The sequence below is a fragment of the Panthera uncia genome, chromosome C2, assembly GCF_023721935.1.
Source record: "Panthera uncia isolate 11264 chromosome C2, Puncia_PCG_1.0, whole genome shotgun sequence".
NCBI classification, from domain to species: domain Eukaryota; kingdom Metazoa; phylum Chordata; class Mammalia; order Carnivora; family Felidae; genus Panthera; species Panthera uncia.
In genome coordinates this window covers 145,673,144-145,735,127 of record NC_064810.1, presented here as the reverse complement: position 1 = coordinate 145,735,127, position 61,984 = coordinate 145,673,144, and the positions used below count along the sequence as shown (strand labels likewise).

The following is a 61,984-nucleotide window of genomic DNA, read 5'->3' as shown; positions in this document are numbered from 1 at the left end:
TTTTTTTTTTTTTTTTTTTTGGTACTTCTAATGTACAAAGACTTCTCTTCCCTCCTTGGTTTTCCATTCTATTTTACCATCTCTTCAAAGTTATCTCCCAGAGAGCCTGAAGATTCACCTGCTGGGTATGCAGAAAATTACGAAGATGCAACACTGATAGAGTGACAACTGTGCAGTTGACATCTGAGGATGTTGCCAATATAACTTTCATATCAAGATATTTTGATTAAAAACAGAAAATTGTATTATAAGAAAATTACTGTAGCATCATTTTCCCAACAGTTTCCAGTCACATAAACTTGTTTTTCTTAACCTGATACCAAGGTAGCTCAATAACAATGCACTACCAGTAACAACCAAGTACAACTGAGTTCCCTAAAATAATATTCTTGCTTTCCCTACGTACTCAATAATTCTTGTGAAGCTTTTCAACTTTTAAGATCAAAGTAGGATTATTTTAATTTATCAAGACCACATAATTCAACCCAAAATATCCCACGCAACTGCCAGTGAGCTATTCAGATTCTAGACTTCTACCAAGAACAATCCAAAGAGGGGTGCCTGGGTGGCTCAGTCGGTTGAGCGTCCCACTTTGGCTCAGGTCATGATCTCATGGCTCATGAGTTCGAGCCCCGCGTCGGGCTCTGTGCTGACAGCTCAGAGCCTGGAGCCTGCTTCAGATTCTGTGTCTCCCTCTCTCTCTGCCCCTTTCCTGCTCACGCTCTGTCTCTCCCAAAAATAAAATAAACATTAAAAAAAAAAAAATCAACAATCCAGAGGGCAAACTCCTGAAATGGCCTCCTAAATGTACTGGACAACCCAGGCTGAACTTTCTGGAGACCAAAAGGATCTTACACAGAGCCTCTTTCTGGACAACTGTGATCAATCACTATTTTAACAGGGAGAAGAAAAGTAACTTTTCAGGGCATGGGGTTTATTATATCCTTATGAAGCTTGGAAAAAAGTTAACACCTCCTTAACTCCTGTTCATAAAGAACGAGGCCCTCCATCTAATTAAGATGACTGGAAGAGGGGTAGAGGAGTAATTAACTCAGGAGGTCTTCCGGGAACAGGTAACAGGGTCAGGCATTCATCATCATCAAAATGACAGGCACTCAGCTGCCATGTACAAGGCTGATGACAAGGGTTTTTTTGTTTTTTGTTTTCTTACTACAACCTGCATCTGTAAAGTGCCACTGTGTGAATCCATGTGACGCACCTACTGCCACCTGTCTGTGGCCCCACCGCAAAGAACCCTGAAATTCTCAGGCTCATAAGCTCACGCTCACGAGCTTATGATCCAGTAGCACTGGTTACTCAATTTTTTAAATATTCAGATATACCCTGCAGACAAATACAAAACTTTTCTGCGCCCACGCAGTCCCACCACCATAAAAAGTTATATACAAATTAAATAAACTCGGCTTTCTTAACCATTTTCTCAGCTAGAGTTTGTCCTTTCCCCAAATGAAGATAAGTTCAATTTATGTCCAAAATACATTTAAATATTCTAAAGGTATCATATCAGACCTAAGTTATCAAAAAATGTAAACAAAATTTATCTAGCTTATACTTACGAACCATATTTTAAAATGTTTAATTCACCCTGTATTGACCCTCTACAAAAAACTAACCAAGTCCCATTTAGACTGAAAAGCTGATGTGGGTTTTAAAGTGGTTCCTCAGAGACAACCGCCAGTTACTAAACCTAGTGTTATTGAATCTAGTGGTTTATTGCATCATTCAATTTAAAAGACCAAAATAATTCCATTCTGATCTTCTAATAATGCTCCTTCTGAATGAGCCCCCAGATTCTGCTGTCCTAAGTAAATGTGCTGAACTGGAGATTCCGCCATGATGCCCAGCACAAAACCGGGGCTGGGGCGACCTCGTGCTTTCCATCGCTCCTGTTAAAAATCCCCAACTTTCGGTATCACTCTGGTTTGGTCGAAAGGAACTTCAAGGATGGAAACTCGAGGTGAAGTCGAGAAGCAAAAAGGGAAACAGAGGTGACTCTCACAAGAAAACGAAAGGATCCATTCATCACATGATGTCATCTTCATACTCCATAGTCAGACTGCTTCTCCTGAAGCTGCCTGGTCAGTATCTGATATGAAGACAGAAAAGCCACTCCTATGTGGAAAAGGATTTGCCAGAGGTTCCTTAGCCCATGCAGGTACATGTTGCCCAGGCAGATAAAGAGCAGCATCAGCACCACCTTCACAGTCCTGGCTGGACTGTAGAACAGGTACAAATAACACTGAAATGACACCATAAGAGGCAGTCCAGTCAGAGAGGAGAAAACAGCCACAGGTCCGATGCAGGACTCACTTCCTACACCTGCTCACACAGTGTCATCTCACACATAGTAGCTCATTAAACTGAAATCATGACAATGGAGCCCGGCCTTGCCAGGTGAGCTGCTGTTAATCAAATCACTGGATGAAAGTGGAGATCCAGGAGAGACAAGAAAAGTGGAACAGATGTCACAGGGGGAATTAGAACATGACACTCTTGAAAACATTTAAGAACTACAGACAGAAATGCCCAGGCTGTGGGCTGTGGAGAAAGAAGAGGTGCAGGTAAGGGGAAGACAGCCAGGCCAAGACACCCCAACAAGAACGACTGGTCTCCAACTGGACTTTTCCTTCCGGGAGTCATGACAGGTAGGAAAGCCAGTAAAAGAAGCTATGCTTTTATTATTTGTTTTTCCTGAGTTCCAACGACATCAGGGACCAATGTTCCTTAGACATCCTCCTTATCGTGTCTTCAAAAGCATCTCTGACACAGGGAAAGGTCTCACAGCAGGGAGGGGGACTAACATTTTGTGTAGGGCATTCACACAGAAAAGAGGCCATTCTTGTTCTACAAAAGCCAAAAGTAACTTTTTGGTTCAATGTTTAAAAAAAAACAAAAAGCACATTCTCAAAACACAGAGCAGTTCGACAAAGGCTCAAGCTCCAGTGGGAGGAAAGAGTTCCCCACTGAAAGAGCTACCCAAGTAAGAATGCAGTTGGGGGAACGAAGGCCAAAGTGCAAGATCCCTGCAGCCCTGGAATACAGGCTCTCGGTGCCTCAAATGGCAACACTCGAGGCTTGGGACGCTTGGATTTCTAAAAAATGAGTGCATTTTTGGTCCTGGGTTGAAAATTTCTTTTCCCACAATCATGTCACTCTTAAAAAATAGACCATTCTGGGATGTATGTGGAAGAGAGAAGAAGTGTTCTTTGAGAAAATAAATTTTAACTGAAAGGAAAAGAAAAAAAAAAAAAAAGCTTAAGAATGTAGACAAGGTAATAAAATCCAAGCCTCTATGGAGGATGGGGAAAGAAAATTACAGGTTTGTTTTTTTTTTTTTTTTTTACTAGAATTAACTCTGCCTACAGGGGGTTCAAAAGCTCCATTTTACTCTGCCCTGTAAGTATGCAGCTTATTTGAAAATAACTAAACAGTAACCAGGGGCGCCTGGGTGGCTCAGTCGGTTAAGCAGCTCAGGTCACGATCTCGAGGTTCAGGAGTTCAAGCTCTGCGTTGAGCTCCATGCTAACAGCTCGGAACCTGGAGCCTGCTTCAAATTCCGTGTCTCCCTCTCTCTCTCTCTCTCTGCCCCTCCCCACTCACACCCTCTCTCTCCCAAAAACAAATAAATCTTTTTAAAAATCTGAAAGTAACTAAACAGTAACCAACAGTAAAAACCCACTAGTTAATGTAATGTTTGCCTCGTTTCCTAACGACAGATTTGAGTCAGATGGTATGACTATTAAAAAAAAAGTTTTTGGGCGCCTGGGTGGCTCAGTTGGTTGAGCGGCCGACTTCGGCTCAGGTCATGATCTCGCAGTCTGTGAGTTCAAGCCCCGTGTCGGGCTCTGTGCTGACAGCTCAGAGCCCGGAGCCTGTTTCAGATTCTGTGTCTCCCTCTCTCTGACCCTCCCCCGTTCATGCTCTGTCTCTCTCTGTCTCAAGAATAAATAAACGTTAAAAAAAAAAAAAGTTTTTACCTAGTCTTGTATTTAAACAACACACACACACATGCGCGCACATGCAGCTGTTACTTCTGCAGGAGGACATTTCTATACTTGGACTGCCATGACACTAAGCAACACCCTGCCTCACATTAGTCAGGTAACCCAATCCCCACAGCACTCTCATCTTTCCTTTCTTGAAATGTGAGTCCCAAAATTCCTGGCTTCTGTTCAGCCGTTGTGAAAGGCTCTGCGGCCTAGGGTAAATGGCTTTCCCTTTGAGTCTAATGCTATTCCTTTGTAAAATGAGAGGACTGGACAGGATGGGCCTAGCGTGGTTCCACTAAGGGCCTGGTATTCCGTGACAGGCCTTGGTGGAACAAAATCACATCTAGAAATAAGTTGACGGTCCCAACAGAAGAACAAAATAAGGTCACGGGTTCAACCCACTCAAAATATCAATGTTTCACCCACCTGGAAAATACAGGCTACAAAAGGAATAAGAAAAGCCAGAATAGTTCCAATTTCCTCGTGGGCAACCTAAAACAAATGTAAGAAACAGGAGAAAAGGAATATTCCGATGAAAGGAAAAACGATGACATGAAGCTCTTCACACCTCATTGGGTCTGGTTTGGTTGATAATGCAAAATCCCTGACTGGGACAGAGCGCCCTGTTTCTATACCAGAACCGGGGTTGACATGCAACTGTTTCCAACAGCCTGGACACACCATGTGCCCTCCTGTCCCTGAGCATCTGTACGAAGCCCCCAGGCTGGAATGCCCCCCAACACTACTGCCTCTCAAAATCCACTCATTTGTCAGCACTAAGCTTTCCCTAATTCTGCATTCTTCAGGTACTGCCACCTCCTTAGTGATGTCACCACATTCTACTTTGTGCCCCATCTTAACTGTCTTGTCGGCCATGTAACTGTTCTAGTGCGTATAGACGCTTGGTAAGTATCTGGGCATGGATAATCATAAAAAACAAGAGTAGGAAACAGCACACATCGGCCAAAGACAGGACGCAGTAACAGGCGGTCACCACTCTTACAGCACAGGCCTGCTGCCACTCTCCACACAGGTCAGTCTACATTAGTCTCCTGAGAGCAACACCAGCCATGCTTCAGACTTTAGCTACTGCAGTGATGGTGTGGGCACGATGGCTCTATTTTTAAATGAGGTATCTATCTGTTTATGCCTACAGTGATTCTATGCTTTTTCAAAGTGTTTTAAGTACTTCAAAATTTAAAAAAATATTTTAAGAGCCCTGACATAGAAAGTTGCTTTGATTTAAGCAGCCCGGCAAATCAACTGCCTAATGATACAGTTCTCTGACAAAGACATAGGGAAGTGGCATCTTGCTTGATATAAATCAGACTAGGAGGCAACTTTTTAACAGGCAGAAACAGCCTGAACCTCAGAGGCTGAGAATCAGATTTGCTCTTGACGAGCAATCAGGACCCTGGGGTGACTCCTGGGGCCCCAAGGATGTCCCTGTAGCAAACTATTTCTCACCAATTCCCCGTGACAGGCCCCTTTGGCTTCTTGGGACAACAGACACAAAAGAGCAAGTTTTATATTTGTTCAAATTACTTAAAGAATAAACTTTAAAATAAAAATTGAATTTTAATTAAACAATTGTTAAAACCTTTGTACATAATAACCTTACAAATAAAGTGTCTCCCCCATCAGTTTCTGCCATCATAGGTCCTTCAATTTAAACTATAAAAACAAAGGTTACCTGTAGAGAATGTTCTGCGAGGTGAATCCCACGGATGAGGTTCAGAGCAGCACACATGATGTTGAGAATGAGCGAAAGGACACCCAGGGCTGTCACTGGCTCCATTCGGAAATTAGGAGCTTCACAATTAAAAAAAATAAGTGTCTAGTGAAAATAATTTCTATATGAAAGAAAAATAAACAAAGACATTAACTAGACCTCCACTAATGATAGGCTCATTATGTTAAGCACAGAATAACAAACATATTAATTAAAAGCAGCTGCTGTTAGATGGCAAAAAGGCAAGAAATGGAGGACAGAATGGATCTGGGAATCTGAAGTGAGTTTCTTTCAGCACGAGGACTGTCTCTGAGTTAAGCACAGGTTTTCCAAGGCCTGATTTTCTTTCTACTTACAGCAGTGGTTCTCAGAGAGGGGCGATTAGCCCCTCAGTGGGCAACTGGCAATGCCTAGAGATATTTGGGGTTGTCAAAACTGCAAACGGTATTACTGGCATCTAGTGGGCCACGAATGCGTCTAAGCATCCTACAATGTACAAGACAGCCCCTCACAACAAAAAATTATCCAGTACAAAATGTCAGTATGGCTTAGGCTGAGAAAACCTGATGTAAAGCAATTTATGGCTTTATTTGTAAATTGATTGCCAAACTGACAGCATTTCTATCAACTCTGAGCTTCTAAACAAAGACAGTATTCAGGGACTCGTGGGCTTCCGGGGCAAAGTGCAGCAAATGCAGTTTTTTAAATTCTAAAATAATTGGGAAGAGGAGGTAAAAACACTGATTATTTGAGCCACAATCTGTTTCTGGAACTCTAGACCAAATGATCATTCTCTCTTCAGAGATAACTACCAAGACCGATTCTGGTTCACACTATTAAATGGTGACACCCTGCCCCATTCTCTTAGTATGATCTTTTAAATCATCCCTTCTGGTCCTTACATTTCCCACATACACACACATGCGCACACACATGCACACACACAAATATCTAGCCACAACCCAAGGGATGCCTAGTGTTAGTGTGTTAGAGTTTCCACTGAGCTACCAAAGCTCCTGTTAGAACAGAACATGCTACCTGTAAAGATTCTAGCCTCAGGACAATAGGGTGGGTCAAACCACAGTAAAATGTCCTAGAAAGATAAGCAAGTTGATGTTTTCTGGATTTTACCCCTCTTGTCTAAGTGGTTGAAAAACAAAATACATTACAGAGCCACCCCATTTTTATATATGGCAAAAGAAGAAGCTTGCAGCTCAATTACCCAGTCTTCCTTCTACGAAAGTTAAGTTCATTCCTAGTATAAATTACATGTTACTGATTGGCATAAAAGCCAATCCAGGAATGTATTTGGTTTAAATTTAAATAGATTAAATCAAAACACAAAGTTAAGCCAAAAAGGTGAACATTAAGGAAAAAAAAATTTTTTTTAATGTTTATTTTTGAGAGAGAGAGAGAGAGAGAGAGAGAGACAGAGCACAAGTGGGGTCAGGGCAGAGAGAGAGGGAGACATAGAATCTGAAGCAGGCTCTAGGCTCCGAACTGTCAGCACAGAGCCCTATACGGGGATTCAGATTCACAAACCGTGAGATCATGACCTGAGCTGTCGGACGCTTAACCGACTGAGCCACCTAGGTGCCCCCCAAAATGTGAACATTTTTAATACACCACTTTTAAAATTCAAGCAGTGAGTTTAGTATAAAAACTGTTAAAACAAAATAATTAGACTGTTATAGTGTAGACAACTCTATCTTTCAAAGAAGGATTCAGCTCTTAGACCATTACAGAATGGTTAGAAGATAAATTCTACTTTAATTAAAAATTGGTTTAATTGTGTGTGTAATCATAAACAAGGAATAAAAAAAAATCATGCTTTGTTATGTGCTCTTAGACCATTACAGAATGGTTAGAAGATAAATTCTACTTTAATTAAAAATTAGTTTGTGTGTGTAATCATAAACAAGGAATAAAAGAAAAATCATGCTTTGTTATGTGCTCTTAAACCATTACAGAATGGTTAGAAGATAAACTCTACTTTAATTAAAAATTAGTTTGTGTGTGTAATCATAAACAAGGAATAAAAAAAAAAAAATCATGCTTTGTTACGTGCTAGGCATTGAGTGGCTAGTGGTGTTAACGGCGGACTAAGCCACAGAGTGCCAGGGCACCCAGCTCGGAAATCCACAGGGCTCGCGGGGAAGCAAACTGAGAACATTCGAAGCCCTGGCTCTGGCCCTGCCCACCCTCATCCCCAAGGCCCTTCCCTCCCAGGTCAAGGAGGGCATGGTTTCTCAGTGGAGATTTGCAATGTTTTCACTAAGTGATAAGATGAAATGAGGATTCATTGTCAAAAGAAAAAAAAAGAGAGAGAAAGAGAACAGACAAATCTGTACACTTTAGTAAGTGACTTCCAGCAAAACCGAATGACTTCCCTTTACAATTAAACGGGTAGACTTCACCCTGGTTGAGAAAACAAGTCACTCTTCTGAATTTCATCAAGAGTTGCACCGCCCCCTCCCCAGAACGACGCACTATGGTGACAGTTTTTTTGTTAACAGTCACCTGGAAACAGGATCAGTCCATATTTTCCAGACACCCATCCCCTAAAACACAACTCCCTGGTTTAAAAAAAAAAAAAAAAAGCCAATTGCATTTGAAATATCTAATGTCACCTCATCTTCACCAACATCAGAGAAGAGCAAACCACTTACCAGGCTCCAAGTGTATCTGTGTGTGACCGTTCATTATCCCATTCGCTATATCTGTGTCCTCCACAGTGAGAACCACTGGAGGCTGGAAGTCAAGCTCCTCCTGAATTTTTTCTAAGCTGCTCTCCATCTGAGCGGAACTTACACAGTTAAAATGCCACTTCACTTTCTGAATGATGCTATCTGCAAAAAGAGAGCAACCCAAGTTGAGCAGTTGCGTCAGAATGGATATTACAGAACAATATGTGCAAAATGAAGTTCACCTTTCTGAGCAAGCTAGTAAGTCAGCCAGATTCTGGGAGTGTCTGGATACACCTAAAGGTCAGATGTTCACTGGGTTTCATTACTGGTCTCATCAATCTCTTCAGTGCATAATACTTAAAATGCGATTGTCCACAGAGAAGGCAACAATGCTTCCCGGAACCTCAGTGATGAGGGAGTCAAGGGATAGGGGCTGGAGTCTTACTCAGCCACTGCTGATAGTACAATCCTGGGCCGTTCACAGAATGATGCAAAGCTTAACAAAAAGGGGAGACAGTTATTCTTGAATGAATTACCTCAAAAAAGGTGCGGGAGAAAAAACTTACAAATAAATGTGAATATTTTGTGCAAACTAAAATCACATACTTGAAAGATATCGGTTTTAATTGCTTCGTTTGCCTTAGTATTAATCGATCACCAAGTTTTAATAAGCACTTGGAGTTTCGTACACATTGGCAAAGCAAAATCACGCACAAGGCCGGTATCTAGTATCCACCGTTATATTCTACTCTCACTCAGTGATGAGCAAACACGAGGCCGGGGCAGGGTCTGCTGTCTGATCAAGCACACCACTTTAGAAGGAAGGCACATGCAGAGCAGCGGGGAGCAGAACACGGTCCACACTGCATATCAACCGCCACAGCTGTGGTCTGCCTGGGGCCAGCGTGCCTCTTTGTAGGAAGAAGTGGGGTTGAGAGCAGCGGTGGACGAGGCCTCACAGGGAGAACCGGGGAGAACTCTGTCTACATCACAGGTCTGCCTGGCAGAGGCCTGCGTACCAGGGAGCTTGCCAGCACCTTTGGGTGACAACAAAATGCACCAGCCAGTGGACCACGTGAGGGAGTACGAGGGCTACGGCAGTACAGCCAGGAAGCACACATGCCAACACGCCTGTGCACCTGACCCTTAGTACCGACTGCTGCTCATTCAAGGGCATCACAGAGACAGCAGCTAGTTTACATACAGGCCACAGGATGCCCCCCCACTCCCACCTCTACTCCTGTTCTCCCAAGAGCTTAGAATGACTTGACTCACACCTGAGGAAAAGAGAGCATAGGCTACAGCTACCATGCTGTGCTCCAAAGCCTCCGAGCCTCTACGAGCCTCTCTGACAATGCCTAAGAGAAAACAATCCTCTTCCAGGGCAGTATTTCTCAGACCTTTGAATAAAGGGGCAGTTTTTCTTATTTCCAAATGGTTACAGACTGATTCTTTGATAAAATGCAATAAAAAATACCGCAGGAATGTCAAATCACCATATGAGTTTCTGGACACTTATTCTCACTTTCTGTACCTCCCTCATGATAGAACAAATTCCCATACCAGCCTTTGAGTAGCACTGCTCTAGAGCAGGGGTTAGCAAATTTTCTTAAGCTGCCAGGTAGCAAATATTTGACGCTTCTAGGCCCCATATGGTCTCTGTCACATCTACTCAACTCTGCTGGGTAAGGGCAAAAGCAGCCACAGGCGACCCATGAAAAGAATGAACGTAGCTGGGTTCTACTGTATTTACAAGAAAAAGAGGCAGGGGCAGCTGGCCCTTGGACCAGTTTGCTGACCCCTGTCCCAGAGGGCTGTGGTTTTACCACTCCCCAACCTGCCTCAGGCTCTGAAGAGATGAAGAGCCAGCGTTAAACCTTGAAGCTCTCCAGGCCGCTCCTTCACTGAAATCTCTTGGTACAAAACTGATCTCCAGTGACATGTTATAGCCCCTGCAGTGGTTTTCCCTGATGGTCAAAGCCAAATCTAAACCATTAATTCTACACATACGATGCCGTGAGAGAACAGTAAATAAGAAAGAGGGTTACAAACCAAATTCAAGAAAGGCGTATGGCCTGGAGGCTAGGCCAATACAGGTGGTGTCATAGGAAGCTGTGAATTCCCACCACACGGTCTCCAGGAAGCAGAAGGCCATGGCCGCTGGACACTGGCGGGAGCAGATAGCCATGCAAGCCACATCCCCCAATGAAGAGAAACTGAAACAAAAGGGCAGCATCTCCATTACCGGGGAACAGACCCCTGTATTCCCATCCCATATTCAGACACAACGATGCTTCCACCCTGCTCTTCCTTGGGCTTGAACAGCCCTGGAGCCGTTTGCTGCATGCATACAGTCCCTTCAGCTGGACCTCCCTGGGACTCTCTTGTCCTTCCTCTAAAATAGAGAGTAGTTGGGGCACCTGGGTGGCTCAGTCAGTTGAGCGTCCAACTTCGGCTCAGGTCATGATCTCACAGTCTGTGAGTTCGAGCCCCGTGTCAGGCTCTGTGCTGACAGCTCAGAGCCTGCAGCCTGCTTCAGATTCTGTCCCCTTCTCTCTCTGTCCCTCCCCACTTGTGCTCTCTCCGTCTCTCAAAAATAAATAAATGTAAAAAAAAAAAATTGAAATAGACAGCCGTTATTTGCCACTGACAGTGTGCAATCACTCCTACTAATTTGTGCACAAAGGATGCACGCTTCATGAGGGAGAAGTAGCCTCAGACTTCTCTGCATCTATTGAGGAAAATATTTTTTTTCTTTAATCCACATCAACAGCTTTCTAATGTTAAATCATCCTGCCATCCTGAAATAAAGCCAAGAGGTTATGAGTTTGTACATATGCACATACACACAACTTACTGGATATAGTTTGCTAATGTTTTATTTAGGATTTTTGTGTCTATGCAAATATTGGCCTGTAATTTTCCTTTCCTGCACACTCTTTATCTGGTTGTGGTATTAGGGTGATTCTGGTTTCATAAAATAAATGCAGGGTTCTCTCCTTTTTCTACTCCTTTTCAGAATGTCATGCTACCATTTGAAGTTCCAGGGACTCGAGTTCTCCTGTCTGTGGTGTCTACTGACTCACACTCATTGTAGAGTATCTCCTCTGCTGTCCTGTAACTTTTGGTGAGAGGGGACCAGTGTGGAGCTTTTTTCTTTTTTTTTTCCTTCTTTAAGAATCTCTCGAGCACTGAGTTGTGGCACACTTCTTCCAGAGTGGTTTTATGTGCAGCATTGGTGGTATAGTCCCTTCCAGAGTGGTTTTCCATTTGCTCTGGCCAGCTACTCCAGGAGTGTCATCAGTCTGGAACCAAAACTGAGAGCTGAACCTTGTTTAGGAATTCCTAGACCATGGAGAGTATAAACTCAAACTCCAATCCTACAGGAGGCACAGAAGCTGGGTTTCAATTTCTTAGATGAGATTTTGTGTTTCCTTCCCATTCAAAGCCAGGTAGAGATGAGCTACCCTGTACTGGTGGGTGGCTATTTCTCACCTATTTTCATTCCACCTGGGCTGTGTGTGGCCTCACAAGAATCCCTTCTTCATCCATGGGTCTTCTCACAACACCTCAAGCCCAAAGGCCTCTCCCTTAATGGGTACTGAAACTCAAGCCCTGAGTTTACCATGACTGACTTATTACCCAAGAGCCTCAATGTCAGCTCACACACTTACCACACCCTGATACTCTGTTCCCCATCATTTCTGGCACCTTGGGAATTCTTTATTTTAAGCTCAGCTACACATTTAAAATAATTTCTCATATACATTTACTCACATTTCAGAATGTTTCTGGAAAAGAGTTTTACAGTTATATTGTTCTATCATCTTCTCATAATTGCAAGTCTCTATATAAAAACTTTTGTCAATTAAAAAAAAAAAGACAACCTGCTCCTTATACAAGGAATTTTCCAGAAGCCCCTATTTGTGGGCTGACTTGTATCTCCCAAAAAATAGGCCCAAGTCCTAACTCCCAGTACCCGTGAACATGACCTTATTTGGAAACAGTCTTTGCAGATACAATTAAGATGAAATGAGATTATAATGGATTAGGGTAGGCCTCCATCCAATGACGGGTGTGAAATGTGGTTTTAGAGACAGAGGGGAAGAAGGCCATGTAACCAAGAAGGCAGAGATTGGAGTAACTCTTCTAAAAGACATGGAATGACAAAGACTGCCAGCAACCACTAGAAGGTAGTAGAGAGGCATGGGAAGGAGTCTTCCTTAGAACCTCCAAGACAGCACTGCCCTGCAGACACCGCGATTCTAGACTTCTGGGCTCCAGAACTGTGGGAGAATAAATTTCTGTTGTTTTAATTTGTTATGGTAACCGTAGGAACATAACTCCTTAACTATAAAATAAGCTATAGTACTACCCACCTGTACAAAAAAAAAAACACACAAACTTCAGTTTCATCTGTGAAAATAATGGTGAATATTTAATTCAAAATACAAATGAGCAGAACGTTTTATATTCTAGTTTTCAAAAAATGACTGAAGCACCCATAATTTCATTTGATGTCAAAGATGTTTTCTTAACAGAGAAAGGTTTGAGGCGTAGCACCAAGATCCCATAAGGTGTTAGAGAATCAGAGCGTAATGAGGGAGGGACATGAAGGACAGTGGTTTTGGGCACCCAGAGAAAGGAGGCACAAATGCGGACAGAGGCAGCTCAGCTTTGGCTCCTGAGCCCCCAGAGCCCACACCACAGGGTAACGGCCACATGTGTTTGCTACCTGGCGCCCCCTTCAGGCAGGCCCCCTCTTGCCCAACGACACCAGCAAGCCCCAAGTCAAGCCTGGCCTTTTCCTTTTGTTTTTCGGATTCTGAGGCTGAATTCCCCTAAAAGGACCCTACCTTATCAGGTCAACTAAAAATTTAGTGTTCAAAGGGAGCAGGAGAAACCTGGCAAATGAGGGCCCAAATAATGGAAAACAATGATGTAAAATCTATGACAAGCCATCGTGATACTTCAAAACCTGCCAACCCCTGCGCCCTCCTGTGGAATGGCTTCGTGCATTTTAGTCCTAGAATAAGAAATGACAGAACACATGAGGAGCAGCCCTTGGGGCCCAGTTGCCCATACTCAAATCCGGGCCCTACCACTTACTAACAGGACAACCTCAGCTAAGTCACTTCACCTGTTTTCTCCTCTGTAAAACACGTATGATACTGTCACCCACCTCACAGGCCAATAAAGCACTTAGAACAATGCCTGACATATAGAAAGCAGTCAACAATACTAGCCATTCTTACTAGGATTATTGTAACCACTTGATTCCTACTTCCACTGGAGCATTTTCCCTACTGTATGATATTCAGTTAGGTATTTCTCTTGTTCCCTCCTTAGCCTTTAAGTTCCCTCAGAAAAGGGACCTACCTGTGCTCATTATTCACTCCCCTGCTCCGTTACATAATAAAAATTTTTTTAATTTAAATTTAAAAACCAAACAGGCGAAAAATTTAAAAAGTAAAAAACTAAAGGCAAGAATTAGAAGTCTTTTATTTTCTTGGCTTTCCTACTCTCATCCTTTTCCCTCTCTGACATTATACCCTAGACTTCTCCCCCTTCCTCAGCTTTTCCACCCCTCCATCTAATGCAGAATAAACTACCAAACTACAGACATGAAAACTGATTGAACCCAGGTCTCCCGACACTCAAGAGCAACCCCACCAACAGAAGGGCAAGAGTGGGAACAGCACACCCCCTTGATCCGATGGCTGTAAATGCACACGACCTCAGACTGCTGTCTGACGGCAGACCTACTCTTAACACACAGTGTGATCGGCCTCATGTTACCCCAACATATGGTTAAAAGTAAACCCAAGTTTGCGGATGTCGTGGAAGAGTGAGCATGCTTGCTTACTGTATACTGAAGTCACGTCCTTCTGCAGAACCTCGACCTGGGTACTGGGTCAGTCGCAAGGCTAAAGTCTTGAGCCGTCTCCTGCATTCCAGAAAATCCTGGGTGTGGTAAAAGTCAGTGGAGGCCGAGAGGGGCAGTCCATCCCTCACCCTCACCACACAGGCAAAAAGGATCATAGACATGGTCTGCAGGGGAAGTCATGAGGACACCTGAGGAAAGCAAAGGCACCTTGTTACTGAAGGCAGATGATGGTAAGAGAGACACCCCTGCCCTTGAAACGTCCTTTCTGGCTGTTTCACCCTCACCCCACTGTAACTGCAAATGTTGCCTTTATTATTACTTCCCTGGCCTCTACTGCTAGGTCACGGCCTGTCTTCATCCCTTCATTTTCCTTCCTGTCTCTTCTTCACTTATAATCCTCCTTTCCCTTCTCTCTAATGAATCTCTCCCTTTCCAGAAGTTTACCAACTAGGATGAGGGAGAAAGGCATGGAGAAGCAAGGAAGCAGTGCCAGAAAGGCTCAGGAGCAGCAGCAATGACAGTGGGTAGTAGGACACAGGTAGCAAGACGGCCCCGAAGGGACAGGAAACACCAGACACTGAAGCAGCAGGGATGGGGCCCAGTGACCTATGCGTTTCAGGTCACCCAGGCAGGTAGGTGCTGAGCAGTTTTGTTGTCTTATCCTCACCTGCAGTAGAGGGATTCTGAGCATCCAACCAGAAGTTGGTGGCAAGGAGAACAGAAGGTAAAAATGGAACCGAGGGAGAATAGCATGTCCTCCTGAATTTCTCCAAGTGTTTGATCCCAAGCCAGTCTTCAAAATGATGACTGAGTCCCTACAGATGGCTAAAGGAAATCATTTAGCAAATTATACTACAGTAAGTTACTCAATATTTGGCCATGAAATGTGGGCACTATTAAGCAACAAAAGGAATCAGATCTTGAGCCCTCGTGGTGCCTTTGGCAAATCAGACCAAAACGCTTCTCAGGGTGAAAAGAGAGCCTGGCAGAGCCTGGCTGGGTTTTGGCCCCATCTGCAAACTCTGCAGGTGCTTGCACAGGCCATAACCTACACACGTAGGCCGTGGCAGCCCCACAACCAGGGGTCAGTGAGGTGGCGAACGCAGCTTTAATGGGTCTTTCCATGCACCCACACATCCCGTTTCACAGATTTTGTTCGTGAGGTCCTCTACTTGATAGGATGGGAATAGGTATACACATTGGTGGGCTTTTCTTTCAAAGAACTCCAAATACGTCACCTTATTTGGCCTCTCAACTCCTACAAGGAGTAGGAAAGGGGAACCCCCATGATGCACACTACTCTCTTCACCTCTGTGCCTCTACGGATTCTTTTCCTCTGTCTGTTCCTCCTCTGATCTCCCCATATCCAAATCCGCAGCCACCCTTTCCATGACCCCTTCCCAGGCTTGTCTGGCTGGAAGTCTTCCACCTCCTCCGAATTCTCAGAGACCCTATCTCCTTGTTCTCTATTTTACTAATTTTTCATTTCCATTACCTAAGTGTAGGTTCTAAGAATAAACACCCTATCTGGAATGCATAAATGAATAATTCTTCCCATTTTACCCATGAAGAGACTGCAGTGGTATAAAAACAAGAGAAAGCAAAAAGAAAACTTGGTCTACTAGCCAACAGATCCTACAAAGTCCATTTGTCCCATCTCCCCACACTTTCCATTCAAGAGTAAACATGTGAAAAGCCCCAGGAAAAATACCTCCACACACAAAATTGCTATGTTCCCAGCACCAGTGGCAGGCCCTGCCAACTGCCAGAAGGCCATGTGGGCCGCACCCCAGCTGCTTGGCCAACGCTGAGGCCTCTGGTACCAAAGAGGTCATCAGGGATTGGGTGTGTTGCGGCTAATCTCATGACCTTCTTATACTTTCGGGAATGCTTGAAATATTTAATTTAGAAATAATTTTTTTTAATGTTTATTTATTTTTCAGACAGAGAGAGACAGAGCATGAGCAGGGGAGGGGCAGAGAGAGAGGGAGACACAGAAGCCGAAGCAGGCTCCAGGCTCTGAGCTGTCAGCACAGAGCTCCACGTGGGGCTCGAATTCATGGACCACGAGATCATGACCTGAGCCGAAGTCGGACGCTTAACCGACTGAGCCACCCAGGCGCCCCTAGAAACAAAATTTTAAAGACTTACAGGCACAAAGCCCTGATAGAGACAGGGGAAGACTATAAGATCAACTTGAGACTAGGCCTTAGGAGCAAAACAAGAACGACAACTTGCTTGCTACCTTAAGAACAGTGTTATTTCAGTGCATGCAAGTTGTAACTATTCTGCAAGGCACGTAGAGGAGTGTTTAAGAATAGTTGTAATTAAGGGGTGTCCGGGTGGCTCAGTAAATTCAGCGTCCAACTCTCGATTTTGGCTCAGGTCATGATCTCATGGTTGGGAGATCAAGCCCCCAAGAAGGGCTCTGAGATGGGCTCTGTGCTGGGCACGGAGCCTGCTTAAGATTCTCTCATCCTCTCCTTCTGCCCCCTCCCCTGCTGGTGTGCACTCACGCACACACACTCTCTCTCTTTAAAGAAAAAAAAAAAGAATACTTGCAATGAAGATGTTTCTAAAAACACTACTAGATAAGAAAGAACAATATAAAGACACTGAGCCCCACCCCCCCCACCCCCCCCCCCACCACGCCTAAAAAAGAGAGAATGCGAGAAAGACAATGAATTAATGAGATACCAAGAGAGTCAGAGACCGGACAGAAATGCCCCAAGGCAAAATAAGAAAGACACTGCTTAGGGGGCTGAGTAAATTCTCTGCTCTTTAAAGGAAAAGCAATATACATGTATTCCAACTGTCAACCCCCAAATAGCCTCTCTAGTGCTGTTTTTATAGAGCATCTGCCATGTGCCAGGTATTGTGTTAAACCAATGAAAGGAAAACAGTGAACTTTTACAAGTGATAGTAATCTAAGAACAAGTTCTACCACTCTCTAAAGGACACAACTGTCCCTTTAGATTCTCTGCTTGACCCACTTGATCCTTGGGGTGACCAAACAATAGCATTCAAAATAAATAAAACTGTTGGTCAGTTCTCCCAAGTTACTAGTACCGGAAACTAGTGAAATCCGCATACATTTAAGATATTTAAAATTTTTTCTGATGCTTAAATGAAGGGGATACTGGGATATTAAGCGTTACTTGTGTTTGTGTATACATATGAGTGTGTAAACATACAGGACAACAGCTGCCTGAGAGGTGGAGGGATTTTACACACTGCTGTGTTAGAGTCTAAGAGCAGAGACAACATTGTTTTTCCCTTTTTGAAAATGTACTTTGCATTCTAAAAAATGAAAAAAAAAATTAGTACAAATAGGGAGAGACTCATCTTTGTGTCCTCACAGCGCTTGGTAAGAGCTTTGCATACTGTAGGGAGCTGATGTTTGCGAATTCAGATTAAGAACTATGATGAGACGATCTGTACTTTCATAAGAGATCTGACCACTGCTCAAAAAAGAATGAACTGGGGGCTTTTGCTTCTGAAAAGGTAGAGTTGAAAGGCTTTTTCCTACTCCCACTAATAGTGGTATAAAAAATATGGACACTATATACAACATAAACATAAATAAACATCTGAAAGGTGGGGACAGGAAAGCAGACTGGCTAGGGACTTTGGAACCTGAGGAATGGCACAGTTATGAGTTTGCTCAATTTTCTTTTTGCCTCAGATATCCTAGTCTTGGTGCTGGAGAAACCGGCAACCCAGAAATGCCAATGAATGCAGGCAGGAAAAAAAAAAAAAAAAAGCCCAACAATGAAAAAGAGCCTGGTCTCTCCAGCCAAAGAACCAGGAAAGGTGCGTGCAGCCTAGCAAAACAGTAAAGGTTTAGACAAAAACATTCTACTCCAGTCAACCACCACAGAAAAACTGCAGCCATCATATATACCCACAACAAAGGCTGAAATAAGAGCCCAGACTTCTATTTTTGCTTGGCAGTAATGAGGTGTCCCCACGAACTCTCCACACTGCTGGAGTGTCAGAGATCAGGTAGGGAGCTACAGGCAGCAAAGAGCCAGCCTCTCCCATTGTATCATTAAGGAAACAGAAATCCCCTTCTCTTCAGGGACCCAAAAGAGGCCCAGTGGGGAAACCTGAACTTTTACTCCCACCTGGAAGTAATGAGATAGTACCTCCACCACCCCTGCTAATAACACAGTGTCAACAAAGGCCAACTAAAACAGATCTAAATAAGATCCAGAGTCTCGTAACACCCCAAATGTCCAGGTTTTAATAAAAAAAAAAAAAACCACTGGTCATACTAAGAACCAGGAAAATCTGAAATTGAATAAGAAGAGACCATCAACTGATGCCAACATCAAGACGATAAACTTTAAAGTAACCATCATAGGGGTGCCTGGGTGGCTCAGTCAGTTAAGTGTCCGACTTTGGCTCAGGTCATGAATTCAGGGTTCGTGAGTTCAAGCCCCACATCAGGCTCTGTACTGACAGTTCAGAGCCTGGAACCTGCCTCGGATTCTGTGTCTCCCTCTCTCTCTGCCCCTTCCCCACTCAGGCTCTGTCTCTCTCTGTCTCAAAAATAAACATTAAAAATTTTTTTTTTAATTTTTAATAAAAAAATAAAATAAACCATCATAAAATGCTTCAATGAGCAATATAAACACACTTGAAACAAATGAAGAATTAAAAGTCTCAGCAAAGTAAAGAAGGTATAAAAAACCAAAGGGAAGTTTTAGAATGTAAAAAAATACAATAACTGAAGTAAAAAACTCAATAGATGAGCTCAACAGCAAAATGGAGGGGACAGAAGAAGGAATCGAATCAGTCAACATGAAGACAGAACATAAAAATTACTTAATTTAAACAATCTGAGAGAAGTTAGATTGAAAAATATTATACAGAGCCTCAGGGACTGTGGGGCTATAACAAATTATCTAACACACCTGTCACTGGAGTCCTAAGGAGAGGAGAAAGAGGGTAGGAGTGAAAAAGTATTCAAAGAAATGTCTGAAAACTTCCCAAATTTGGCAAAAGACATAAGGCAACAGATTCAAAAAGAATAAATCCCAGGGGCACCTGGGTGGCTCAGTTGGTTGAGCGTCTGACTTTGGCTCAGGTCATGATCTCACTCCTCATGGGTTCGAGCCCCGCGTCAGGCTCTGTGCTGACAGCTCAGAGTCTGGAGCCTGCTCTGGATTCTGTGCCTTTCTCTGACCCTCCCCTACGTGTGCTTTGTCTCTCTCTCAAAAAATAAATAAAAACATTAAAAAATGTATTTTAAAAAAAGAATAAACCCCAGAAAGGATAAACCTAAGGAAATCCATGCCAACAAAAGTAACAGTCAAACTTAAGAAAACTAAAGGCAGAAAAAATCTTGAAAGCAGCAGAAAATAATACAGAGGGGGGAAAACAATTCAAACGACAGCAAATTTCTCACAGAAACATGGAGGCCAAAAGGAAGCACGCTTTTGAAGTGCTAAGAGAAAAGAACTGCCAACCCAGAATTCTGTATTTTCAGCAAAAATATCCTTCAAAAAGGAAAGGAAAATTAAAACATATTTAGATGAAGAAGACTAAAAGAATTTGTTGTCAGCACACCTGCTCTAAGAGAATGGCTAAAGGAAGTTCTCTAAACAAAAAGGAAATGATAAAACAAGGAAACTTGGGAAACAAAAACAAACTCAAAGAGAATAAAAACATGGGAAAATACAATAGACTATACTTCTCATGAGTTTTGTAAGTTATGTTGGATGACTGAAGTTACTAGAACATTTCTGATACTCTCAATGTATTTAGAGGAAATATTTAAGACAATTAGTAATGGCGGGTACAGAGATGTAAAGGCAGGAAAAGTTTCAATGCTTCACTTGAAATGGTAAAATCCTGTCTCCAGGAAACTGATAAATCATAAATATGCACAAACATAGATGCACATACATGCATATATAAGTATGCATATGTACACAGGTGTATACTAGAGCAACCACTGAAAAAGCTATACAAAGAGATACATTCAAAAACACCATATGTAAATACAAATGGACTTCTAAAAGATGTCTGAATTATTCACAGGAATGCAGGAAAAAAGAAAACAGAATTTTAGTGCTCACTTTGGCAGCACATATACTAAAAATTAGAACGATACAGAGAAGATTAGTGTAGCCACTGTGCATGGATGTCACAAATTGGTGAAGCGTTCCATATTTAAAAAAATAAATAAATAAAGAAGAAAGAAAACAGAATAAACAGAAAACAAAAAGTAAAACACCATATTAAGCCCTAACATATCAATGATTACGGTAAATGTAAACGGTCAAAATACATAATTAAAGACAGAAATTGATAAAGTGGATAAAACACATGACCCAATTATTTACTTTCTACAAGAAATTCACACCAAATATAACAATATAGGTATAGGGGCGCCTGGGTGGCTCAGTCAGTTAAGCGGCTGACTTCAGCTCAGGTCATGCATGATCTCTTGGTCCGTGAGTTCGAGCCCCGTGTCGGGCTCTGTGCTGACAGCTCAGAGCCTGGAGCCTGTTTCAGATTCTGTGTCTCCCTCTCTCTGACCCTCCCCTGTTCGTGCTCTGTCTCTCCCTGTCTCAAAAATAAATAAAACGTTTAAAAAAATTAAAAAACAAACAATTATAGGTATATTGAAAGTAAATGAATAAATATACCATGCAAACATTAATCAAAAAAAAGAGTAAGTTATATTAATATCATAAGCAGACTTCAAAGCAAAGAAAATTTCCAAAGATGGAGAAAAACATTACATAATGATTAAAGAATACATCTACCAAGAAGACATAAAACTAAATGTATATGCACTAAATAATAGGGGTGTAAAATAGGTGAAGCAAAACTGATAAAGTGAAAGGAGAAATAGACAAATCCACAAAATTACAGTTGAAAACTTCAACATCACTCTTAACAATTGATGGAAAACCGGCAAAGATATAGGAGATCTTAACATCACTATCTACAAAAGTAGGTAATCAACATTTATAGAACACTCCATCCAACAACAGAGTTCCTTTCAAGCACTGACAGAACATATGGCAAGATAGACATGGGTCATAAAACAAACCTCAACAAATTTTAAAAATGCACACAGAGTGTGTTCTGGGACCACAATGTAATCAAAATAGAAATTAATCAAAGAGAGGCACTAAAAACCTCCAAACACTTAAAAATTAAACAACACACTTTTAAATAATCAATGAGTCAAAAAGGAAGTCTCAAAGGAAATTTAAAAATACACTGAACTGAATAAAAAGGAAAACCTATCAAAATTTGTGAGACACAGCTAAAGTAGTGCTAAGAGGTAAATTTACTGCACCAAATGCTATCATTGAAAAAGAGGAAAAGTCTCAAAATAACAACTTAAGCTCACATGTCAAGAAACTAGAAAAAGAAGAGCAAAAAACAAAAACAAACTGAAAACAAACAAACAAAAAACCCAAAGCATACAGGAGGAAGGAAATAATAGAAATCAATGAAACTAGGAACAGAAAAGTAATAGAGGAAATCAATGAGATAAAATTTTAGTCCTTTCAAAAGATCAACAACATTGACAAATCTCTACCAAAACAACAAAGAAAAAACTAGACAAGAGACATATTACTAATATCAAGAATCAGGAAATATCACTATAGACACTATGGACATCAAAAAAATAAACAATGGAATACTATAAACAACTCTACACCCATAAATGTGACAATGTAGGTAAAATGGTCAATTCCTCAAAAAACACTACCACAATTCAACCCAATATGAAACGTAATTTAAACAATCTTATAACTAAATTTCCTATTAAGAAATTTTCATTTGTAATTTTAAAACTCTGAAATCTCCAAGTCCAGATGGTTTCACTGGAGGATACTACCAAACATGTAAAAAGGAATTAACACCAATTACACACAATCTCTTTCAAAAAATAAAAGAGGAGGAAATAATTCCAAATTCATTTTATGAAACTAATATTACCCTGATATTAAACCCAGAAAACTGTAGACCAATAATACTCATGAATTTATATGTGAAAATCCTTAACAAAATATTAGTAACTAGAAATCAGCAATATAATAAAAAGAATTAGACATCATAACCAAATGAGATTTATTCCAGGATGCAAGGCTGGCTTAACATAGTAAAATCAACCACTATAATCCATGATATTAAAAGGCCAAAAAAAAAATGATATCAATTAATGCAGAAAGGGTGTCTGACAAAATTCAACCCTGCTTCATGATAAAAATTTCAGCAAAATAGGACCAGAGGTGAACTTCGTCAATTAGAGGAAGAGCATCTACAAAAAGCCTACAGTTAACATCATACTTAATGGTTAAAGACTGAATGCTTCCTCTCTAAAATCAGGAACAAGGATGTCTGCTCTCACAACTATTTTTCAACACATTACTGGAAGTTCTACTCAGTGCAACAAGGCAAGAAACAGAAATAAAAGGTATAAAGATAGGAAAGGAAGAAACAAAACTACTCCTATTTGCAGATGGCAAAATCATCTACATGAAAAATCCTGAGGAGCCCACCAAAAAAACCTTCTAGAACTATTGAGTTCAACAAGGTTGCAAGACATAATATCAACATACAAAAATCAATGTACTTCTATAAACTAGCAAGAACACATAGAAACCGAAATTAAAAATACAATACCATTTACAATCACACCAAAAAAAAGATCCCAATAAAGCTATAATTTTTAAAATAAAATACTTATAAATCTAACAATACATGTACAGACTTCTATACTGAAAACTACAAAACACTGCTGAAAGAAGTCAAAAAAGTTTTAAATGAGAAAATACATCATGTTCACAGATTGGATAACTCAACATAGTAAAGATGTTAATTCTCCACCAAACTGACATAAGGGTATCATGTAATTCCTATAAAAATATCAGAATGACAGTTTGTAAAGATAGAGTATTCTAAAATTTATATGGAAAGGCAAAGAAACTAAGATAGCTAAAACAACTTTGAAAAGGAATAAAGTGGAAGGAACCATGCCATTCCATTTCAAGACTTATTATATAGCTACGGTAGACAAGATTGTGTGGTATTGGCAGAGGAACAGACACACAGATCAATAGAACAGAAGAGAGAACAAAGAAATAGATCTACATTAGTACAGCTAAATTATTTTCAACAATGGTGCAAAGCAATTCAATGGAGGGAGGACAATTTTTTCAATATTTGGTGCCAAAGCAATGGATAGCTATAGAAAAAAAAATTATTGACCCAAACCTCACACCTTACATAAAAGTCAATTCAAAATGGATCATAAATGTAAATCTAAGAAGTAAAACTATAAAAATGGAAGAAAATGTAAGAGAAGATCTTCAGGACTTGGGGATGAGTTCTTAGACATGACACCAAAAGCATAATCCACAAAAATCAGTAAATTGGATTTCATCAAATTAGAAACATTCGATCTGCAAAAGCTCACGTGAAAAGGAGAAAGAACATGGACAATCCAGCGACTGGAAGAAAATATCTGTAGGCCACATATCTGACAAGGGTCTCTGTATATCTAGAATTTATAAAGAATTCTCAAAACTCAACAGTAAAAAAAATCCAGTTAGAAAATGGGCAAAGTACGTGAACAGACATTTCACCAAAAAGAATATACAGATGGCAAATAAGCACATGAAAAGATGTTCAGCATCACTAACAAGTCAGGGATAGTAACTTAAGATCACAATAAGATAATGCTCTATACCTGTGAAAACACCTAAGATTTTTTTTTAAAGTGAATGCTGTCAAGGCACACAGAGGAAGTGGATCTCTCATACGTTACAGGTAAGACTATAAAATGGTAGAGTCGCTCTGGAAAATAGTTTGGCAGTGTCCTTTACTTTTACTTATTTATTTTTTTGGCAGTGTCTTAAAATTAAACATGCAAGGGCGCCTGGGTGGCTCAGTCAGTTAAGCATCTGATTCCTGATTTCAGCTCAGGTCATGATCTCAAGGTTTTGAGATTGAGCCCCATGTCAAGTTCTGCGCTGACAGCATAGAGCCTGCTTGGGATTCTCTCTCTCCCCTCTCTCTCTCTCTGCCTCTCCCCTTGCTTGTGCTTCTCTCCCTCTCTCTCTCTCAAAATAAATAAACTTTAAAAAACAAAACTAAACATGAAATTAACATATGATCTATCAATCACACTCCTGGGCATTTATCCCAGAGAAATGAAAATTTACATCCACACAAAACCCTGTGTACAATTGTTCATAACAGCTTTATCTGTAATGGCCAAGAACTGGAATCAACCAAAAATTCTACAAATACTGAATGGTTAAATAAAACATTAGATTCATACCACAGAATACTACTTAGCAGTAATAAGAAATGAACTACTGAAATTCAGAACAACTTGGATGGATCTCAAGAGCACTGTGTTGAGTGAAAAAAAAAAAAAAAAACAAACCTCAAAAGGTCACATACCGTAGAAATCCTTTCTTTTTTTTTTTTTTTTTAACGTTTATTTATTTTTGAGACAGAGAGAGACAGAGCATGAACGAGGGAGGGTCAGAGAGAGGGAGACACAGAATCTGAAACAGGCTCCAGGCTCTGAGCTGTCAGCACAGAGCCCGATGTGGGGCTCGAACCCACGGACCGCAAGATCATGACCTGAGCCGAAGTCAGACACTTAACCAACTGAGCCACCCAGGCGCCCCCCGTAGGAATCCTTTCATGTAACATTACCAAAATGACAAAATTACAGAGATGGAGAAATGACTAGTAGTTGCTAAGGGTTAGAGATGGTGGGGAGGAGGGGAATGGTTGTGATTATTATAAGGGAGAACAAAAGATCTTTGTGGTGATGGAATAATTTTGTATTTTGCGACGGTGGTGATAGGAATCTACATTAAGTGCTAAAATGGGTATGAAGCTATACATACTTTAAATCAATGCTGATTTCCTGGATTTGATATTGTACTATACCTAAGTGAGATGTAACCAATGGGGGGGAAAGTAGGGTAAAGGGCATATGGGACCACTCTGTACTATCTTTGCAATTTCCTAAAACTGGAATTATTTTTTTTATTTTTTTATGTTTTTATTTTTTTATTGTTTTAATTTTTTTTTTAACGTTTTATTTATTTTTGAGACAGAGAGAGACAGAGCATGAAAGGGGGAGGGGCAGAGAGAGAGGGAGACACAGAATCGGAAGCAGGCTCCAGGCTCCGAGCCATCAGCCCAGAGCCCGACGCGGGGCTCGAACTCACGGACCACGAGATCGTGACCTGAGCCGAAGTCGGATGTTGAACCGACTGAGCCACCCAGGCGCCCCTGGAATTATTTTTAAATAAACTTTGAAGAATAAAGTATTAACTTCAGATCTTTGTATCACTTACTTAAATTATGCTCCCACTTGCTTTTTATGTGTAAGCATCATTTTTAAATATCTGTATAAGTAGGGGCTCTGGATGGCTCAGTCAGTTAAGCGCCTGACTTCCACTCAGGTCATGCTCTCGTGGTTTGTGGGTTTGAGCCCTGTCTCGGGATCTGCACTGACAGCGTGGAGCCTGCTTGGGATTCTCTCTCTGCCCCTTCTCCACTCATGCTTTCTCTTTCTCTCAAAATAAATAAACTTTAAAAATAAAATAAAATAAGCATCTCTATAAGTAGATCAATAATCTTTTCTGCTAATTAACTGTAGTTTCAATGATTTCTGCTTGAATGTTGAAAAACATGTTTCATAGTGAGCAGCTCCATAACTACATGACATTTCCAAACTAGAAGGTATTCTAATCTCAGAATTAATTAAAATAAAAGCTATCTGCATTTAACTAGTATTCAGTTCAAAAAACAAGAGGTAGTAGGACGCCTGGGTGGCTCAGTTAATTATCTGCCTTCGGCTCAGGTCATGATCTTGTGATTCGTGGGTTCCAGCCCTGTGTCGGGATCTGTACTGACAGCTCGGAGCCTGGAGCCTGCTTCAGATTCTGTCTCCCTCTCTCTCTGCCTCTCCCCCACTCACAATCTATCTGTCTGTCTGTCTCTCTCAAAAATAAATAAAATGTAAAAAAAAAAAAATTTTTTTTAATGTTTATTTATTTTTGAGAAACAGAGTGAGACAAAGCATGAGCGGGGGAGGGGCAGAGAGAGAAGGAGACACAGAATCCGAAGCAGGCTCCAGGCTCTGAGCAAGCGGTCAGCACAGAGCCTGATGCGGGGCTCGAACCCACGAACCGCGAGATCGTGACCTGAGCTGAAGCCGGACGCTCAACCGACTGAGCCACCCAGGTGCCCCTAAAAAAATATTTTTTAATAAATAAAAATAAGAAACAAGAAGTAATGGTATAAATCTGAAAAATCATGCCACAATAATAAAAAAAAATGTATTATCGATTATACAAAGACAAAAGCACCCTCAGAGTACTCACACAAAGACAATAGTCTCTTCCAGGTCTTCCTGGCTCCCTCTACAAGCCAGTAGACTGGCTTCCTAACCTAACACCATGCCTGGCACACATGAGAAGCCTTCAGTAAAAACTGTTAAGCAAACGAATGAATGACCTAACAGCTGCCTTATTTTTGCCCACTGAAACAAGAAATGTGGGTTTTCAGATCTTGTCATATCCTAATCTGTATTTTGAACACTTTTCCACAATAAATTTCTACTTGGAGAGAAAAAGACATTTATACAGATGGAATTTTTCTGAAGTAGAAACTGAATTAGTAATCAAATATACATACCCAAGTCACTGCTACCACGCTTTATAAAAATTACATTTTAATCTGCCTCCCCCATTTCCTAAATCCTCTTCTCAGCATCTATTTATAAACTGCTCGTGTCATAGATTATCCCTATTCTACCAGCAAAGACTTTGTCCTTAGCTGGAGGCCACCCTTGCTTGTTCCCATTGTTTTTTTTTTTCCTCACCCTTAGCCCACCCCCAAATCCCTACCACAAATGCTCCTCCCCCTCCTCCTCCAAAAAAGAGGGAAAGAAAAAGCATGAGAGAAAAACAGCATTAAACGACCAGACCACGACCAAGCCTTGCAAAACAGTAATGCAAACAAACAACGAATTTCATTGGGCACACAAATACTCAAACACAAGTCTTCACCATGAGGCATATTACCCACTCCTCAAATACACAATACAGAAAACAAAACTGGGTTAGTCACCCTTATTGAATTCATCTTCAACTTGAGAACCGGTAACCTAATGTGTAGATTACTCAGGATCCTCTGTTCCATGTTTCTTGGGGATGGTATGGGGATAGGGAGGGTACACATAACTCTGAAATGAGTTAAAAAGAGTAGGGGACTGAACTTGATAGCGACTAACATTACGTGCGAGGCACTGTGCTAGGAACTTTTAAACTGATAATGTTATTTACTGTTCAAAACTATCTATGAGGTAGGCATGATCTACACTGGACAGGTAGGAAAACTAAGACATAAGCGAGAGAGCCAGGTTTCAAACCCAAACTTCCTTACTGAAAACATCTGAAAGCCTATACAATCTTTTCAATATACTCTGCCTCTCTAAATCCAATTTTGGGGATCACAGCTACCCTATTTCTGTTTTCTCGTTCTCCTAGAGCATTACTACTCAACTAATCAGAGACCTGTTAATAGAAGGAGCAGAGGCCTAGGGTCACACTTGTTACAATTACTCCTCACTCGCTGTGCTACTTTGAATAAGCCAATTTTCCTCTCTGACCCTCAATCACCTTTTGGATGCAGCTTGTTTCTGAGGCTCTTTCTGAGAATAAAACTTTCGGACTCCAAGATGTCTTCTGTGTTGTAAAGACAAACAGAGCTATAACCGCATTGTCTACAATGTATTTTCCAGAGCAGACTCTATTATATCGATTTAATTCTATTTACCAATATGAAACCACCTTCAATTATTTACATTTTAATTTTACTAAAATTACCTTTATCGGGATTAATTCCTTTGTAAAATTTAATTAAGATTTACCCTATCCATTGGTCTGAGCTTTACTTTTTTGTTCTGACCATGTAACAAATGTCACCAAATACTTTTCGCCACTAGGAATAATTCTTTTGTGGTTTTGATTTCTAAAAACCTCATTTTTCCCAGAGTGCTTTATCCTTCTGTCTCTGGAGGTCTAGAAGGTAAGCCTGTGATGGACACAAATGTACATCACCTCCTACATCTAATGTTCGGAAAAGCTGGTCCAGTGCACCCAGTATTTGGTAAACCAAGTCGTATAATTTCGGCATGGTAAGGGAAGTTTGCAATTAAAATTAAACAGTACTCAGACCGGGGCTTCGTGGATAATCAAGGATAATCCAGGAAATCGTCCCCTCTCTCATTTGGACACACCCCTTCTCTTCCCACCGGGAGCAGCGCTCCACGCGCATCAGTCAGTTTAGGGCTCCAGCAGGCGCGCCCCGGTTGTCCCCGAGTCCAGAGAGCCGCCCGGGGAAGAAAGGGGGGACAGGCGACTCGGGGAAGACCCACGAAACCGGGTGGGGCTAAGTCGGGCCTGAGGGCGGGGCGGGCCCGGGGCCGCCTCCACCTCCAGGCCCGCCCTGCGCCACACCCGACACCGCCTGCTTTCCGCTAACGGGCCGGGGCACCCGACTCCGCCCGCCAGCCCTCACCTCGCCCCGACGGCGGCCTCCGGGAGTCGGCGCCCGCCCGTCGCGCCGCCTCACCGCCGTACCACCCGCCGCCTCCTCTGCAACCTCAGCCCACCGGGCGGACCCGGCCCAGGTCACTGGCGGCCCAGGCGCAGGTAGGCGATGGTGCGCATGCGCGAATCTTGAATCTCTATTTGCAGCTGCTAAGCGACACCCGCACCCGAACCGGCCAATCCTGGAGTGGCTTCCCCGCCCAGTCCCGGAGGAGTCCCGAATTAGCTAGTTCTTAAAGGGCTGCCACCCAAATGCACAGGGGGAGTGGCAGGGGCGCGCGCTCCTCCCAGCTTTCTTCCCATCTGCTGGCTCTCACCCGCTTGGGTTTGACGTCCAAGCGTGTAATTCCCACGTCCGGAGGTGCGAGGAAACTTCTGGGTCTAAGCTCGATTCCTCCTGGGGTAGAGAACTGACGTGCCGAGACAGGGAGGTTCTGCGTAAGTCCGCGACACGCCCCCGCTGTGGGTTCTGCCGTCTGCGCAGCTGGGCGGGAAGTCCGAGATAGGCAAACCAAAGAGCACAGCCTCCTGCCAGCCTGGATGAGGTGCTAAAGTCCGACCCTGGAGGGACACACCCCAGTCTGGGGGTGGAGGCACTCACAGGTGTCACACGGATGGATGGCCCAACGCAGGGAAGCGGAACTCGTCCATTTGTTTTTCGCCCAACAAATTTTGAGCACCTGCTGTGTGCCAGGCACTATGCCTGGCGGTGGGGACACAGTGAGGAACTCCTGACACTAAACACTATGTTAAGAGAAGGCAGAGCGAAAGCACTCATCAATTAAACAATTACACAACATGTGTTGAAATACAAACTGAGATGTGTGCTCCTCCGAGAGGAACAAGGTTTTTGAGAGAAGTTACAGGAGCTTCTGGTCTGAACTTGGGAGTCCGAGGAGGCTTCCTTGAGAACGTGACACTACAGCTGACTGGTTGCTCACTAGGCAAAGGGGAAAAAAAGAGTGTTTCAGACAGAGGGCGGTTTGTGTATAAAGAACAAGAAGGCGGCAGGGCTCCTTTAGACGGATGAAAAGAAAGAGGTGGTGCATGAGGAGTTAGTGTTTAACAGGCACAGAATTTCAGCTGGAGAATATGAAAAAAAGTTCTGGAAATGAATGGTGGTGATAGCTGCACAATAATGTAAATTTTTAAATGTCACAGAACATTTAAAAATGGCTAAGATGGTACATTTTAAGTTATGTATATTTTGCCACACCAAAAAAAAAAAAAAAAAAAAGACAAGAAAAGGAACTGAGAGTTTAGAGAGTAAGGAATAGGGTGAGAGCCACTAGAGAGAATAGAAGAGCTAAGACCAGGTAAGACCTTTGTAGGCCATGCTAGAAAGTTTAGGACAGTGGGAAACTGATAAAATTTATCTTGTGTAAAATCACTTTGGCTGCTGAAGTTAAGATCAAAATGAAAAAGGCTCATAGAAGCTCTGGTAGGACCGGCTGGGAAGCCAATGAAGTCGTCTGGGCAAAAGACGATGAAGCTGGAGCTCGCTTAGACTTGGACTGGAGCGATGGTGAAGAGGAGGAGAACTGGGCAGTCTGCAGAGACATGTAGGAACAAAATCAACAAGACGTGGTGACGAATTGGATGTGAAAGAGTAACAAAGTGGCTTCAAGGATAATGCCACTGTTCAGCCTTGAGTGAATGCGTAGATAGTGGCGGGGTTCCTAGATACAGAGAAACTGGAAGAGGATCTGATTTTGGAAAGAAAAATGATCTCTAGTTCTATCTCAGACAAGTTGAATTTGAGGTAGCCTAGAGACTTCTGGTCCAGATGTCATTGTAGGCAGTTGAATGTACAGGTACAGGTCTGGGCTAGACATCAACTTTTGAAAGTCATCACCACATGGGTGGAAACTGAAGCAGGCCTTACATAGCCAGAGAAAAATTACAAAATGAAAACAGATGACCTCCAGGGATCCCCACCTCCTGGTATTCACACTCTTGCGTGGTCTCCTCCACATTGAGTCAGGGTTGGCCTGTGTGACAAGTGATCACGAGGCTAGGTCGTAAAAGGCACAAAAGATAAAAGCGATGAGATTTGATTGGTAACAGAGATTGAAACCTCCTCACTGAATGTGAGGGAACCACTGGGATTCCCTCTCCAAGTGTATTCGCAGGTGAATGAAGACCTGTTCCTGTCACCACAGGTCACGAAGACAAAACTCTGGCTTAAATGGGGAAGGAAAAATTGGTGCCAGACCCACAAAAACCAAGAGTTTTTGAATGTGGAGCCTCAGGCTCTCAAAACCTGCTATGTGAGTGCTTTATAATAGGGCTTTGTGCTCTCTGACGGGTGCGGCTAGAGTGGCTCAGGCACCATAGTGGATTGGGCTACAGGGGTAAGATATGGTATCTGGAGGCCTAGCCCTCCTCTCCAATCATTGGTCACTTTGACTCCAGGCTCCAGAGATTTTCTTTTCCAGCCTTCTTCATTCCTCTACTTCCAGACTCACACCCTAGAAGAGCAGAAGAAGAGCTCCACCTCTGAAGTTGTAAACGCAGACACCTGATCTCTGACCGTCCCTTGGCTGTTCTCAGAATTCTGCCCACTGTTGCCTGGCCTGCGGAAGCCTCCAGTCCACTCGTCCTTCTACTTTGTTGTATGTATCACCTTTCTCCAATCTTTATTTCCTTCTCCATCCACTGAAAGTGCAGGGTTTATCATTTCCATCACATTCTTCCCAATATGCTTACCTCCATTGGGCAGTTTTTCTTCTGTCACATCTGCCTGGGAGCACTCCAACTCAGGAAAAAAATCCAATCTTCTGGCTTCTCTAAATAAGCCCCTGAGCTGGAAGTGCTGCTGGAAAAAAAAAAAAAAATCGCACAACCATACAGATCAGTGCTATGTATGTACCTCGCCAGCCTCCACCAGGTCCTCAACACTGCCCGGCAGTCCCATGTTTGCTGGGTTGGCTCTGTCTCCAGCTCTCCCCAACACCAACCTCAAAATCTCCTGCATGCTCCCCAGATCTACCACTCTTCAAGATCCCCCTAGCCTCCCAGGTGCCCCCTTCACTGAGGAAAGAGCAGCCATTAAAGTAATAGCCCTCAGTTCCCACCAACTTCTGTCCCTCTACCACCTTCTTTCCTTTTTCCCCTTTATTGCCAGGTTTCTTGGAAACAGTGGCCTGCTCTAAAGACTCCATTTGCTTCATCTTTCCTGTATTTCATAGTCCCTGGAAATTCTCACTTCTGCCTCACCACATCACTGAAACCTCCTTCATTAAAGACATTAAAGTTCTAGTCTTTACCTTGCTTGACCTTTCAACAGCATTTGTCATTGCTGTCCTGTCTTGCTTCCTCAGTCACTCTTATTTTTATATGACCCCCCCCCACCTGATTTCCTCTTATATCTCTAGTCTCCCCACCCCTCCCCCATGCTCCTCTGTAGCCTCTTTTCCTTGGCCATGAGAGAAACCAAGTCACTCTCCTTGGGCAGTCTTATCCACTGCATGGTTCCATTTCCACAAGTGATGCCCCTCAAAGCTTATATCGCCAGCCCAGCCCTTGACCCTGAGTTCCAGACCCAAATAGCCAGCCATAGACTTTTACATCTCCGTCTGACATCACCTTGCATGCACGTGTCCATGGCTGAATTGATCACTCTCTCACGTCCAGTCCAACTTCTCCTTCACTGTCCCCTGTCTCCAAAAATGGCACCACCAGTCTCTCAGCTGCTCAAACCAAGATACCAGAAGTCATCCCTAATTACTCCTTCTCCCTCCCTCCTCCATTAATTCACTAAGACCTGGCAAGTCTATTCCGAATATCTTTCAAATGCACACATTTTTTTCACTCCTCCACCGTTTCCGGCCTGCACACCTGCAGCAAGTAGCCTTCTCTGTAGTTGTTTGTTTGTTTGCTTATTTTTTAAGAAAAACTCTAAAATGCATCTCTGACTTCATTTCTTTTTTGCCTAAAACTGTCTATAGCTTCCATGGTTCCTAGGAGAAAGTCCAGACTCTGGGTACCAGTCACCTGGGTAACCTCTACTTCTTCTTCATATTGAGACATCTGTCTGTTTTCTGTGGAGCCTTTGGGGACTTTTCCCAGGGAGAGAGCCTTGCTGGGGTTAATAGTACAGACTTGGGAACCAGGAAGCCCTGAAGTCCTGGTCCAGTTCAGGTATGTTGCCCCACTTTTCTCACTGGGTTTGCTCCTCTGTGAAATGGAATGAAAGCTGCCTCCTCACAGGGTTGACTAAGGGAATTGTGGAGGGAGAGCCCAGCAAAGTAGATGAACCTGCTCTGGATCAGGGTCACTACTCAGGGAAATGAAGCTCTACGAGGCAGAATCGCCCCCCCCCCCCCAGATCCCTTTTGAGTAAAGGCTTCGAAGATCTTCCTCCTAAATGATGTGGCTGCTGTTCACCCTGTACTGCAGGGAAATCCAGCCTTGTTCCCGTGTCCGTAATGGATGGGTTGAACAAGAGAGGACAACCACTTCAGAGTGTCAGCGGTTGCCAGCAGTAACTATGTGGCCCAGGAGGGTAGGACCAGCTTCCTTCTTTCATCTTGCAGCAAGCCACCTCTGCAGTATGGTGCATAGGCAGTATGGAGTAGTAAGTTAAGAACGAGGGCTCTAAAGCAATACTACCCGTGTACAGATATTGGCTCTGCCCTTAGTGGCTGTGAGATCTTGGGCAGGTTACTTAACCTGTTTTCTCATCTGTAAAATGGAGAAAATAATAGTTCTTTTTAGGGCCGTAAACCTAGTGAGCTTTATTACTACCCAAAGGAAAAATAGGTGTAGATACAAGTTTCTTCCTCAGCAAAGAATAAAGCTAACAGCAGTGTTTTCCTACTACCTGCAGGGTTTGGCTTGGCAGGAGGCAATGGCCAGGGTTCACGTTCCAGACGCGTATCTGGAGGCACCAGAGTGATGTCGAAATAGGGAGGAGTGGACTTGGAGCCAGATATCTGGGTTCCAGCCACGATACCTGTGTGACCCAACGCAAGGTGCTCCTGCAGATAGACTACCCAGCCCCTAAAAGGCGAGGAGCTGACGCCCGGCCCCGCCCCCGAGGCTAGCTCTCCAGACTGCGCAAATGCAATCGAGCGCCTACAGCGCTGAGCCCCAGGGGGCGGGACTGAGGCTGACGCTCTGACCATCGCTCTTGCGCGCCCAATCACAAATGACGTTCCGTCTGTTCCCAGTCACCGGGAGGACCCAATCAACGTCGAGAGTGTAGGCCCCACCTAACATGGGTCCCTGCTTCAGTAGTAGTGCGCCTGGAGCTGCCGGTTGGCTCCGGTTTAGATGCACGGGGGTCCTCAGGGCCTGAGACCGGGTTCCAACCTGGCTTCTCGGGATGTCGGTGGCCTTCGTACCGGACTGGCTGAAAGGCAAGGCGGAAGTTAATCAGGAGACGATCCAGCGGGTGAGCGCTAACGAGGGCGGAGAGAAGTTCCTTGGTTGAGATCTTGAAAGGGTTCGGGTTCGGGAAGCTTCCTAGAGTGAGCAGCATCCCAGTTGAGGCTTGTGGTGGGTTTGCGTAGGGGGTTGGCTTGCAGCGGTGTGGCGTGAGACCGGAACGAAGTCGGCAAGAACACTGGGGCAGTACAGCCCCGCATTGAAGAGACTAGGGGGCAGTGTGCCTGGCCGTCCCGATGACGCACTGCGCTGACCCTTTCTCTGGTCTTTCAGCTCCTGGAGGAGAATGACCAACTCATCCGCTGTATCGTGGAGTATCAGAACAAAGGCCGGGCGAATGAGTGCGTCCAGTAAGTACCCGCCCCTCCTCCCAACTTTTGAGAGGAGGATAAACCAGTGTGGTGGTACAGCAAGCTGACCTGAACTAGGAGTCTTGGGTGACTGATCCCCGATGAGGCTCAGAGGTTACTTACCTGCTCCAAACCACACAGACAGCACATTGTGAAGCCTGGAGTCAGATGTGGCACCCTCTTTGAATTTGAATTATGCTCACTGCAAACTTCCTTCAGGGAGACATGTCAGTTGATGACAACAGGGGTGGGGAGAAGATCACGTGGAAAACTAGTCTGGGGGAGATGAGAGCTGTGGCCCCTTGCTCATCATGGATCCTCAGCTCATCCTTTTTCTGAGGGGGTCAGACCATTTGACTGTTAAGTTAGTTCCCTTTCATTTTCTAACTCGCAGTCTGTAATGCACACAAGGACCATAAAAGACTTACAAGTTAAGCCAAAGGCACATTCAGCACAGTAATTGAATGTGTTTTCTAGTTATATACCAAAATGAGAGAAAACAGTCTTTCTAAATGTAGTCTAGGAATTATGCTCCGTTTATTATTACATTATTTCATTCTTACTGAAGACATGTTTAAGAAAGCCATGCTTTTCCCACCCCCTAAAAAAATCACCCACAATCCCTCACTGAATAGCTCAATGGAATAGTAGAGGTATCTTTGTGTAAGTCTTTGCATTTGATTCTGGCATCTGACAATTTGCTCTTTTACAGTTTATAGTAAACTCTCATTTTTCTATATAGAAGTTGCAAAACATTCCATTTGGTGTAGCGATTCTCAACCTATGCATAAGAAAGTTATCAAAATTCCCTGGTGGCCTTTTTCACATTGCATAGGCCATGCTTCCTGCCCTCCTAGTCTGATTTGCCTTCCTAGGTAGAGAACTCTGTCACCTGATTGAGAATCACTACTATAGTAAGCTCACATTGATACCACAGAAGTGCTTTGTCCCTTTAAGTTTGTTCAACAGACATTCTATAAGTACTACTGAGTACCAGACACTGTTTCAGCTACTGGGGAATCAGTACCAAAACCAGCTTTGCTTTTTACCAAATCAGGTACCTTCTCTGCTCTTACAGAGTTTACATTCTAGACTCCAGAAGCTGGAAGGAGGAAATCATACAATTAGGCACATAGTAGTAAGTGCTTTGAATAAGAATAAACCAGGGTAAGTGAGGGAGAAGGGATGCCATTTTACACAGTGTATATCTGATGCGACATTTGAGCAGACACCAGAGGTGAGGGAGCCAGGTATATAGATTTGTGAGGCACAGTCAGCATCAGGTGGAAAAGCCCCCTAGGCTGGGACACGCTGGTTATCTTCAAATCACAGCAAGGAGGACACTGCAGCCAGAACTCAGTGAGCAAAGGGAAAGTGGTAGGAGCTGAGATCAGAGACATAACTGGAGGCCCCAATCTTATAGCCTTGCAGGCCATCAGAAGGGCTGAAAGAGCTCAGCTTTACTCAGAATGAGATGGGAGCTTTTGGAGGGTTTTAATCAGAGGTATTGCAAGTCTTGACTTATACTGTACCATGATCCCTTAGGTTGCTACTTAGGAGTCAAAGGTAGAGCAGGGAGACCAGTTATGAGACTGGTCCGATACAATAGCCTAGGCAAGAAGGGGAGTGGTTTGGCCCAGAGAGGTAGCCATGGAAGTATAAGTGCAAACAGGTAAGAAGCTGGATATATTTTCCTTGGTGTTAAATAAGGAGGTTGATGATACTAAATCATCTAAACAATAGATGAGCCATTCCACCAGGGTGGGTAAATTCCTTTCCAGTGTTTTGTTAGTGTTCAGGAAAAACAAGCCTCTGATGTTTGCCCGTTTTTTACCCATAGGTACCAGCATGTGTTACACAGAAATCTCATTTATTTGGCTACCATCGCAGATGCCAACCCCACCAGCCCTTCAAAACCAATGGAATAATCTTTCAGCTGGCTCTCATAAGGAGTAATTGAGTGTAACCCATTTCCTATGAAGTAGAGATAGGATCTTTACCAACTCAACTGCTTGAAACATGAATGAAACCTCTGTGACTCTTTGAAAAATGTGAAAAGGTAAAGAAAGCTACTAAGTTAACTGTGTTCGCAGCGTAAATACTTATTTTAATAATTAAGCAGATTAAGTTGACTCCAGATGTCCTCTTTCCTGTTTGGATGTTTCGATAACAAAGATATCATGGGCATCTTCAATTCAACCTTTTCAGTTTCAACCTGAAGAGGAAACTGAATAGATGTTGGGCAATCAACAGGAATTGGCAAGACTCCTAACTGAGGCCCTGCCGAATGGATGTGTAACTGTGTGCTCCCTCCTACCAGTTTGTAGTTGTGGACCTGACCATTTTTTTCAGGTTGCTTTGAAATAAAGCTCGCCTTTCCATGAAAGACTCCTATTGAGGTATAGAGGTTTTCATATAATAAGTGTTCCATTTGGTCTTCTGGAAAAACCGTAAGGACTTAAAAATATATGTAACAATGGGACACCTCTGTGGCTCGGTCAGTTAAGCGTCCGACTTTGGCTCAGGTCATGAACTCACGGTTTGTGAGTTCGAGCCCTGCATCGGGCTCTGTGCTGACAGCTCAGAGTCTGGAGCCTGCATGGGATCCTGTGTCTCCCTGTCTCTATCCCTCCCCCGCCCCCAACAATGAATAAATGTCTTAAAAATATGTGTATATGTGACAACACCATTATCATTGCTAACCAAATCACTAATAGTAATTCTTAATTATTATTTAATATCATCTAATATCTTTTAAAATACTTTTTTAAAATATCTTTTTCCACCTATCTTTTTAAGGTTCTTGGCTGGGCCTCTATAATAAAAGACAGGTTAACAAAAGAAAAGCATATAAGTTAAGTTTGATGTGACATGGGAGTGCTTCATAAGGAAATGAAGACCCAAAAAAACAGTTAAACCTGAACATTTTTATATTAGATTTGATGAAAAGTAGAAAGTTGTGGAAAACTGTGGGTGGAACAGTAGGGTATGAGTGAAGTGTTGTAAATTAGGGGAACTTAGCATGGCCTTTTCATTCAAAATCTCAGTGTCCCTCCTTTTTAAAAGATAAAGATGCTCCTTTCTTCTGGGTATAAGGAGGGCACTTCTCACATGGAGTCTCATGACCTTGCTTCTTGGGAGGTCAGAAAGTCCTTCCAGCATCTCATTTTTCAGATTCCTTCAGCTTAAAATACTCAGTACACAAGGTGTCACGTTTTGGAATAGCATGTCCTGAACCCCATCAATTATCACAAAATGTCTTTTTGTTGACTTGTCTAACTCTGGGTCCAAACAAGATTCATAACACTGCATTTTGTTGACATCCCTTAAATCACTGTAAAAATACTTAGCAGTTCCCCTTCTTGTCTTCATTGCCATTTGTTGGCAAAACTAGGTAATATGCCCTAAAATTAATCATGTTCTGGATTTGCCTAGTTGCATCCCTATGATGTTATTAAATATGTCCCAGTATTGCCCACTTTTCCTGTAAACTGGTAGATCTAGAGGCTCATTCAGACTCAGATTCTAGTAATTTTGGCAAGTATACAACATAGGAGGTAAGAGGTACTTGCTTCTGCATTATATCAGGAACGACCTGATTTATCCGTCAAGTGCCCAATAGTCTTTGACTTAAATTATGATCTACCTAGCTTTGATCTATTATTTCGTTAGGGATTGCATACTGGTGATTTTCTATTTTATCATCCCTCCTGCCTTTATTAGCTTTGTGCAATAAAGAACTTTCCCTCTTTGACACTTCTCTATAAAATGAAGCGAGGAGATTTTCCTAAGTGAACCCAAAATTAGAACCTCCAGTGCCTGGCTCCTTTTGTAGGAGTTAAGGGTTGTAACCTAGAGAGGCCTCATTTTGAGTCCCAACTCTATCATAACCTCTGACAGCTGTTTCCTCACCTATAATATGATGATAATGAAAGCAGTATCTGCCTCCTGAGGTTGTAAGATTGTAATGTGGTTGAGAGCTGGGCACGTAGTAAACAATGTGTGTTAGCTCTGATGTGTTATCTAAGGGCTTTGGCCCTTTCTGGCCCTTCTCTGATCGGGGAAGAAGCCAGTTCTTTGTTTCCTCATTCCCCCATTCTTCCATCCTTAGAGTTCTAGTCCATTAATGAACGACTCCATCCCCCACTGTTCATGGGGTTGGCGCCCATACTCTATGCGGTGTGGTCTGCTCATGGGCCTGATCCGTTTAGCAGATATGGTGGGCACAATGCGATGTTTTTAGTTTTGAATTAGGTGCTAACATTTAAAGAGGGTCTCCCACTAAGCCTGAATTTCGAGCAGTGCTGGGCCTGCAGGTCCAAGTGGCAACCATCAGCTGGAGTTGGATGGCAGTTGCCCCCTTTACTAGGCAGCTTGACCTGTTCACATAGGGCTTGGCTCGAGCTGGAATAAAAATGCCAGCTGATGTTTCAGTTTGGACCTCCTCTAAAACAGAGCCTGAGACAAGGCCTTGGGTGCAGATAGTTTATTTGGGAGGTGATCTCAGGAAACAGGAATAAGGCCATGAGGACGATGAGACAGGGAAGAAGGAAAAGCCGCTAAACAAGTATGTTATCAAGGTTACCACTATAGGCAATAAAGGCTCAATTCTGGGGCAGGGGTCAGAAGGATGGACCTAAAAGCATACAAACGTCTCAGAAGTGTCTGCCTGAGAGACCCTGGCTGGGGTTGCCTCCAGGGGAGTTAGCTCCTCTGTACTAACAAGCAGCCTTTGTGGCCAAGTGGGCCCTAGATGTCAGAGGAGGAAGAAAGTAAAAAGCTGCATGGCAGCCCCTCCGATGGGCTTCTGCTAGCACAATGTGAGTCTGACCTTGTAGGAACTGTCCACTACTGGCACGGGAGGCAAGGGTCTGTGACAGAGCACTGGAGGTTCCAGTGTATGGGTTCTGAGCAAGCCTGTGTGGCCTATGGCAGTTTAGGGTAGCTTCCTGTGTAGTAGGGGGGATAGCCGTAAAGACAAAGTCCACTTCCCCCTTAGAGGGAAGGAGTTGGTGACCTGCTGTGTTCCCCTCTTTTCGTCTCTTGGAAGGATATGTCAGTCCGCGTGTAGACAACTGAATCAGGGCAAATCAGAGGCCTCTGGAAACAGCCAAGTCTGTTTAAACCACAGTTTACCCGAATGCCAGAAAATTGCCAGACTCTCCAGAGGGCCCTTTTCTGGAGAGACACACTGGAGAAGTTGGCACAGGCCACTTAGCTGTTATGGTACATGCCCCAGCCCGTCTCTACCAGTCTGCTTCAGAGGGAAGCACCTACCATCCCTCTTAGGGGACCCAGAACTCAATATAGTTGTGAAAGGTGATTTAAAAAGGTAAAGACCAAACCTGACCAGACTGTATTAACTGCTTTTCTCAGAGGATCTTCTGCTTCAAGATTAAGCCTCCACTCTGCCTGTCAGCCCTTTTCCAGCTCTCGGGGTCAAGCTGATCTCCCAAAAGCCGACATAGGGCCTGGGCCTTTCTCTTGGGTTTCCAAGCCTGCTTCCCAGGATTTGCAACTGTGGTGACTGATGTCATTCTCACCTTCTCCCGAGATGAGGATATGGCAGCTAAAACAAAGAGAGCAGATAATTTGAAGTCAGGTTTATTCCACAAAATGTTAAGCTATTTTTTCCCACTTCCTCATGAGGCTTTTTGACATCGCAGTCTGACTTTTGGGGACCGTAAGTAACAATATGGCTAGGGAAGAAATGATGTTCAGTGCTATCTCATATACTCTTGAGCCTCTGTAATAAACATCCATTACTAAAGGTGATCCTGACTATATTTCTTAAGCTGGACACATAGTATATTCATTTTTGTTGTTACTCTACCTCACACATATATTGTTTTGATTCTATTTTAATAAAAGCGATTTTAAGAAGTTATCTGTTACCTCTTTTCCAAATGAAAATCCCACAGGTTCTTCTGGAATCTAGACGTTCCATTCAGTCACTGGGACATTTCTTTCCTTCCTAAATCTTTTCATTTTTTAAAAAATTTTTTTAATGTTTATTTATTTTTGAGAGAGAGAGAGAGAGAGAGAGCACTAGCAGGGGAGGAGCAGAGAGAGAGGAGGCACAGAAACGGAAGCAGGCTTCAGGCTCTGAGCTGTCAGCACAGAGCCCGACGCAGGGCTCGAACTCACAAACTGTGAGGTCATGACCTGAGCCAATGTCAGAGACTTAACCAACTGAGACACCCAGGTGTCCCATCATAAATCTTTTTAATAAGAGTCTAGGGCCCAATGGGAAGTTGTTTGTTTTCATTTCTGTTTGTGATAAATTCATTCATAAAAAAATACTTACTGATCCACTAGTGTGTGCTGAAGGTACTACAGTGAGTAAGCCAGACAATGTCATTGCTCTCATGGAAACTTTATTCTTATATAAAGAAGGCAACACGGTATAAATAACCTGTATTTCTGGGGGAGACAGGCAACAGAATATAAACCACCAAGGAAAGCTTCACATGGCAAGAAGTGCTGTGCAGAGAATTACAACAAGGTAATGTGCTAAAGAGTGTCTGGGTGGCTACTTTAAGTAATGGAGTCAGGAATGACCCAGGGAGGTGACGTTGCAGCTGAGATATGAACAACAAGGAATCTGACACATGACCATCAAGGGACCCAGCAGTGCAGGCAGAAGCAAGAGCTATGCAAAGACTTTTCATTCCAACTGGCTTTTCTTTTCTCTCTCTCTCTCTCTCTCGAGTCCATGTATAGAGCAGTATTCACCTATGTGGTCATCAATTCAATTAGAACGTGAGTTCTCGTTTGGCCAGGCCTGTGCTGGGTTCTCCAGTGAGGAAACTAGAGGAGACAGGGCACTGGGTCGTGCTTTCAGGGAGCTCCCAATAAGCCTGACAAGATAAAAGAGGCCTACACCCAGGCACGGATCAGGGCACTATGCAGGACTGAGGATGCTGAGAAATTGTCCATATATTGAAGCTGCACGGATTCCAAGTGGAAACTAGCAAGTGCTTCTTACAGAAAAAGTCTATGCTTTTCCATTCCTGAGCACCCTTTTGTCTGCAAACAAAAAACTGCCCGTTGCAGCAGAAGCTACCAGCATCCCACGCTCATTTCTTGAACTTTATTTACTCTTTTAATTGTGCTGCAACCAACTCCCAACAGTCCATATCTGTATCTTTATTCCTGAGGACTTTTTTCTAAAACTAGACGTCTGCCTTGCCCAGGCATCCTAGACCAGAAGAACCTGGGGATTACCATGCTGGCAACAGCTTCTCCACTCAGGACTCTCAGTAGATGGAGTATTAACATCCCAGCTTCCTCACCCCTCCATAGGGATAATTCCAAGATGTTTCTTGTGTACTAGTTGCCAGAGTTCCTCATCAGGATTAGGTTCTCATCACCCACTATGGTAGCTGGTTTATTAATAGCACACGCTTTACTGCCTATCTTCTTTGTTTCACTTCTCCATCCTCTGAATGGAGTTTCCTAGGGCCACTTCTTGCACTCAACTTGCACTCAAACCATCATCTCAGAGTCTTCTTCTGAAGGAAATAACCAAGATACCAGTTGCTTAATGCCTTACCCTTGGTAGGTAGACCCAGATGGACTGGCTTAGCAAATATAGCTTCCATTAGCACCAGAGCAGATAATTTTTTACCCAAACCCTGTCTACTTGCAAACATTAGTGTCTAGAAAAAGCATCATTAGGACCAATTTAGAGTTTGCAATCAGAGAACAAGTTGATCAACATAAAGTGAGGAACCTACCTGACAAGAAGTGCTTGTTGTCGTGAGTTTTTCATATGCATTTGATGGGAGCCAAGCTCCCTGCTGAAGAGGACGAAGCATTAGACGTGTGAAAATACAATCACGCTTTAAAGCAAGTTAGTGGCGGGGCGCCTGGGTGGCTCAGTCGGTTGAGCGTCTGGCTTCGGCTCAGGTCATGATCTCACAGTTTGTGAGTTCGAGCCCCGCGTCGGGCTCTGTGCTGACAGCTCAGAGCCTGGAGCCTGCTTCGAATTCTGTGTCTCCCTCTCTCTCTGCTCCTCCCCTGCTTATGCTCTGTCTCTCTCTCTCTCCTTCAAAAATAAATAAAAACACTAAAAAAATAAAAAAAAAATAAAGCAAGTTAGTGGCAAAAAAGCCACTTGCCTAAAAGGCCAACAGATGTGTAGTATCCACAATTCAGGTGACTTCTTAGTTTGCAGCCATTGCCTCAGTGGCCATTTCTGTGCTGCCATACCCCTGTGCTTCTCCTGGTAATTGGCGCCACCCAAGCTGATCAGTCACGGTATCTGCCCACTACTGTGACCATCAAGACTGATGGACATATGAACCTCATCAATTCAACAGATCTCTCACTGGGATTTTTCTCACTGGTGCTGGCAGGAAAAGTGCCTTCCCTTCAGATTTCCAGGCTATAAGAATATATGCTGGAATCTGCCACAGCCATGTCCCCTGACTCCCATGGGAAAGCCCATCTGCTCTTGACTAATATGAGAATGTTATTCTCTCAAAATGTACATTTTTTTGTAAAATGGAAGTCTACTTGTTTTCCACAAAAGAATAAATCTAGGATTTCAAAAAATGTATTTAAAAAATTTCAATATAGATATCGTTATCAAATTCTGGTAATACTTCTTTTGCTATGTTTAGGTCCTAAGGTTACCTCCAGGTTTGATGGTTGGCTAGGAGGACTCACAGGACTCAGCATATATACTCAAACCTATAACTGTTTATAGCAAAAGAATACAAAGCAAATCAGCAAAGGGAAAAGGCACATGGGGTGAAACCCAGAGGAAACTAGGTTCAAACGTCCCTTTCCCAGTGGAATCACACAGGATAAGCTTAATTCCTCCAGGGATGAATCATAACAACATGTGAGAAATGTCTACCAGGGAATTTCATTAGAGACTGAGTGCCAAAAGTTCTTACTGGGGGCTGGTCACATACGTATATATCCTCTGCCTAGTACATACCCAGTTTCCAGATCCACAGAAGGAAAACAGGTGTTCAGCAGATTGTTTGCTCAAATAGTTCAGGCATAATAAAGCATTCTAATCATTCAACTGAAGTTTTCAATAAGCATAGGAAATTGATTACCATTCAAGTTCCCTGATTCCACCCACAGAGCAGCCTTTTAGGCAGGCTTTTCTAAAGATAGCAGTCTTGGGCCTATTAATTCTTTTCTGCACAATTTCCTATTTAAGATATAGGATATCCTTTAATTGAAAAATGGTATAAGCAAATAAGGTAGAATTGTATCTTCTCACTGGATTCCTTTTCTCTCCTTTTGTTCACCTTTTTTCTCCTTTCCCTAAATTATAAAAACATGAAAGTTACTTTGGTAGGGATCCCTGTGTATTATAGTGGATATACTGAAGGAACTTAGAGGCAATAGATAACCAGTACACCATACACTGGGATAATCATATGCCTTTTCTTTATTCTGTTAATATGATCAATTATATGAATAGATTCTCTGATCTTGAACCATCTTTGCCTTCCAGAGTTAAAGCCAACTAGGTCAGGAACATTTAGGGGTTTAAATGCTGCTACATTCTATTTCCTAATATTTTATTTGATTTTTAAATCTATGTTTATAATGAGATTGGTCTATAACTTTCTTGCCCTGTCTTTGGTATTGGTATAACAAGATAAGTTAGGTAGCTCTCTTTTTCCATTTTCTAAAATATTGTGATTGGGAAAAGATTATTGATCCTTAAGGGTCTGGTAAAATGTGCCTATGAACCAATGTGGAACCTGTGTTTTTCAGAAAGGAAGACTATGTTTGGTCATAATGGTTTTATTATGAGTCATTTCAAAGAAATATAAAAGTAGAGAACATGGCTTGCTCAAAAATCCCCATATACCTCTCACCTAGATACAATTATCAAGATTAAGCCACATTTATTTCACTCATTATATCTAAAAAACAAAGGACATTTTCTTGCATAACCAAAATGTCATTATCCTTATGTTCAATATTCATTATTAGATGGCTAACAAAATTAAGTGTGTTTCCTTGTTTTCACCTACTATCTAGACCATTATCAAATTTCCCATCTGGCTATGTCAAAATGTCCTACACAGTTGTTTGGAAAGAGATTAGGGGTTACTAATTCAATTTTTTCAATGGTTGCTAGTTTATTTCGGCCTTCTATTTCTTTTGAGTCAATTTTGGCAATTTCTCTTTTCTAGAAAATTATGTTTCATCTAAATTTCCCGACCAGCACTCCTGATTAGTTTTGCCAGGGTCCTATCCATTAAAGTGCCAACTGCTGGTGTGATCCCACTGTAAAAGGCTTAAAACTCAGAATCAATACCTGAATATTCCTGCTACTAAGGTTCTCCAAATCAAGCCTGAGTTTGTAAACTCCTTGGATATGAATTTTCTACTCTGGAGGAAGAGGGAGGAGGTATCAGTCCTTTTGGTGCATGCTGGCCCTAGGCCTGCCTTCTCCCAAGAGTTCCTTCACCTTAACCACAGCCTGAATAGCATACCTTATGCTCAAATCATGTGAAATATAATTTTAATTCACAGGACAGAATAAAAGAATTTTGAGCAAGGAGGGAACTTGGAATGTATTTCATCCTGCTTATTTTCCAGATGAAGTAACTGAACTCCAGGATCAAAGTGATTTGCCCCAGATCATTTGATCAGGAGACTTTACTGGAGGAGGAGGGGGGAGGAAGGAGACTTTACTGGAATGGCAAGATACAAACGAATTCCAGGAGATTTAATGCATTTTAAATACTCCCCAAATTAAGTACACTACTACATTCCAGAGCCCTAAAGTCTAGTTACATTGAAGTCAGCTGCCCCAAAGCATAGTAATTACAAATTATTCCCTATGGCAATGCTTTTCTTCCTTCCACAAGTCTTTGTATGAAAGTCAGTTTTACCAACCCATTTCATCTCAAAGTAGGCAATGTACATTTCACTTTTTTCCAAACCTATAAATGGTCAGCTGTAACACTGTAAGCAAAATCAGACCCAGGACCACTAACTTCTCAATTCAGCCTAGGTTACAAATGTGAACCCCAGGAGACTGTTGCTTTGATAGAGATATTGGACTTTTAGAGAGGTGGAAATGGCAACCTGACAGAGACAGCACTTCCACTGTGGTGCAGAAAGTCTCTGTACTTTACAAGGTGGCACAAGTGCAAAAACAAATTAGAAACCACCTGAGTGACCCTGATTAAAAAAAAATTTTTTTTTTTACGTTTCTTTATTTTTGAGAGGCTGAGAAAGACAGAGCATGAGTGGGGGAGGGGCAGAGAGAGAGGGAGACACAGAATCGAAAGCAGGCTCCAGGCTCTGAGCTGTCAGCACAGAGCCCCATGCGGGGCTCGAACCCACGAACCGCGAGATCATGACCTGAGCTGAAGCCAGATGCTCAACCGACGGAGCCACCCAGGCGCCCCGTGACCCTGATTTTTAAATTTACTGTAAAGCTACAGTAATCAAAACAGTGTGCCACTTCACACTCATCAGGATGGCAATTATTAAAACAAAACAACAGAAAATGACAAGTGTTGGGGAGGATGCTGAGAAATTGAAACCTTGTGCATTGCTGATGGGAGTGTAAAACAGTGCAGTTCCTCATAAAAACAGAATCAGCTTATGACCTAGCCATCCCACTTCTGGGTATGTACCCAAAGGAATTGAAAGTAGGCTCTCAAAGAAATATTTGTACCCTCCTCCTGATAGCCATATTATCACAATAGCCAAAAGGTAGAAGCAACCCAAGTGTCCATCTGCTGGTGAATAAAGGAAATATGGTATACTCACACAATGCAGTTATTATTTAGCCTTAAAAAAAAAAAAAAAAGAGAAGGAAATCGTGCAATATGTGGTAACAGGGTTGAAACTTGAGAACATTATGCTAAGTGAAACAGGTCAATCACAGAAAGACACATATTGCATGATTCCACCTGTATGTGGTAACTAAGAGTCAAACTTATTCAAAGCAAAGAATAAAATAGTTGTTGCCAGGGGATGGGGAAGAGGGGGAAAGCAGTTGCTATCAAGGGTTACAAAATTTGACCTATGAAAGATGAATAAATTCTAAAAACTTGCTGTGCATTTTGTCTACTGGTAACAATACCACATTGTACATTTAAGAGTCTGTTAAGAGGGTACATGTCGGGGCGCCTGGGTGGCTCAGTCGGTTAAGCGGCCGACTTCAGCTCAGGTCACGATCTCACTGTCCCTGGGTTCGAGCCCCGCGTCGGGCTCTGTGCTCACTGCTCAGAGCCTGGAGCCTGTTTCGGATTCTGTGTCTCCCTCTCTCTCTCTCTCTGACCCTCCCCCGTTCATGCTCTGTCTCTCTCTGTCTCAAAAATAAATAAATGTTAAAAAAAAAAAATTAAAAAAAAAAGAGGGTAGATGTCATGTGAAGTGTTCTTACCATAATTAAAAAAAAAAAAAAAAAAAAAAAAAAAGAGTGGTTGCCGGAGGCTGGGTAGAGGGGAGAATACAGTTGGATACAGAGTTTCAGTTTTCCAAGATGAAAAATGTTCTGTGGATAGACTGGTGGTAATGATTGCACAACAATGTTAATGTACTTAATGTCTCCCAAATTTTACACTTGAGTTAAATGACAATTTTAGGCAATGTGTATTTTAGTTTTAAGAAAAAACAAAAACAAAACAGCGTGGCCCAGGCATAAAGATAGGTACATGGAACAGTGTAACAAAGTAAGTGCAGAAATAGAATAATAAGTGGTCGCAAAACCAAAGGTAATTCAATTGATAAAACGCAGTTTTTTCAACAAAGGCGGTGGAACTACTCTGTTTTCATGCGGGGGGGGGGGGGTGTCAAATGAACCTCAACCTCTACCTGGCACCACAATGAAAAGTTCCAACAGATCGTATTCTTACACGTAAACATTAAGACTATAAAACTTGTAGAAGAAAACACAGGAGAAAATCTTCAGGAGCTTGGGGTAAGCAGAGATTTCTTAGCACAGAAAGAGCACAAACCATGCGAGAAATTGATCAAGTGCCTTCACTAAAATTAAAAACTGCTTCGCACAACCACCGTCTAAACAATGAAAAGGCCCAGCTGAGGAGAAAACATTCGCAATTATATATGAAAAAAAAGATTTGTACTTAGAACATATACGTATCACTCGTTTAACAACACATTTGTACACAGAACTCTCGCATTCAATAGGACGAAAAGGGATAAAAAAAAAAAACGGGAAAGGTCTTGAACTGACCCTTCACAAAAGAAGTAGAATGGCCACGAACAGAAAACTATTCCAGGGACGCTGGAGCCAAAGAGGGAACGAACGCACATCTCAACCTAAAAGGCTTTTGAAATGAGACAGTCTAACAGGAGGAGAGCGTCTTAACTACCCCTTGCGAAAAGGAAAACAGGCAAACAGATCGGTCGGTTTACTAGACGTCAACGACTTAATTTCTCACTGCTTGCTCACAGGTGTAGACAACACGGAAGCACCGCGACACCGGAAAAAGCGCGGACGCTCACGGCTCCAGAAGGAGGGCGAGAGGAAGTAGAGAGTGCAGGCGTGATGTCAGCTCCCAGATTGGGCGACTGACTCCGGGGCGGGGCAAAAAAGGACCAGCTCAGGTATGGGAGCTTCGGACCAGAAGCTCCTCTGGAGCCCCCAGACACGCCCACCTGCGCGCGCACCCTTCAGTTAAACACCCCCTTGGAGACCGTGCTCTCGCGGTATTTGTCCCGACTCTCGCGGGGTTTAGCGTGGCACTGGGAGGCCCGGCCCCGGGGAGGGGGTGGTGGTCGGTTAGTGGCGTTGGGCTCCGACCGCCGCGGTGGCATTGCTTTCTCCTCTGCTTACGGGGAGCTGCCCAGGCTGGAGGCTAACCAGGTGAAGAGCTCGCCCGCATGTGTGTGCGCGGTACTTGGGAGGCGGGAGGCCCGGCGCTGGAGGGGACCCCGTCTCAGCCTCCCGTGGTGTCGAGGCAGGCCGGCGCGAGGCGACCGTGGCGCGGGCTCCGCCCCAGCCTCCGCCCTAGCTCCCGCCCTGACCGCTTTCCTCCCCCTTTCTCCTAGCTCTTGCCGCCGCCTCGGTCGCGATGGGGGCGCAGGACCGGCCGCAGTGCCACTTCGACATCGAGATCAACCGGGAGCCGGGTGAGCCGGAGACTGGGCTCCTGCTGGGGCCTGGACCATCCCTGGGGAAGGAGAGGGGTCTGCCCTCATCAACCCTCCCCCAAGCCATTTTGGGAGCGGGTAGACGCAGCCAGCACTCCCTTTTCTCCTGAGCGAAAAATCCATGGAAAGGAGATTTTCCACGGAAAATCTATAGCCCGGATCCACCACTCCCATTCTACTCGGAGTCCGGGCCTCGCCCTCCCAGACCCCTTGCGGGGACACTACGCCCGGCGCCCCCGAACTGAGTGTTCGTACCATGCCTGGCGCCAAGATAAAGGGGGTGCAATCTTCGGACTTTTTCTCTCTCAGTGTCTCTAGGGGCAAACACTCCCAATTCCTGTTTCTGGTATTTTTCTCTCTGAGGTTTGGACTCGTATATTGTCTTTCCTACGCCTTGTATATGTCATTAGTAGATTAACCCCACTAATATTTTTCCTTAAGTATCTTTAGCCAGAATGTCTTGGTTCGTGGGAAAATTACTTTGTGAAAGTCTTGTGCGATAAACCAAAGCAGTCTGTACCAACAGGCTTGCAGCACGAATGCACGTAGCATTAATGCTTCGCCTTTAGGGAAAGCAGCCGTTCGTGAGTATATTTTATTGAGAATAAAATGTTTTCTTCTGAAGAGTAGTTGCTACGTAGCAGACCCTTCAGGATTCCGAACTGTTAGCCTTCCCCCCCCCCCCCCCGTAACAGTTAGGGACAGAAGTTTTAGTTGGAAAGTCTTTGTGCAGCGTCTTGTTCAGCAGATTCTTACTGAGATCCTGCAACTGTTCAAGACTGAGGACAGCAAGGAATAAAACAAAGGACTCACTTCCTTGTAGTTTGTATTCTGTTTGGGGGAAGACAGACCATAAACAAGGGGAAAAAATACAGTGGCTTATAGTAGGGGTACTGTTTTAATATGTTGGTCCGAAAAAGCCTTTTCTGAGATGACAGTTAAGCAGGCATCTGGAGGAGATGAGGAGGGGAGCCATTGTGGATACCTTTGAGGAGCATTCCTGGCAACCGAAGTTAGTACAAAGGCCCTGAGGAGGGAGTGTGTTTGCATGTTTGAGGAACTGCTGGAAACCCCTGGTGGAGTAGAGGATCGATGAGAGTAGCAGGAAATGGCTGCAGACCATAGTGAGGACTTTGACTCTGAGATAAGATATTGAAGGGTTTTGAGCAAAGGAATGTTATGATCTTAGAAATCTTGTTGCATTCTCAGTTTTTAATATGTATATATATTTTGGGGGGTTGATGGATTTTCCTTTATTTTGATTGTTATAGTTACAGAACTGTATGCATTTGTCAGTATTCACAAAACTTTACACTAAGAAAGGATTAAATATGCTGTATGAAAATTATATCTTAACAAAATATTATCGTTTAAAAACATCACCTGAAATAACCACAATCATTCTGTGACACAGAAATATCACTGGGAAGAGATTGATATAATTAGGTTGAGCAGTTCATTCACTCTTTGTGGTGGTTGTAGATGGAAAAGACGATAATTTTTAGTTGAAGCTCATGGATGGGTGTCAAAATTCCCTAAATATTTGCATTGTTTTTTTTTTTTTTTTACCTGTGTTGCATAAAATCAAATTGAGCAAATAGTGCTTGTGACATTTATCATTACATTTCCACAAATGCAATATGTAACTTACTTTATCTTTTATGCATTATAAAACTTGCTTTCTCTTTGAAATAAACATAAAGTACTTCCAAATTTACATTTATAGCACCCAAAAGAAAAGGAAACTCTTTTTAGGATGTGGCATAAATATTATTGACTTACCTTTGGAACAATGTGAAAATATCTCTTTTTAAAAAATTGTTTTTAACCATGTTTATCATTTTTTAAAATTTATATCCAAGTTAGTTAGCATATAGTGCAACAATGATTTTGGGAGTAGATATCCTTAATGCCCCTTATCCATTTAGCCCACCCCCCCCCACAACCCCTCCAGCAACCCTCTGTTTGTTCTCCATATTTAAGAGTCTCATGTTTCATCCCCCTTTTTTATATTATTTTTGCTTCCCTTCCCTTATGCTTATCTGTTTTGTATCTTAAAGTCCTCATATGAGTGAAGTCATACGATATTTGTCTTTCTCTGACTAATTTTGCTTAGCATAATACCCTCTAGTTCCATCCATATATATATATATATATATATACATATATATATATACGTATATGTATACCATATCTTCTTTATCCGTTCATCCATCGATGGACATTTGGGCTCTTTCCATACTTTGGCTATTGTGGATAGTACTGCTATGAACATGGGGGTGCATGTGTCCCTTCAAAACAGATACCTGTATCCCTTGGATAAATATCTAGTAGTGCAGTTGCTGGGTCATAGGGTAGTTGTATTTTTAATTTTTTGAGGAACATCCATACTGTTTTCCAGAGTTGAGCACTTTTTCATGTGTCGGTTGGCCATCTGGATGTCTTCTTTGGAGAAATGTCTATTCATGTCTTTAGCCCATTTCTTCACTGGATTACTTGTTTTTTGGATGTTGAGTTTGGTAAGTTCTTTATGGATTTTGGATACTAACCCTTTATCTGATATGTTGTTTGTGAATATCTTCTCCCATTCCGTCAGTTACCTTTTAGTTTTGCTGATTGTTCTTTTCGCTGTGCAGCAGCTTTTTATTTTGATGAGGTCCCAATAGTTCATTTTTGCTTTTGTTTCTCTTGCCTCTGGAGACATGTTGAGTAAGAAGTTGCTGTGGCCAAGATCAAAGAGGTTTTTGCCTGCTTTCTCCTCGAGGATTTTGATGGCTTCCTGTCTTACGTTTAGGTCTTTCATCTATTTTGAGTTTATTTTTGTGTATGGTGTAAAAAAGTGCTCCAGATTCATTTTTCTGCATGTTGCTGTCTGGTTTTCCCAGCACCACTTGCTGAAGAGACTGTTTTTATTCCATTGGATATTCTTTTCCTGCTTTGTCAAAGATTAGTTGGCCATATGTTTGTGGGTCCATTTCTGGGTTCTCTATTCTGTTCCATTAATCTGAGTGTCTGTTTTTGTGCCAGTACCATACTGTCTTGATGATTACAGTTTTGTAATACAGCTTGAAGTTGGGGATTGTGATGCCTCCAGCTTTGGTTTTCTTTTTCAAGATTGCTTTGGCTATTCAGGGTCTTTTCTGATTCCATACAAATTTCAGGATTGTTTGTTCTAGCTCTGTGAAGAATGCTGGTGTTATTTTGATAGGGATTGCACTGAACATGTAGATAGCTTTGGGTAGTATTGACATTTTAACAATATTTGTTCTTCCTGTCCAGGAGCGTGGAATATTTTTCCATTTTTTTTGTGTCTTCTTCAATTTCTTTCATAAGCGTTCTATAGTTGTCAGTGTATAGATTTTCACCTCTTTGGTTAGATTTATTCCTAGGTATTTTATGGTTTTTGGTGCTCAGTTTTTATATTTTGAGGCTTGATGGATCTTAATCCTTACACCATAGTGAATCCATGTTTCAGATAACAGGGCTTATGTTTTTTTAAGAATTAAAAATAGCATACTCATAAAAAGTGTTAAGCAAAACAGATTCTATACATAAAATACTCCTTTCCTAGTACATATTCATATCCTAGGTTTGCAAATAACCTTTGTTATGAAAAATCTATAGAAGATGTTTGGTAAATGTTGTGTGAATTTCAGTCCCCAACATCCAAGGTAATTCATTATAATACCATACCATTCTGACAGAAGTGACTAGCAGTCTTGAGAACACTGAAACATAACAAGGAATGCTTATACTGTTCTAGGTTGACCCAGTTGATAATTGGCAATTTTATATGGTTCAGTCTCACATAGAATACTTTTAGCACTTTTCAGTGTATTATCTAAGTAGTAGGTAATTGATTTTTACACAACTTTTAAGGATCACTTCAATTGTTTGAAATGAGGTACCCCACTTATAGGATTTAACCATTAGTATGTCATTTGAGTACTTAGTCAAGTGATATTCTTGACTTCTTGAATTGTTAATAATTTGCTTAATGTAAATACAAAGTAGTAACAAAGATGGTTTAGAAATGGCCATACTGTTGGGGCACCTGGGTGGCTCAGTCGGTAAGTGTCCGACTTCGGCTCAGGTCGTGGTCTTGCAGTTCGTGGGTTTGAGCCGCACATCGGGCTTTGTGCTGACAGCTCATGGCCTGGAACCTGCTTCAGATTCTGTGTCTCCCTCTCTCTCTCTCTCTGCCCCTCACCAAACTCACGCTCTGTCTCTCTCTTGCAAAATTAAATAGAAACATTAAAAAAAAAAAAAAGAAAAGAAATGGCCATACTGACCGTATTGATGAGAGATCAAGAAGTATTGATAAAAACTGAGTTGAATTCAACACAGTATGTATTATTTTTCATTACTATCAATGGAGATGTGTATGTTTTATAGCAAGTTAACTAGACTTTTGAATTACAAAACTACAAAATGAGTGCAAGTATATATTAAAAAAAGTGCCTTTTTTTAAGTTTATTTTGAGAGTGAGCAAGTGTGTGCACTCTTTTAAATATAGTTTTTTAAAAATTATTAAGGTTTGATAGGTTCTGTTTTAGGGGAGGGGCGGGGCGGGGGGGGGTAGAGTGAATCCCAAGCAGGCTCCTTGTTTTCTGCACAGAGGCCTATGCTTGTGGGGCTTGATTTGGGGCTCTATATCACAAATCATGAGATGACCTGAGCCGAGAACAAGAGTGGGTTGTCTGCCCTACTGAGCCATCCAGGCACCCTAGGAAGAGTCTTTATGTATGAGTTTTTCTCTGTGAATCCAATAAAATGGTTCCTATTTGAAATAATTCCAGACTATATCTTAGGAATTTTTTTTCAGAAGGTTTTTAACTAAAATTTTCATTTCTTTAATAGTTGCAGAACTGTTCATAGTATTTCTTCTTGTGTGAGTTTATCTGTGGGATCTGTAGTGATAGCTCTTCCTTCATTTCTGATATTGATAATCTGTGCCCTTTGTCTTTTTCCTTGGTCTGTTTGGCTTAGAGGTTTATCATTATCATATATATTATCATTTCAAAGAACTAGATTTTGGTTTATTTTTTTCCACTACTGTTTTTCAGTTTTTATGATTTCTACTCTTTATGTCCTTTCTAATGCTTGCTTTGGCTTACTTTGCTCTTTTTCTAGTTTCTTTAAAGTGAAAACTTGGATTGTTGACTTGAGACCTTCTTTTCTAATGTAAGAATTTAATGCTATAAATTTCCCTCTGTATGCAGGACCCCACAAATTTTGATATATTGCTTACTTTATTTTAGTTCAAAATATTTTCTGATTTCCCTTGAGGTTTAATCTTTGGCTCATGAATTATTGAGAAGTGTTTTGGGGCACCTGGGTGTCTCATTTGGTTAAGTGACTGACTCTTGGTTTTGGCTCAGGTCATGGTCTCATAGTTTGTGGGTTCAAGCCCCACATTGGGCTCTGTGCTGTCAGTACTTAGGATTCTCTTTGTCCCTCTCTCACCCTCTCTGCTTCTCCCCTGTTCTCACAGATGTGCTCACACCCTCTCTCTCTCTCAAAATAATAAACTTTAAAAAAAAAAAAAGAAGTGTTTTAATTTCCAAGTACAGTACTTGGATATTTTGCAGTTGTCTTTCTGTTAATGATTTCTAGTTTAATTCCATTGTGGTCAGAGAATATACTTTGTATGACCTTAGTTCTTTTAAATTTATTAAGGTTTGATATGTTCTATTTTAGTGAATTTCTCATGTACACTTGAAAAAACGTCTGTTTTGCTGCTTTTGTGTGGATCTACATTTTTAAATTCTTAAAAAATGTTTATTTATTTTGTGGGAGAACACGAGTGGGGAGGGACAGAAAGAGAGGGAGAGAGAGAATCCCAAGCAGGCTCCACACTGCCAAAGCGGAGCCTGATGCAGGGCTTGAACTCATGAACTGTGAGATCATTACCTGAGCCAGAATCAAGAGCCAGATGCTTAACTCACTAATCACCCAGGCACCCCTCTGTGGAGTGTTCTATAAATGTCAGTTTGACATTTGGCTAATAGTGTTGTTCTATTAGTTTGGCTACGGGTGTCATTTCGACACCAGTTGGCTAATAATGTTGTTCAGTTCTGTATTCTGGCTGATTTTTTTGTCTCCTTGTTCTGTTGATTACCAAGAAAGGAGTATTGAAGTCTCCATATATAATTGTGGATTCGTTTATTTCTTCTTTCAGTTCTGTTAGCTTTTGCTTCGTTTACTTTGAGGCTCTCTTGTTAGGTGGACGCGGACACCTTTAGGATTGTTAGGTCTTCCCAATGAATTGAGTCTTTTATCATTATGTAATGACCCTTGTTAATTTCCTTGCTTCAAAGCCTGCTTTGTCTAATGTGAATACTGCTACTTCAGTTTTTTTGTTAGTGTTTATATGGTATGTCATTTTCTATCCTTTTATTTTCTAACTTCTATTTAAAGTAGGTTTCTTATAGATGGTAAATAGTTGGATCTTGTTTTTTCTCCCTCCCTAGTTTTATTAAGATATGATTAACATATAACATTGTGTAAGCTTGAGGCATACATACGGTATGAAGATCTGATACACATATATTGTGAAATGATTGTCATAGTAAAGTTAGTTAACACTTGCATCAAAAGCAACCTGTTGCTTTTTTATAATAACCTCTTTCTTTCGATGTGATTCTGGGGATTAGAATTCACTTTAGAATGGCTGTTGTTATACTGTTGGTTAATCCTTACAGCAGCCTTGAGAGGTAGGCATTTTTGCATCCCTCTTACAGATCAGCAACAATCTCAGATAAGTAACTTGCTCAAGGACACAGTGCTTATTAAGAACTGAGATTCAAAGATGGATCTTGTTTTTTAACCCATTCTCACAATCTTTTAAACAGTATATTTAGACTATTTACATTTAATGCAGTTATTGTTTGGATTTGTCTAATATTTGTTTTTGCTTCCTCTGTTTTCTTGTGTTTGGGATTATTTGAATATTTTTTAGTATTTTTAATTTTTCTATTGATTTTTGATGATCTCCATAGTTTTCATTTGATGTGGTTTTAATAAAAATATTATTATACAGCAATAATATAATCAACACTTTTCCAAATCCAAATGATACTGAATACAGATCTACATGGTGGATCAGAGTGACTCCAACAAATTATATGGATTCAATCTCTCTGCATAGTTTTAGTGGTTACTCTACAGATTACAATATACATATTTGGCTTTTCATGGTGTATCTAGAATTAATATTTTACCACTTCAGGTGAAATGTTGAAACCATCCCACCATATAATATCCCTTTACCTCCTACTTTATAGTGTATTTGTCATGTGTATTACATCTACAAACACTGAAAGCCTTTGCTTTCGAACATCACACATAGTAGCTTAAGAAGAGAAAAAATACTCTCATTACTTTCTGTCATTATTTCTGTTGCTCACATGTGTTCATTCCTGAAGTCTCAAGTTCCCTTTGGTATCATTCCCTTCTACCTGAAGAACTGGCTTAAAGTATTTCTTTTAGAGCAGATCTTCTGGCAACAAATTCTCTTTGTTTTTTTGTTTTGTTTTGTTTTTAACCTGAGAATTTTACTTTGCTATTATTCTTGAAAGATATTTTCACTAGTTATAGAATTCTGTGTTGACAGTTACTTTCTTTTAGTACTTGAAAAATGTTCACTGCCTTCTGGTCAGTTTGGTTTCTGATAAGAAATCCATAGTCGTTCAAATTGTTTTGCCTCATATGTAATGTGTTACTCTTGTCTGACTGCTTTTGAGATTTTTACTCTTAAATTTTAGCAGTTTTATTGTGATGTGTCTGGGTGTGAATTTCTTTGTGTTTATTCTCTTTGGGATTTACTGATCTTTTGAATCTGTGTTTGTCTTTTGCCATCTTTAAGAAATTTTCAGCTAATATTTCTTCAGCTATTTTCTGTCTAGCACTCTTTTCCTCTTTCCAAGACTTTGATGACACAAATATCAAACGTTTTGATGTTACCTCACAAGTCTGAGGCTTTGTTCAGTTTTTTTCCCCCCCAATATTTTTTTCTCTCTGCTTTTCAGATTGGATAATTTCTATTAATTGGTCTTTAAGTGCACTGACTTTTTCCTCTGTCATGTCCATTGTACTGTTGAACTCACCTAGTGAATTTTTAATTTGGCAATTGTATTTGGTTTTAAATTTTCCTTGTTTTTGCTTGAGAGTTTCTGTTTTTCCATTCATTTGTACTTAATGTAGTATGATTGTAATAGCTGCTTTAAAGTCTTTGTGTAACAGGTTTCTAACATCTGTATCATTGTGGAGTTTCTGTTTTTGTCTTTTCCCTTATGGGTTATGAGACTTTTCATGGTTCTTTAAATGTAGATAAATGTTGAATTGTATCCCAGACATGGCCCTGAGTGTAGCTTAATTCTTGTGGAGAATGCTCACTGTTGTTGTTATTGGTGGTGATGATGATGATGATATTGTAGTAGGCAGTCAGCCTGCAACCACCTTCTGCTGTTTAGAGTCAGTTCCACACATGCATAATGCATGGATAAGCCCTGGAGTTCGTACCTTATGGGACGGTTTTCTTGAGGGAGCTCCCTCTTTGAGATTTCCTCAACACGTTTTGGCCCTTAAGGACTCCCTTTTTTGGTCATCTGGCCAGAAAGCTCGAGTTTTAGTTTCCTTACTCTCCCATGTACTTCTTATGATTGTGTCTGTCTCTGAGGCTAAGTGGCAAGAGAATAGAGAGTAAAAGCAGCAAAGGGGCACCTGGGTGGCTCAGTCTGGATGGATCAGCCGGTTAAGTGTCCAACTCTTGGTTTCAGCTCAGGTCATGGTCTCTTGGTTGTTGGGTTTGAGTCCCGCATCGTGCTCTGCACTGCTGGTGTGGAGCCTGCTTGGGAATCTCTCTCTCCCTCTCTCTCTGCCCCTCCACCACATGTGCTCTCTCTCTCTCAAAAGAAATCAGCTTTAAAAAAAAGATAAAAGCAGCAAGGATTCTTATCCTTTGGGAACACAGTTCCTCTAGTCAGCAAGATTTACCTCCCTTGAAGTTTAAAATCTTTTTTATGTTTTATTTTTTTTCTTATATTTGAGAGAGAGAGAGAGACAGAGAGAGAGACAGAGCATGAGCAAGACAGGGGCAGAGAGATGGAGACAGAATCTGAAGCAGGCTCCAGGCTTTGAGCTGTCAGCACAGAGCCTGACTCAGGGCTTGAACTCATGAACTGTGAGATCATGACTTGAGCCGAAGTCAGCCGCCTAACCGACTGAACCACCCAGGCACCCCAACCCCTTTGAAGTTTTATATGCTTGCTTGGTCACCACTGCTCTAAGGCTACTATCACTGTGGAATTGCCTAGGAGTTAAAACAGGACAGAGTGGGAAAAACAGACGGAAAATGAGATTTCCCCTATTTACTGTGATCTGTAGGAGTCCTCTTTACTGCTCCCTAGACTAGAAATAGAGGGCTTTCCTCAGAGCTCTTTTCTGTACCCAGAGCGCAGTTCTGGGTTTCTTTTGGTTCCAGGTCACGAGATAAGGTAGGAAAACAAAATCCATTACCAATTCGGTGGGCTTTTGTGTTACTTCCAAGTCTGTCTGCTTCCATTTATTTTTATTAGTGCTTAGGTAACTGTTCCATGCTTCCTGTCCAAGGTTTTTTAGTTGAGTTGCATTCAGTGAGAAAGTTAGGGTGGAATATATTTGTTCCATCCAGACTTCCTTATAAGGAAGTCTGAATCTAGAATTCCTCATAAATTTCTAAAGATGTTAACGAATAGAAATTAGCCAGTCATTTTTCATTGTCTTTACAAATACGTTCATGTTTTCTGAAGGCATAAGCTTTTTGAATGAAATGTGATACCCACTTTGGAAATACATATATATGAAATCCTCATTGACAACTTCATTTTTCTGACAGACTCACCCTTCTCTGGTTAAATGTTAATTCTCTAGGGTTGTTAGTGAGAACATCCTAGGGGGGCATGAAATAGTAATCTTGTTTTTTTCTTGTTTGGTGCCTCAGGAGCTTGCCTTTTTATTCAGATCCCGGTACCAAGAAATTGGGAGCCCAAGTAACTGTGTTTTAGATATCTATTAGTAAACTGATTTAAGCTAGGTTAGTCAAGAATGGCCATTAGGGTTTTTTTAAAGTACATATTGGGGAGTTGCCAATGAGTTAGGTGCAGGCCATACATTGCCTTTGTCACAATCTTGCTACCAGGCTACCCCCAAAGCCACATTTTGCCAACGCATAGACATTAGCAAGCAAGTATGCCCACACATAAGAAGTTCTGTAAGTTTGATGAAGTCCCAATTCTGTTTTTTTTCAGTGCTCCAAGAACTCTTTATGTGAAAGATTCCTGCTCCTGAAAATTGTCACGCAAATGTTTATCAGACACCAATACTCTAAACTCATGGCTAGACTCAGGACTTTTTTGGTGGACCTAGCCTCAGGTTCTACTCCAAAGGGTGACCCTCCAGATTCATTTGTCCTGTTAACGCAAGGGCATGGATTATCTCCAAATATTTTTATTCAGTCTCTATATCACTAATTCTGAACATGGCCAATAAAAACCCATTTCTAACGTTTATGTTGCTAATTCTAAGGCCTCTGGTTGGTGAGAGATAAAGATAGTAAAAGTATTTTTAGTAGCCACCTCTGACTGAGATTTGGCCTTTGATTATCACCTTTGGAGGGTGTTTCTTTATGGTTAAGGTGAGGTTAAAACTTGTGATCCCTTTATATCAATGTCTACATAAGATATCTTAAGTTATAGTTATACTACATCATAGTAGTAAAATGGTGTAGGCCATTTGTTTTCAAATTGCAAGATGTTTTCACTTTTTTTTTTCAACATATGAAATTTATTGTCAAATTGGTTTCCATACAGCACCCAGTGCTCCTCCCAAAAGGTGCCCTCCTCAATACCCATCACCCGCCCACCCCCTCCCTCCCTCCCAACCCCATCAACCCTCAGTTTGTTCTCAGTTTTTAAGAGTCTCTTATGCTTGCAAGATGTTTTCATGAAGCTCCGGGGTATCAGACACCCATTTGTTCACTTGCATCCTGTCAGTGTGCAGTGGTTTCCCACAGGTTACGGGACACGTGATGACACAACAGATGCAATGCAGGAGCAGTCAGGAAAACCTGTCTTCTGCCGCACCAGACATTAGTTACATTTGCAAAAATGTAAAACCATGACACTTGAAAACTTTTTGTTCATTTTTGGAAGTATAAATTATTAAAAATATTTGTGTTAGCATGTAATGAGTTTATTTTATTGAAAATTGATTAATATTTTTTAAAATTTCTCCATTTTACTTTCTAATGTGGTAAATTATCAGTAAATATAAACCCATATAAAAGGTCTTTAAGATCCTCAATAATTGTTAAGAATATAGAGGGGTCTGGAGCGCCTGGGTGGCTCAGTTGGTTAAGCATCTGACTTGAGCTCAGGTCATGATCTCATGGTTCATGGGTTTGAGCCCCGCATTGGGCTTTGTGCTGACAGCTCAGAGCCTGGAGCCTGCTTTGGATTCTATGTCTCCCTCTCGCTCTGCCCCTCCCCCACTCATGCTCTGTTTCTCTCTGTCTCAAAAATAAATGAACATAAAAAGATTTTTTTTTTTTAAGAATATAGAGGGGTTCTGAGACCAAACAGTTTGAGAACTATTGTTCTAGGCACATGCTTTCATGGAATGCAAGCATTAGGCTTTACCTAGAGATGTTTTGAACTTTTTGTTTGGCTATAATTTCATATTTGTAAGAAGTTGAAAAATAAAAATAGTAAAAATCATCCATTTATCCTTTACCTAGAATCACCTGTTATATTTTATACCATTTGCTCCCTCTGCACATATAATTTTTTTCTGAACCATCTCAGGGTAAGTTACCTACATCATGGCTCTTTACTCTTTTATTTAGCATATTTGTTAAGAATAGAGATATTTCTTAACTACAGTGTAGTTATCAACTTTATAAATTTGCATTGATGTGATAACTTTAATCTGCCATCTATGTATTCCTTCCATTTTTGTGATTTGGCCTAAAATGTCAATTACAGCATTTTTTCTCTTCCAATACAAAATCTAATCTAGCATCACATATTACATTCAGCTGTCATGTCACTTTATCCTTCTTTTTTTAAAAAAATGTTTATTTGCCTTTTTTGATATAGAGCCTGCGTCCGGGTGAGATTAGAAAAGAGGCAAAGAGAATCCCAAGCAGGCTCTGCACCAACAACGCAGAGTCTGATATGGAGCTTGATCTGACGAACTGAGATCATGACCTGAGCTGAAATCCAGAGTCAGACACTTAACTGACTGAGCCACCCAGGCACCCCTATCCTCCATTTTTATATCTTTTTTGTTTCTTTTGTGACATTGACATTTTAGAGGAATACAGTGCCCTTCCCTCATTTTTAAGTAGAACATTACATTTTTTATTTGTCAGAGGCTTGAAGTTTGTTTTCAAAAGTGATAACCAGGGTATTTCTTTAGAGGAATGTTCAACTTTGGAATTTTTATGTGGGCCTCAGAGCAATATCATAAAACCTGGGCAATACATCAAAATTGGTAAAAAAAAAAAAAAAAAAAAGAAATGAGTAAATAGTTGAAGTTAGAGTTTTTACTTTATTGCTTACGATTCACATGGATTCAAGAAATTGAACTGAAAACGGAGTACAACTTGTGATCTTGCACAAGCCGCTTGACCTCTTTATAGAATGGAAATACTACCAGTTTTGTCTTAATGTGATTCTGAAGATAGCACAGCAAAACTTGCTTATATTCAGAATTACCCTTTCAACTTTAGACTCACACTCAATAGAATTTCTCCTTTGAGAGTGGGGCATGTGGGGATCTGGTATATACTGAGGGAACAGGAGGTTGCGTCTGCCATGTCAACCTCGCCCTGGTCCTAAACTCATTAATAGAGTGACTGGAGGCAGTGGTCTGCACTGTTTAGATGATTTTTTCCCTTTTTATATACTCACAAACTAAATAGGACTCCAGTGTATTAGTGCCTGTGTAGTAAGGTTGTTGGGAAGACTAATAAAATAATAGAACCAGCTGTCTTACAGATTGTGTTTTTGTAACATGAGTTTATTGTGATGGCATTGGTTAATTATGGAGCATAGTTTTAATTAGTTTTAATAGAACACAGGCAACTGTTTGTTTATAACGATCAGATAACAAGGTGAGGCACTAGTTGTGTTGAGGCAAGGGCAG

General features: G+C 41.8%; 3 protein-coding genes and 1 non-coding gene across 12 annotated transcripts in view; 3 read left to right on the top strand and 1 right to left on the bottom strand.

Annotated features, from left to right (window-relative positions):
* Positions 1 to 1,567: 1,567 nt before the first annotated feature.
* SEC22C (SEC22 homolog C, vesicle trafficking protein) lies at positions 1,568 to 29,404 on the bottom strand. Of its 5 annotated transcripts, XM_049628935.1 has the most exons (8): positions 28,906 to 29,404; positions 28,005 to 28,070; positions 14,296 to 14,504; positions 10,482 to 10,645; positions 8,412 to 8,591; positions 5,704 to 5,822; positions 4,437 to 4,502; positions 1,568 to 2,260 (listed from the first exon to the last, which is right to left on the bottom strand). In XM_049628935.1, exons 3-8 carry the CDS (start codon positions 14,475 to 14,477, stop codon positions 2,060 to 2,062), a joined length of 912 nt encoding a protein of 303 aa, XP_049484892.1. In that variant the 5' UTR covers positions 14,478 to 14,504; positions 28,005 to 28,070; positions 28,906 to 29,404; the 3' UTR covers positions 1,568 to 2,059. The 5 variants fall into 5 exon arrangements, with proteins under 5 accessions (XP_049484892.1, XP_049484895.1, XP_049484897.1 ...); XM_049628938.1 differs by lacking the exon at positions 28,005 to 28,070; XM_049628940.1 differs by lacking the exon at positions 28,005 to 28,070 and having other exon boundaries at positions 29,255 to 29,404.
* On the top strand, positions 20,395 to 20,500 carry LOC125922193 (U6 spliceosomal RNA). Its single transcript, XR_007457629.1, has one exon. It is a non-coding gene; the product is annotated as a U6 spliceosomal RNA (small nuclear RNA).
* A 4,848-nt stretch (positions 29,405 to 34,252) lies between the features above and the next one.
* On the top strand, positions 34,253 to 36,934 carry SS18L2 (SS18 like 2). The gene is made up of 3 exons (XM_049628941.1): positions 34,253 to 34,335; positions 34,602 to 34,678; positions 36,519 to 36,934. Exons 1-3 carry the CDS (start codon positions 34,267 to 34,269, stop codon positions 36,604 to 36,606), a joined length of 234 nt encoding a protein of 77 aa, XP_049484898.1. The 5' UTR covers positions 34,253 to 34,266; the 3' UTR covers positions 36,607 to 36,934.
* An 11,457-nt stretch (positions 36,935 to 48,391) lies between these two features.
* The window catches only part of NKTR (natural killer cell triggering receptor), a 61,036-nt gene continuing 47,443 nt past the window's right edge, over positions 48,392 to 61,984 (top strand). For 3 of the 5 annotated variants that reach the window (XM_049629886.1, XM_049629884.1, XM_049629885.1), the window contains exon 1: positions 48,746 to 48,775. Coding sequence is in view for 2 of the 5 variants with exons in the window: in XM_049629880.1 (XP_049485837.1) it covers positions 48,718 to 48,775 (58 nt within the window). In the remaining 3 variants the exon portion in view is untranslated. Of the gene's footprint in view, positions 48,510 to 48,694; positions 48,776 to 61,984 lie in introns of those variants that run through there. The other 2 variants (XM_049629880.1, XM_049629879.1) reach the window with 1 other exon arrangement.

Excerpts from the sequence above, each read along its gene's own strand:
- SEC22C (XM_049628935.1), bottom strand. The coding sequence starts at position 14,477 with ATGTCTATGATCCTTTTTGCCTGTGTGGTGAGGGTGAGGGATGGACTG. Across the intron at positions 8,592-10,481 it reads ATACGCCTTTCTTGAATTTG|ATAGCATCATTCAGAAAGTG; the intron begins GTTTGTAACCCT and ends CTCTTTTTGCAG. Across the intron at positions 4,503-5,703 it reads TCGCAGAACATTCTCTACAG|GTTGCCCACGAGGAAATTGG; the intron begins GTAACCTTTGTT and ends CATTTGTTTTAG.
- SS18L2 (XM_049628941.1), top strand. The coding sequence starts at position 34,267 with ATGTCGGTGGCCTTCGTACCGGACTGGCTGAAAGGCAAGGCGGAAGTT. Across the intron at positions 34,336-34,601 it reads ATCAGGAGACGATCCAGCGG|CTCCTGGAGGAGAATGACCA; the intron begins GTGAGCGCTAAC and ends CTGGTCTTTCAG. Across the intron at positions 34,679-36,518 it reads CGGGCGAATGAGTGCGTCCA|GTACCAGCATGTGTTACACA; the intron begins GTAAGTACCCGC and ends TTTTACCCATAG.